General features: G+C 40.0%; 6 protein-coding genes and 1 pseudogene across 10 annotated transcripts; 4 read left to right on the plus strand and 3 right to left on the minus strand.

Moving 5' to 3' along the window:
- Positions 1-31,613: 31,613 nt before the first annotated feature.
- On the minus strand, positions 31,614-35,995 carry LOC141622083 (B2 protein-like). Of its 3 annotated transcripts, none has more exons than XM_074438137.1 (6): positions 35,879-35,995; positions 33,909-34,473; positions 33,256-33,356; positions 32,499-32,582; positions 32,066-32,176; positions 31,614-31,947 (listed from the first exon to the last, which is right to left on the minus strand). In XM_074438137.1, the coding sequence occupies exons 2-6, from the start codon at positions 34,456-34,458 to the stop codon at positions 31,906-31,908; spliced, it is 888 nt and encodes a 295-aa protein (XP_074294238.1). In that variant the 5' UTR covers positions 34,459-34,473; positions 35,879-35,995; the 3' UTR covers positions 31,614-31,905. The 3 variants fall into 3 exon arrangements, with proteins under 3 accessions (XP_074294238.1, XP_074294239.1, XP_074294240.1); XM_074438138.1 differs by having other exon boundaries at positions 33,909-34,491; positions 35,879-35,984; XM_074438139.1 differs by having other exon boundaries at positions 33,909-35,385; positions 35,463-35,984.
- A 2,552-nt stretch (positions 35,996-38,547) lies between these two features.
- On the plus strand, positions 38,548-42,219 carry LOC141622084 (plastoglobule-localized metallopeptidase 48, chloroplastic-like). The gene is made up of 9 exons (XM_074438140.1): positions 38,548-38,871; positions 39,076-39,133; positions 39,330-39,397; positions 39,805-39,984; positions 40,154-40,250; positions 40,453-40,562; positions 40,799-40,932; positions 41,019-41,205; positions 41,846-42,219. The coding sequence occupies exons 1-8, from the start codon at positions 38,644-38,646 to the stop codon at positions 41,152-41,154; spliced, it is 1,011 nt and encodes a 336-aa protein (XP_074294241.1). The 5' UTR covers positions 38,548-38,643; the 3' UTR covers positions 41,155-41,205; positions 41,846-42,219.
- Positions 42,220-42,726: 507 nt separating this feature from the next.
- LOC141621943 (pentatricopeptide repeat-containing protein At5g56310-like) lies at positions 42,727-44,283 on the minus strand (annotated as a pseudogene).
- Positions 44,284-44,534: 251 nt separating this feature from the next.
- On the plus strand, positions 44,535-49,144 carry LOC141621949 (uncharacterized). Its single transcript, XM_074438058.1, has 7 exons — positions 44,535-45,412; positions 45,698-45,821; positions 46,225-46,410; positions 46,977-47,226; positions 47,342-47,422; positions 47,507-48,520; positions 48,855-49,144. The coding sequence occupies exons 1-7, from the start codon at positions 44,535-44,537 to the stop codon at positions 49,142-49,144; spliced, it is 2,823 nt and encodes a 940-aa protein (XP_074294159.1).
- Positions 49,145-51,600: 2,456 nt separating this feature from the next.
- Positions 51,601-52,421, plus strand: LOC141621112 (EPIDERMAL PATTERNING FACTOR-like protein 2). The gene is made up of 3 exons (XM_074437815.1): positions 51,601-51,801; positions 51,921-51,973; positions 52,068-52,421. The coding sequence occupies exons 1-3, from the start codon at positions 51,717-51,719 to the stop codon at positions 52,275-52,277; spliced, it is 348 nt and encodes a 115-aa protein (XP_074293916.1). The 5' UTR covers positions 51,601-51,716; the 3' UTR covers positions 52,278-52,421.
- Positions 52,422-57,396: 4,975 nt separating this feature from the next.
- Positions 57,397-61,284, plus strand: LOC141622089 (uncharacterized). Its single transcript, XM_074438142.1, has 2 exons — positions 57,397-57,711; positions 58,607-61,284. Exon 2 carries the CDS (start codon positions 58,657-58,659, stop codon positions 60,961-60,963), a length of 2,307 nt encoding a protein of 768 aa, XP_074294243.1. The 5' UTR covers positions 57,397-57,711; positions 58,607-58,656; the 3' UTR covers positions 60,964-61,284.
- Positions 61,285-62,816: 1,532 nt separating this feature from the next.
- LOC141622090 (cytochrome c oxidase subunit 6a, mitochondrial-like) lies at positions 62,817-65,733 on the minus strand. 3 transcript variants are annotated; one of them, XM_074438143.1, is made up of 4 exons: positions 65,575-65,733; positions 65,343-65,458; positions 65,022-65,064; positions 62,817-63,139 (listed from the first exon to the last, which is right to left on the minus strand). In XM_074438143.1, the coding sequence occupies exons 1-4, from the start codon at positions 65,687-65,689 to the stop codon at positions 63,102-63,104; spliced, it is 312 nt and encodes a 103-aa protein (XP_074294244.1). In that variant the 5' UTR covers positions 65,690-65,733; the 3' UTR covers positions 62,817-63,101. The 3 variants fall into 3 exon arrangements, with proteins under 3 accessions (XP_074294244.1, XP_074294246.1, XP_074294245.1); XM_074438145.1 differs by having other exon boundaries at positions 65,369-65,458; positions 65,575-65,731; XM_074438144.1 differs by lacking the exon at positions 65,022-65,064 and having other exon boundaries at positions 65,575-65,729.
- Between the last annotated feature and the right edge of the window lie 4,896 nt (positions 65,734-70,629).

Here is a 70,629-nt window from a genome sequence, read left to right on the forward strand (position 1 = left end):
GATTTCCGGAGAATTTTATTAGGGACCGGAATCCCGAAAAACCGTGTATTATACACTTCAATTTCAGTGATTCGGAAGGTAAATGCGAACTGTTTCTTTTTCTCCCTGTTTTTCAATCACGCGTCCGAGCATATTTAAGGAATAAACCTGTTCGATTTCAAGAATAAACCTGTTCGATTTCAGCCTCGAATAACGACCTTTAACACATTTTTCATGATAATCCGAGTTTCGGCGAATATTGGTTTGTGGCACACCGGCACCCCCAAATATCTTCCGTTGGTAATCAAACTTTGTGTGGCCGCTTTATCTGAGCCGAGGAACTTTCTATGTGATTTCCGGAGAATTTTATTCCGGGACCCCGGAATCCCGAAAAACCGTGTATTATACACTTCAATTTCAGCCGTTCGGAAGGTCGTACCGGAACCTGTTTCTTTTTCTCCCTGTTTTTCAATCACGTGTACGAGCTCATTTCAGAAATCAACGTGTTCGATTTCAGCCTCAAATAACGAGCTTTAACTCATTTTTCACGATAATCCGAGTTTCGGCGAATGCTGGTTTGTGGCACACCGGCACCCCCAAATGTCTTCCTTTGGTGCTCAATCTTTGCGTGGCTGCTTTATCTGACCCGAGACACTTGCTATGTGATTTCCGGAGAATTTTATTCCGGGACCCCGGAATCCCGAAAAACCGTGTATTATACACTTCAATTTCAGCCGTTCGGAAGGTCGTCAGGAACTGTTTCTTTTTCTCCTGTTTTTCAATCACGCGTCCGAGCTCATTTCAGGAATCAACTGTTCGATTTCAGCCTAAATAACGAGCTTTAACACATTTTTCACGATAATCCGAGTTTCGCCGAATCTTTGGTTTGTGGCACACCGGCACCCCCAAATGTCTTCCGTTGGTGCTCAAACTTTGCGTGGCCGCTTTATCGACCCGAGGAACTTTCTATGTGATTTTCGGAGAATTTTATTAGGGACCGGAATCGAAAAACCGTGTATTATACACTTCAATTTCACCGTTTGGAAGGTCGTACAGAACCTCTTTCTTTTTCTCCTGTTTTTCAATCACGCATCCGAGCTCATTTCGGGAATCAACTTTGTTCGATTTCGGGATCAACTGTTCGATTTGACCTCAAATAACGAGCTTTAACACATTTTCACGATAATCCGAGTTTCGGCGAATGTTGGTTTATGGCACACCGGCACCCCCAAATGTCTTCCGTTGGTGATCAAACTTTGCGTGGCGCTTTATCGACCCGAGGAACTTTCTATGTGATTTAGGAGAATTTTATTTCGGGACCGGAATCCCGAAAAATCGTGTATTATACACTTCAATTTTTGATTCGGAAGGTCGTAACGGAACTGTTTCTTTTTTCTCCTGTTTTTCAATCACGCGTCCGAGCTCATTTCAGGAATCAACTTTGTTCGATTTCGGGATCAACTGTTCGATTTCGACCTCAAATAACGAGCTTTAACACATTTTTCACGATAATCAGGAGTTTGGCGAATGTTGGTTTGTTGCACACCGGTACCCCCAAAGTCTTCCGTTGGTGATCAAACTTTGTGTGGCCGCTTTATCTGACCCGAGGAACTTTCTATGTGATTTCCGGAGAATTTTGTTCGGGACCGGAATCCGAAAAACCGTGTATTATACACTTGATTTAGTAGTTCGGAAGGTCGTCTTTGGACCTGTTTCTTTTTCTCCTGTTTTTCAATCACGCGTCCGAGCATATTTAAGGAATCAACCAGTTCGATTTCAAGAATAAACTGTTGTTCGATTTGACCTCAAATAACGACCTTTAACACATTTTTCATGATAATCAGGAGTTTCGGCGAATCTTGGTTTGTGGCACACGGCACCCCCAAATATCTTCCGTTGGTAATCAAACTTTGTGTGGCCGCTTTATCGAGCGAGGAACTTTCTATGTGATTCCGGAGAATTTTATTCGGGACCGGAATCCGGAAAAACCGTGTATTATACAATTCAATTTCAGCCGTTCGGAAGGTCGTACGGAACTGTTTCTTTTTCTCCCTGTTTTTCAATCACGTGTACGAGCTCATTTCAGAAATCAACGTGTTCGATTTCAGCCTCAAATAACGAGCTTTAACTCATTTTTCACGATAATCCGAGTTTCGGCGAATGCTGGTTTGTGGCACACCGGCACCCCCAAATGTCTTCCTTTGGTGCTCAATCTTTGCGTGGCTGCTTAATCGACCGAGACACTTGCTATGTGATTTCCGGAGAATTTTATTAGGGACCGGAATCGAAAAACCGTGTATTATACACTTCAATTTCAGCCGTTCGGAAGGTCGTCGGAACTGTTTCTTTTTCTCCTGTTTTTCAATCACGCGTCCGAGCTCATTTCAGGAATCAACTGTTCGATTTGACCTCAAATAACGAGCTTTAACACATTTTCACGATAATCGAGTTTCGTAGAATCTTTGGTTTGTGGCACACCGGCACCCCAAATGTCTTCCGTTGGTGCTCAAACTTTGCGTGGCCGCTTTATCAGACCCGAGGAACTTTCAATGTGATTTCCGGAGAATTTTATTCGGGACCGGAATCCAGAAAAACCGTGTATTATACACTTCAATTTCGGCCGTTTGGAAGGTCGTACCGGAACCTCTTTCTTTTTCTCCCTGTTTTTCAATCACGCATCCGAGCTCATTTCAGGAATCAACTTTGTTCGATTTCGTGGATCAACTTTGATTTGATTTCGGCCTCAAATAACGAGCTTTAACACATTTTTCACGATAATCGAGTTTCGGCGAATGTTGGTTTATGGCACACCGCACCCCAAATGTCTTCCGTTGGTGATCAAACTTTGCGTGGCCGCTTTATCTGACCGGAGGAACTTTCTATGTGATTTCCGGAGAATTTTATTTCGGGACCGGAATCCAGAAAAATCGTGTATTATACACTTCAATTTTGATTCGGAAGGTCGTAACGGAACTGTTTCTTTTTCTCCCTGTTTTTCAATCACGCGTCCTAGCTCATTTCAGGAATCAACTGTTCGATTTCGGGATCAACTGTTCGATTTGACCTCAAATAACGAGCTTTAACACATTTTTCACGATAATCGGAGTTTCGGTGAATGCTGGTTTGTGGCACACCGGCACCCCCAAAGTCTTCCGTTGGTGATCAAACTTTGTGTGGCCGCTTTATCTGACCCGAGGAACTTTCTATGTGATTTCGGAGAATTTTGTTAGGGACCGGAATCCGAAAAACCGTGTATTATACACTTGATTTCGTAGATTCGGAAGGTCGTCTTGGACCTGTTTCTTTTTCTCCTGTTTTTCAATCACGCGTCCGAGCATATTTCAGGAATCAACCTGTTCGATTTCAAGAATAAACCTGTTCGATTTGACCTCAAATAACGACCTTTAACACATTTTCATGATAATCAGGAGTTTGGCGAATCGGTTTGGTTTGTACACCGCGGCACCCCCAAATATCTTCCGTTGGTAATCAAACTTTGTGTGGCCGCTTTATCTGAGCCGAGGAACTTTCTATGTGATTTCCGGAGAATTTTATCAGGACCGGAATCCCAAAAAAACCGTGTATTATACACTTCAATTTAGTAGTTCGGAAGGTAAATCTAGGAACTGTTTCTTTTTCTCCTGTTTTTCAATCACGTGTACGAGCTCATTTCGAAATTAACGTGTTCGATTTCAGCCTCAAATAACGAGCTTTAACTCATTTTTCACGATAATCCGAGTTTCGGCGAATGTTGGTTTGTGGCACACCAGCACCCCCAAATGTCTTCCGTTGGTGCTCAATCTTTGCGTGGCGCTTTATCGAGCCGAGAAACTTGCTATGTGATTTCCGGAGAATTTTATTAGGGACCGGAATCCGAAAACCGTGTATTATACACTTCAATTTTGCCGTTCGGAAGGTCGTCAGGAACTGTTTCTTTTTCTCCTGTTTTTCAATCACGCGTCGAGCTCATTTTAGAATCAACCTTTTCGATTTTAGCCTCAAATAACGAGCTTTAACACATTTTTCACGATAATCCGAGTTTCGTAGAATCTTTGCTTTTGGCACACCGGCACCCCCAAATGTCTTCCGTTGGTGCTCAAATTTTGCGTGGCCGCTTTATCGACACGAGAAACTTTCTATGTGATTTCCGGAGAATTTTATTCTGGACCCCGAAATCCCGAAAAACCGTGTATTATACACTTCAATTTCGCCGTTCGGAAGGTCGTAAATCGGAACCTCTTTCTTTTTCTCCCTATTTTTCAATCACGCATCCGAGCTCATTTCAGGAATCAACTTTGTTCGATTTTGACCTCAAATAACGAGCTTTAACACATTTTCGCGATAATCAGAGTTTAAGCGAATGTTGGTTTGTTGCACACCGCACCCCAAATGTCTTCCGTTGGTGATCAAACTTTGCGTACGCTTTATCGACCGAGGAACTTTCTATGTGATTTCGGAGAATTTTATTTCGGGACCCGGAATCCGAAAAATCGTGTATTATGCACTTCAATTTTTTGATTCGGAAGGTCGTAACGGAACCTGTTTCTTTTTCTCCTGTTTTTCAATCACGCATCCGAGCTCATTTCGGGAATCAACCTGTTCGATTTCAGGAATCAACCTGTTCGATTTCGGCCTCAAATAACGAGCTTTAACACATTTTCACGATAATCAGAGTTTAATGAATGTTGGTTTGTTGCACACCGGTACCCCCAAAGTCTTCCGTTGGTGATCAAACTTTGCGTGGCCGCTTTATCTGACCCGAGAACTTTCTATGTGATTTCCGGAGAATTTTATTTCGGGACCCGGAATCCCGAAAAACCGTGTATTATACACTTGATTTTGTGATTCGGAAGGTAAAGGAAACTGTTTCTTTTTCTCCTGTTTTTCAATCACGCGTCCGAGCTCATTTTTCAGAATCAACCTGTTCGATTTGGAATCAACCTGTTCCATTTCAGCCTCAAATAACGAGCTTTAACACATTTTTCACGATAATCCGAGTTTCGGCGAATGCTGATTTGTGGCACACCGGCACCCCCAAATGTCTTCTGTTGGTGCTCAAACTTTGCGTGGCCGCTTTATCTGACACGAGAAACTTTCTATGTGATTTCCGGAGAATTTTATTAGGGACCGGAATCCCGAAACCGTGTATTATACACTTCAATTTATAGATTGAATGTCGTGACGGAACTGTTTCTTTTTCTCCCTGTTTTTCAATCACGCGTCCGAGCTCATTTCAGGAATCAACCTGTTCGATTTCAGGAATCAACCTGTTCCATTTCAGCCTCAAATAACGAGCTTTAACACATTTTTCACGATAATCCGAGTTTGGCGAATGTCGATTTCAGGCACAAGGCACCCCAAATGTCTTCCGTTGGTGCTCAAACTTTGCGTGGCCGCTTTATCGACACGAGAAACTTTCTATGTGATTTCGGAGAATTTTTTTTTGGGACCGGAATCCCGAAAAAACCGTGTATTATACACTTCAATTTAGATTCGGAAGGTCGTCATAGGAACTGTTTCTTTTTCTCCTGTTTTTCTATCACGCGTCGAGCTCATTTCAGGAATCAACCTGTTCGATTTCAGGAATCAACTGTTCGATTTCAGCCTCAAATAACGAGCTTTAACACATTTTTCACGATAATCGAGTTTCGGCGAATCCGATTTGTGGCACACCAAGCACCCCCAAATGTCTTCCGTTGGTGCTCAAACTTTGCGTGGCGCTTTATCTGACCCGAGGAACTTTCTATGTGATTTCCGGAGAATTTTATTCCGGGACCCGGAATCCAAAAGTGTATTATACACTTCAATTTCGGCCGTTTGGAAGGTAAATCGGAACCTCTTTCTTTTTCTCCCTGTTTTTCAATCACGCATCCGAGCTCATTTCAGGAATCAACCTGTTCGATTTCAGGATCAACCTGTTCGATTTCAGCCTCAAATAACGAGCTTTAACACATTTTCACGATAATCCGAGTTTCGGTGAATGTTGGTTTGTTGCACACCGGCACCCCCAAATGTCTTCCGTTGGTGATCAAACTTTGCGTGGCCGCTTTATCAGACCCGAGGAACTTTCTTTGTGATTTCCGGAGAATTTTATTTGGGACCGGAATCCGAAAAATCGTGTATTATACACTTCAATTTGTGATTCGGAAGGTCGTAACGGAACCTGTTTCTCTTTCTCCTGTTTTTCAATCACGCATCCGAGCTCATTTCAGGAATCAACTGTTCGATTTCAGGAATCAACCTGTTCGATTTCGACCTCAAATAACGAGCTTTAACACATTTTTCACGATAATCCGAGTTTCTTCGAATGTTGGTTTGTGGCACACCGGTACCCCCAAAGTCTTCCGTTGGTGATCAAACTTTGCGTGGCCGCTTTATCTGACCCGAGGAACTTTCTATGTGATTTCCGGAGAATTTTATTTCGGGACCCCGGAATCCCGAAAAACCGTGTATTATACACTTCAATTTATTGATTCGGAAGGTAAACCGGAACTGTTTCTTTTTCTCCTGTTTTTCAATCACGTGTCCGAGCTCATTTCGGAATCAACTGTTCGATTTGGAATCAGCTTTGTTCCATTTCGGCCTCAAATAACGAGCTTTAACACATTTTTCACGATAATCCGAGTTTTAGTGAATCCTGGTTTGTGGCACACCAGCACCCCCAAATGTCTTCCTTTGGTGCTCAAACTTTGCGTGGCGCTTTATCGACCCGATGAACTTTCTATGTGATTTCCGGAGAATTTTATTCGGGACCGGAATCCGAAAAAGCGTGTATTATACACTTCAATTTGATCGTTCGGAAGGTCGTGCGGAACTAGGTTTGTTTTTTTTCTCCTGTTTTTCAATCACGCGTCCAAGCTCATTTCAGGAATCAACCTGTTCGATTTCAGGAATCAACTTGTTCGATTTCAGCCTCAAATAACGAGCTTTAACACATTTTTACGATAATCGAGTTTCGCCGAATCTTGGTTTGTGGCACACCGGCACCCCAAATGTCTTCCGTTGGTGCTCAAACTTTGCGTGGCCGCTTTATCAGACCCGAGGAACTTTCTATGTGATTTCCGTAGAATTTTATTTCGGAATCCCGAAAAACCGTGTATTATACACTTCAATTTTGAGCCGTTCGGAAGGTAAACGGAACCTGTTTCTTTTTCTCCTGTTTTTCAATCACGTGTCCGAGCTCATTTCAGGAATCAACCTGTTCGATTTCAGAATCAACTGTTCCATTTCGGCCTCAAATAACGAGCTTTAACACATTTTTCACGATAATCCGAGTTTGGCGAATCTTTGGTTTGTGGCACACCGCACCCCAAATGTCTTCCTTTGGTGCTCAAACTTTGCGTGGCCGCTTTATCTGACCCGATGAACTTTCTATGTGATTTCGGAGAATTTTATTAGGGACCGGAATCCGAAAAACTGTGTATTATACACTTCAATTTGATCGTTCGGAAGGTCGTACGGAACTGTTTCTTTTCTCCTGTTTTTCAATCACGCGTCCAAGCTCATTTCAAGAATCAACCTGTTCGATTTCAGGAATCAACCTGTTCGATTTCACCTCAAATAACGAGCTTTAACACATTTTTCACGATAATCGAGTTTCGCGAATCTTTGGTTTGTGGCACACCGGCACCCCCAAATGTCTTCCGTTGGTGCTCAAACTTTGCGTGGCCGCTTTATCTCGACCCGAGGAACTTTCTATGTGATTTCCGTAGAATTTTATTTCGGGACCCCGGAATCCCGAAAAACCGTGTATTATACACTTCAATTTGAGACGTTCGGAAGGTCGTCAGGAACTGTTTCTTTTTCTCCTGTTTTTCAATCACGCGTCCGAGCTCATTTCAGGAATCAACCTGTTCGATTTCAAGAATCAACCTGTTCCATTTCAGCCTCAAATAACGAGCTTTAACACATTTTCACGATAATCAAGTTTGCGAATCCGATTTGGCACACCGGCACCCCAAATGTCTTCCGTTGGTGCTCAAACTTTGCGTGGCCGCTTTATCTGACACGAGAAACTTTCTATGTGATTTCCGGAGAATTTTATTTCGGGACCCGAAATCCAAAAACCGTGTATTATACACTTCAATTTAATGATTCGGAAGGTCGTCGGAACCTGTTTCTTTTTCTCCCTGTTTTTCAATCACGCGTCCGAGCTCATTTCAGGAATCAACTGTTCCATTTCACCTCAAATAACGAGCTTTAACACATTTTCACGATAATCCGAGTTTGGCGAATGCCGATTTGTGGCACAAGCACCCCAAATGTCTTCCGTTGGTGCTCAAACTTTGCGTGGCCGCTTTATCGACACGAGAAACTTTCTATGTGATTTCCGGAGAATTTTATTACGGGACCCCGTAATCCCGAAAAACCGTGTATTATACACTTCAATTTTGCCGATTCGGAAGGTCGTAAATCAGGAACCTGTTTCTTTTTCTCCTGTTTTTCAATCACGCATCCGAGCTCATTTCGGGAATCAACTGTTCGATTTCAGCCTCAAATAACGAGCTTTAACACATTTTCACGATAATCCGAGTTTCAGCGAATGTTGGTTTGTTGCACACCGGCACCCCCAAATGTCTTCCGTTGGTGATCAAACTTTGCGTGGCCGCTTTATCTGACCCGAGGAACTTTCTATGTGATTTCCGGAAAATTTTATTTCGGGACCCCGGAATCCCGAAAAATAGTGTATTATGCACTTCAATTTCAGTAGTTCGGAAGGTCGTAACGGAACCTGTTTCTTTTTCTCCCTGTTTTTCAATCACGCATCCGAGCTCATTTCAGGAATCAACCTGTTCGATTTCAGGATCAACCTGTTCGATTTCAGCCTCAAATAACGAGCTTTAACACATTTTTCACGATAATCCGAGTTTCGGCGAATGTTGGTTTGTTGCACACCGGTACCCCCAAAGTCTTCCGTTGGTGATCAAACTTTGCGTGGCCGCTTTATCTGACCCGAGGAACTTTCTATGTGATTTCGTAGAATTTTATTTCGGGACCGGAATCCCGAAAAACCGTGTATTATACACTTCAATTTATTGATTCGGAAGGTCGTAAACCGGAACTGTTTCTTTTTCTCCTGTTTTTCAATCACGCGTCCGAGCTCATTTCAGGAATCAACTTTGTTCGATTTCAGGAATCAACCTGTTCCATTTGACCTCAAATAACGAGCTTTAACACATTTTTCACGATAATCCGAGTTTCGGCGAATGCTGGTTTGTGGCACACCGGCACCCCCAAATGTCTTCCGTTGGTGCTCAAACTTTGCGTGGCCGCTTTATCTGACACGAGAAACTTTCTATGTGATTTCCGGAGAATTTTATTCCGGAATCCCGAAAAATCGTGTATTATACACTTCAATTTCAATTGATTCGGAAGGTAAATCGGAACCTCTTTCTTTTTCTCCCTATTTTTCAATCACGCATCCGAGCTCATTTCAGGAATCAACCTGTTCGATTTCAGCCTCAAATAACGAGTTTTAACACATTTTCACGATAATCCGAGTTTCAGCGAATGTTGGTTTGTTGCACACCGGCACCCCCAAATGTCTTCCGTTGGTGATCAAACTTTGCGTGGCCGCTTTATCTGACCCGAGGAACTTTCTATGTGATTTCCGGAGAATTTTATTTCGGGACCCCGGAATCCCGAAAAACCGTGTATTATACACTTCAATTTCAGCCGTTCGGAAGGTCGTACCGGAACCTGTTTCTTTTTCTCCCTGTTTTTCAATCACGCATCCGAGCTCATTTCAGGAATCAACCTGTTCGATTTCAGCCTCAAATAACGAGCTTTAACACATTTTCACGATAATCCGAGTTTCGGCGAATGTTGGTTTGTTGCACACCGGCACCCCCAAATGTCTTCCGTTGGTGATCAAACTTTGCGTGGCCGCTTTATCTGACCCGAGGAACTTTCTATGTGATTTCCGGAGAATTTTATTTCGGGACCCCGGAATCCCGAAAAATCGTGTATTATGCACTTCAATTTCAGCAGTTCGGAAGGTCGTAACGGAACCTGTTTCTTTTTCTCCCTGTTTTTCAATCACGCATCCGAGCTCATTTCAGGAATCAACCTGTTCGATTTCAGGATCAACCTGTTCGATTTCAGCCTCAAATAACGAGCTTTAACACATTTTTCACGATAATCCGAGTTTCGGCGAATGTTGGTTTGTTGCACACCGGTACCCCCAAAGTCTTCCGTTGGTGATCAAACTTTGCGTGGCCGCTTTATCTGACCCGAGGAACTTTCTATGTGATTTCCGTAGAATTTTATTTCGGGACCCCGGAATCCCGAAAAACCGTGTATTATACACTTCAATTTCAGCAGTTCGGAAGGTCGTACCGGAACCTGTTTCTTTTTCTCCCTGTTTTTCAATCACGCGTCCGAGCTCATTTCAGGAATCAACCTGTTCGATTTCAGGAATCAACCTGTTCCATTTCAGCCTCAAATAACGAGCTTTAACACATTTTTCACGATAATCCGAGTTTCGGCGAATGTTGGTTTGTTGCACACCGGTACCCCAAAAGTCTTCCGTTGGTGATCAAACTTTGCGTGGCCGCTTTATCTGACCCGCGGAACTTTCTATGTGATTTCCGGAGAATTTTATTTCGGGACCCCGGAATCCCGAAAAACCGTGTATTATACACTTCAATTTCAGCAATTCGGAAGGTCGTACCGGAACCTGTTTCTTTTTCTCCCTGTTTTTCAATCACGCGTCCGAGCTCATTTCAGGAATCAACCTGTTCGATTTCAGGAATCAACCTGTTCCATTTCAGCCTCAAATAACGAGCTTTAACACATTTTTCACGATAATCCGAGTTTCGGCGAATGCTGATTTGTGGCACACCGGCACCCCCAAATGTCTTCCGTTGGTGCTCAAACTTTGCGTGGCCGCTTTATCTGACACGAGAAACTTTCTATGTGATTTCCGGAGAATTTTATTCCGGGACCCCGGAATCCCGAAAAACCGTGTATTATACACTTCAATTTCGAATAGATTGGAAGGTCGATCGAAACTGTTTCTTTTTCTCCCTGTTTTTCAATCACGCGTCCGAGCTCATTTCAAGAATCAACCTGTTCGATTTCAGGAATCAACCTGTTCGATTTCAGCCTCAAATAACGAGCTTTAACACATTTTTCACGATAATCCGAGTTTCGGCGAATGCTGGTTTGTGGCACACCGGCACCCCAAATGTCTTCCGTTGGTGCTCAAACTTTGCGTGGCCGCTTTATCTGACCCGAGAAACTTTCTATGTGATTTCCGGAGAATTTTATTCCGGGACCCCGGAATCCCGAAAAACTGTGTATTATACACTTCAATTTCGTGATTCGGAAGGTAAATCGGAACCTGTTTCTTTTTCTCCTGTTTTTCAATCACGCGTCCGAGCTCATTTCAGGAATCAACTGTTCGATTTCAGAATAAACTGTTCCATTTCAGCCTCAAATAACGAGCTTTAACACATTTTTCACGATAATCCGAGTTTCGGCGAATCTTTGATTTGTGGCACACCGCACCCCAAATGTCTTCCGTTGGTGCTCAAACTTTGCGTGGCCGCTTTATCGACCCGAGGAACTTTCAATGTGATTTCGGAGAATTTTATTCCGGAATCCCGAAAAACCGTGTATTATACACTTCAATTTCAGCCGTTTGGAAGGTCGTACCGGAACCTCTTTCTTTTTCTCCCTGTTTTTCAATCACGCATCCGAGCTCATTTCAGGAATCAACCTGTTCGATTTCAGCCTCAAATAACGAGCTTTAACACATTTTCACGATAATCCGAGTTTCGGCGAATGTTGGTTTGTTGCACACCGGCACCCCCAAATGTCTTCCGTTGGTGATCAAACTTTGCGTGGCCGCTTCATCTGACCCGAGGAACTTTCTATGTGATTTCCGGAAAATTTTATTTCGGGACCCCGGAATCCCGAAAAATCGTGTATTATACACTTCAATTTCAGCAGTTCGGAAGGTCGTAACGGAACTGTTTCTTTTTCTCCTGTTTTTCAATCACGCATCCGAGCTCATTTTAGAATCAACTGTTCGATTTCAGGATCAACTTTGTTCGATTTCAGCCTCAAATAACGAGCTTTAACACATTTTTCACGATAATCCGAGTTTCGGCGAATGTTGGTTTGTTGCACACCGGTACCCCCAAAGTCTTCCGTTGGTGATCAAACTTTGCGTGGCCGCTTGACCCGAGGAACTTTCTATGTGATTTCCGGAGAATTTTATTTCGGGACCCCGGAATCCTGAAAAACCGTGTATTATACACTTCAATTTCAAAGATTCGGAAGGTCGTCATCGAACCTGTTTCTTTTTCTCCTGTTTTTCAATCACGTGTCCGAGCTCATTTCAGGAATCAACTTGTTCGATTTCGGGAATCAACTGTTCCATTTCGGCCTCAAATAACGAGCTTTAACACATTTTTCACGATAATCCGAGTTTCGGCGAATCGTGGTTTGTGGCACACCGCACACCCCAAATGTCTTCCTTTGGTGCTCAAACTTTGCGTGGCCGCTTTATCTGACCCGAGGAACTTGCTATGTGATTTCCGGAGAATTTTATTCGGGACCGAATCCCGAAAATTGTGTATTATACACTTCAATTTCATCGTTAGGAAGGTCGCCGGAACCTGTTTCTTTTTCTCCCTGTTTTTCAATCACGCGTCCAAGCTCATTTCAGGAATCAACCTGTTCGATTTCAGGAATCAACCTGTTCGATTTCAGCCTCAAATAACGAGCTTTAACACATTTTTTACGATAATCCGAGTTTCGCCGAATGCTGGTTTGTGGCACACCGGCACCCCCAAATGTCTTCCGTTGGTGCTCAAACTTTGCGTGGCCGCTTTATTCTAACCGAGGAACTTTCAATGTGATTTCCGGAGAATTTTATTCCGGGACCCCGGAATCCCGAAAAACCGTGTATTATACACTTCAATTTCAGCCGTTTGGAAGGTCGTACCGGAACCTGTTTCTTTTTCTCCCTGTTTTTCAATCACGCATCCGAGCTCATTTCGGAAATCAACCTGTTCGATTTCAGGATCAACTTGTTCGATTTCAGCCTCAAATAACGAGCTTTAACACATTTTTCACGATAATCCGAGTTTCGGCGAATCTTTGATTCAGGCACACCGGCACCCCAAATGTCTTCCGTTGGTGCTCAAACTTTGCGTGGCCGCTTTATCTGACACGAGGAACTTTCTATGTGATTTCGGAGAATTTTATTAGGGACTGGAATCCCGAAAAACCGTGTATTATACACTTCAATTTCAGCAGTTCGGAAGGTCGTACCGGAACCTGTTTCTTTTTCTCCCTGTTTTTCAATCACGTGTCCGGGCTCATTTAAGAAATCAACGTGTTCGATTTCAGCCTCAAATAACGAGCTTTAACTCATTTTTCACGATAATCCGACTTTCGGCGAATGCTGGTCTGTGGCACACCGGCACTCCCAAATGTCTTCCTTTGGTGCTCAATCTTTGCGTGGCCGCTTTATCTGACCCGAGAAACTTGCTATGTGATTTCCGGAGAATTTTATTCCGGGACCCCGGAATCCCGAAAAACCGTGTATTATACACTTCAATTTCAGCCGTTCGGAAGGTCGTACCGGAACCTGTTTCTTTTTCTCCATGTTTTTCAATCACGCGTCCGAGCTCATTTCAGGAATCAACCTGTTCGATTTCAGGAATCAACCTGTTCGATTTCTGCCTCAAATAACGAGCTTTAACACATTTTTCACTATAATCCGAGTTTCGCCGAATCTTTGGTTTGTGGCACACCGCACCCCAAATGTCTTCCGTTGGTGATCAAACTTTGCGTGGCCGCTTTATCTGACCCGAGGAACTTTCTATGTGATTTCCGGAGAATTTTATTTCGGGACCCCGGAATCCCGAAAAACCGTGTATTATACACTTCAATTTGATTGATTTGGAAGGTCGCCGGAACCTGTTTCTTTTTCTCCCTGTTTTTCAATCACGCGTCCGAGCTCATTTCAGGAATCAACCTGTTCGATTTCAGGAATCAACCTGTTCCATTTCAGCCTCAAATAACGAGCTTTAACACATTTTTCACGATAATCCGAGTTTCGGCGAATGCTGGTTTGTGGCACACCGGCACCCCCAAATGTCTTCCTTTGGTGCTCAAACTTTGCGTGGCCGCTTTATCTGACCCGAGGAACTTGCTATGTGATTTCCGGAGAATATTATTCCGGGACCCCCGAATCCCGAAAAACCGTGTATTATACACTTCAATTTCAGCCGTTCGAAAGGTCGTACCGGAACCTGTTTCTTTTTCTCCCTGTTTTTCAATCACGCGTCCAAGCTCATTTCAGAAATCAACCTGTTCGATTTCAGGAATCAACCTGTTCGATTTCAGCCTCAAATAACGAGCTTTAACACATTTTTTACGATAATCCGAGTTTCGCCGAATGCTGGTTTGTGGCACACCGGCACCCCCAAATGTCTTCTGTTGGTGCTCAAACTTTGCGTGGCCGCTTTATCTAACCCGAGGAACTTTCAATGTGATTTCCGGAGAATTTTATTTCGGGACCCCGGAATCCCGAAAAACCGTGTATTATACACTTCAATTTCAGCCGTTTGGAAGGTCGTACCGGAACCTGTTTCTTTTTCTCCCTGTTTATCAATCACGCTTCCGAGCACATTTCAGAAATCAACCTGTTCGATTTCAGGATCAACCTGTTCGATTTCAGCCTCAAATAACGAGCTTTAACACATTTTTCACGATAATCTGAGTTTCGGCGAATGCTGGTTTATGGCACACCGGCACCCCCAAATGTCTTCCGTTGGTGCTCAAACTTTGCGTGGCCGCTTTATCTGACACGAGAAACTTTCTATGTGATTTCCGGAGAATTTTATTCCGGGATCCCGAAAAACCGTGTATTATACACTTCAATTTGTTGATTCGGAAGGTAAATGCGGAACCTGTTTCTTTTTCTCCTGTTTTTCAATCACGCGTCCGAGCTCATTTCAGGAATCAACTGTTCGATTTCGAGAAATCAACTGTTCGATTTTAAATCAACCTTTGTTCGATTTCAAACCTCAAATAACGAGCTTTAACACATTTTTCACGATAATCCGAGTTTCGCCGAATCTTTGGTTTCAGGCACACCGGCACCCCCAAATGTCTTCCATTGGTGCTCAAACTTTGCGTGGCCGCTTTATCTGACCCGAGTAACTTTCAATGTGATTTCCGGAGAATTTTATTCCGGAATCCCGAAAAACCGTGTATTATACACTTCAATTTCAGCCGTTTGGAAGGTTGTACCGGAACCTCTTTCTTTTTCTCCCTTTTTTTCAATCACGCATCCGAGCTCATTTCAGGAATCAACCTGTTCGATTTCAGGATCAACCTGTTCGATTTCAGCCTCAAATAACGAGCTTTAACACATTTTCACGATAATCCGAGTTTCGGCGAATGTTGGTTTGTTGCACACCGGCACCCCCAAATGTCTTCCCTTGGTGATCAAACTTTGCGTGGCCGCTTTATCTGACCCGAGGAACTTTCAATGTGATTTCCGGAGAATTTTATTCCGGGACTCCGGAATCCCGAAAAACCGTGTATTATACACTTCAATTTCAGCCGTTTGGAAGGTCGTACCGGAACCTGTTTCTTTTTCTCCCTGTTTTTCAATCACGCATCCGAGCTCATTTCAGAAATCAACCTGTTCGATTTCAGGATCAACCTGTTCGACTTCAACCTCAAATAACGAGCTTTAATACATTTTTCACGATAATCCGAGTTTCGCGAATTTGGTTTTGGCACACGGCACCCCAAATGTCTTCCGTTGGTGCTCAAACTTTGCGTGACCGCTTTATCTGACCCGAGGAACTTGCTATGTGATTTCCGGAGAATTTTATTCGGGACCGGAATCCGAAAACCGTGTATTATACACTTCAATTTCGGCCCGTTCGGAAGGTAAACCGGAACTCGTTTCTTTTTCTCCCGTATTTCAATCACGCGTCCGAGTTCTTTTCAGAATCAACCTGTTCGATTTGAGAAATCAACTGTTCGATTTCGAAATCAACCGTTCGATTCGACCTCAAATAACGAGCTTTAACACATTTTTCACGATAATCCGAGTTTCGCCGAATTCTGGTTTGTGGCACACCGGCACCCCAAATGTCTTCCATTGGTGCTCAAACTTTGCGTGGCCGCTTTATCTGACCCGAGGAACTTTCAATGTGATTTACGGAGAATTTTATTCGGGACCGGAATCCAAAAACCGTGTATTATACACTTCAATTTCCGTTTGGAAGGTCATACCGTAACTGTTTCTTTTTCTCCTGTTTTTCAATCACGCATCCGATCTCATTTCAGAAATCAACGTGTTCGATTTCAGGATCAACCTGTTCGACTTCAGCCTCAAATAACGAGCTTTAACACATTTTTCACGATAATCCGAGTTTCGGCGAATGCTGGTTTGTGGCACACCGGCACCCCCAAATGTCTTCCGTTGGTGCTCAAACTTTGCGTGGCCGCTTTATCTGACACGAGAAACTTTCTATGTGATTTCCGGAGAATTTTATTCCGGGACCCCGGAATCCCGAAAAACCGTTTATTATACACTTCAATTTTAGCCGTTCGGAAGGTCGTACCGGAACCTGTTTCTTTTTCTCCTTGTTTTTCAATCACGCGTCCGAGCTCATTTCAGGAATCAACCTGTTCGATTTCAGGAATCAACCTGTTCGATTTCAGCCTCAAATAACGAGCTTTAACACATTTTTCACGATAATCCGAGTTTCGGCGAATGCTGGTTTGTGGCACACCGGCAACCCCAAATGTCTTTCGTTGGTGCTCAAAATTTGCGTGGCCGCTTTATCTGACCCGAGGAACTTTCAATGTGATTTCCGGAGGATTTAATTCCAGGACCCCGGAATACCGAAAAACCGTGTATTATACACTTCAATTTTAGCCGTTTGGAAGGTCGTACCGGAACCTGTTTCTTTTTCTCCCTGTTTTTCAATCACGCATCCGAGCTCATTTCAGAAATAAACCTGTTCGATTTCAGGATCAACCTGTTCGATTTCAGAAATCAACCTGTTCGATTTCAGCCTCAAATAACGAGCTTTAACACATTTTTCACGATAATCCGAGTTTCGCCGAATGATGGTTTGTGGCACACCGGCACCCCTAAATGTCTTCCGTTGGTGCTCAAACTTTGCGTGGCCGCTTTATCTGACCCGAGTAACTTTCAATGTGATTTCCGGAGAATTTTATTCCGGAATCCCGAAAAACCGTGTATTATACACTTCAATTTCAGCCGTTTGGAAGGTTGTACTCAGGAACCTCTTTCTTTTTCTCCTTTTTTTCAATCACGCATCCGAGCTCATTTCAGGAATCAACCTGTTCGATTTCAGGATAAACCTGTTCGATTTCAGCCTCAAATAACGAGCTTTAACACATTTTCACGATAATCCGAGTTTCGGCGAATGTTGGTTTGTTGCACACCGGCACCCCCAAATGTCTTCCCTTGGTGATCAAACTTTGCGTGGCCGCTTATCTCGACCCGAGGAACTTTCAATGTGATTTCCGGAGAATTTTATTAGGGACTCGAATCCCGAAAAACCGTGTATTATACACTTCAATTTCAGCCGTTTGGAAGGTCGTACGAACCTGTTTCTTTTTCTCCTGTTTTTCAATCACGCATCCGATCTCATTTCAGAAATCAACGTGTTCGATTTCGGGATCAACTGTTCGACTTGACCTCAAATAACGAGCTTTAACACATTTTTCACGATAATCCGAGTTTCGTGAATCTTTGGTTTGTGGCACACCGGCACCCCCAAATGTCTTCCCTTGGTGATCAAACTTTGCGTGGCCGCTTTATATGACCCGAGGAACTTTCAATGTGATTTCCGGAGAATTTTATTCCGGGACCCCGGAATCCCGAAAAACCGTGTATTATACACTTCAATTTCAGCCGTTTGGAAGGTCGTACCAGAACCTGTTTCTTTTTCTCCCTGTTTTTCAATCACGCATCCGATCTCATTTCAGAAATCAACGTGTTCGATTTCAGGATCAACCTGTTCGACTTCAGCCTCAAATAACGAGCTTTAATACATTTTTCACGATAATCCGAGTTTCGGCGAATGCTGGTTTGTGGCACACCGGCACCCCCAAATGTCTTCCGTTGGTGCTCAAACTTTGCGTGGCCGCTTTATCTGACACGAGAAACTTTCTATGTGATTTCCAGAGAATTTTATTCCGGGACCCCGGAATCCCGAAAAACCGTGTATTATACACTTCAATTTCAGCCGTTCGGAAGGTCGTACCGGAACCTGTTTCTTTTTCTCCTTGTTTTTCAATCACGCGTCCGAGCTCATTTCAGAAATCAACCTGTTCGATTTCAGGAATCAACCTGTTCGATTTCAGCCTCAAATAACGAGCTTTAACACATTTTTCACGATAATCCGAGTTTGGCGAATGCTGGTTTGTGGCACACCGCAACCCCAAATGTCTTCCGTTGGTGCTCAAACTTTGCGTGGCCGCTTTATCGACCCGAGGAACTTTCTATGTGATTTTCGGAGAATTTTATTCCGGGACCCTGGAATCCGAAAAACCGTGTATTATACACTTCAATTTTAGCCGTTTGGAAGGTCGTACCGGAACCTGTTTCTTTTTCTCCCTGTTTTTCAATCACGCATCCGAGCTCATTTCAGAAATAAACCTGTTCGATTTCAGGATCAACCTGTTCGATTTCAGCCTCAAATAACGAGTTTTAACACATTTTTCACGATAATCCGAGTTTCGGCGAATGCTGGTTTGTGGCACACCGGCACCGCCAAATGTCTTCCGTTGGTGCTCAAACTTTGCGTGGCCGCTTTATCTGACACGAGAAACTTTCTATGTGATTTCCAGAGAATTTTATTTCGGGACCCCGGAATCCCGAAAAACCGTGTATTATACACTTCAATTTCAGCAGTTCGGAAGGTCGTACCGGAACCTGTTTCTTTTTCTCCTGATTTTTCAATCACGCGTCTGAGCTCATTTCAGGAATCAACCTGTTCGATTTCAGGAATCAACCTGTTCGATTTCAGGAATCAACCTGTTCGATTTCAGCCTCAAATAACGAGCTTTAACACATTTTTTACGATAATCCGAGTTTCGCCGAATGCTGGTTTGTGGCACACCGGCACCCCCAAATGTCTTCCTTTGGTGCTCAAACTTTGTGTGGCCGCTTTATCCGACCCGACGAACTTTCAATGTGATTTCCGGAGAATTTTATTCCGGGACCCCGGAATCTCGAAAAACCGTGTATTATACACTTCAATTTCAGCCGTTTGAAGGTCGTATCGGAACCTGTTTCTTTTTCTCCCTGTTTTTCAATCACGCGTCCGACGTTATTTCAGGAATTAACCTGTTCGATTTCAGGAATCAACCTGTTCGATTTCAGCCTCAAATAACGAGCTTTAACACATTTTTCACGATAATCTGAGTTTCGCCGAATGCTGGTTTGTGGCACACCGGCACCCCCAAATGTCTTACGTTGGTGCTCAAACTATGCGTGGCCGCTTTATCTGACACGAAGAACTTTCTATATGATTTCCGGAGAATTTTATTCCGGGACCCCGGAATCCCGAAAAACCGTGTATTATACACTTCAATTTCAGCAATTCGGAAGGTCGTAACGGAACCTGTTTCTTTTTCTCCCTGTTTTTCAATCACGCGACCGAGCTCATTTCAGGAATCAACCTGTTCGATTTCAGGAATCAACCTGTTCGATTTCAGCCTCAAATAACGAGCTTTAACACATTTTCACGATAATCCGAGTTTCGGCGAATGCTGGTTTGTGGCACACCGGCAACCCCAAATGTCTTCCTTTGGTGCTCAAACTTTGCGTGGCCGCTTTATCTGACCCGATGAACTTGCTATGTGATTTCCGAAGAATTTTATTCCGGGACCCCGGAATCCCGAAAAACCGTGTATTATATACACTTCAATTTCAAATAGATTCGGAAGGTAAACGGAACCTGTTTCTTTTTCTCCTGTTTTTCAATCACGCGTCCGAGCTCATTTCAGAATCAACCTGTTCGATTTCAGCCTCAAATAACGAGCTTTAACACATTTTTCACGATAATCCGAGTTTCGGCGAATCTTTGGTTTCAGGCACAGCTACCCCAAATGTCTTCCGTTGGTGCTCAAACTTTGGGTGGCCGCTTTATCTGACCCGAGGAACTTTCAATGTGATTTCCGGAGATTTTATTCCGGGACCCCGGAATCCCGAAAAACCGTGTATTATACACTTCAATTTTAGCCGTTTGGAAGGTCGTACCGGAACCTGTTTCTTTTTCTCCCTGTTTTTCAATCACGCATCCGATCTCATTTCGGGATTCAAACTGTTCGATTTCAGGATCAACCTGTTCGATTTCAGCCTCAAATAACGAGTTTTAACACATTTTCACGATAATACGAGTTTCGGCGAATCCTGATTTGTGGCACACCGGTACCCCCAAATGTCTTCCGTTGGTACTCAAACTTTGCGTGGCCGCTTTATCTGACCCGAGGAACTTGCTATGTGATTTCCGGAGAATTTTATTCCGTGACCCCGGAATCCCGAAAAACCGTGTATTATACACTTCAATTTTAGCCGTTTGGAAGGTCGTACCGGAACATGTTTCTTTTTCTCCCTATTTTTCAATCACGCATCCGAGCTTATTTCGCGAATCAACTTGTTCGATTTCAGGATCAACCTGTTCGATTTCAGCCTCAAATAACGAGCTTTAACACATTTTTCACGATAATCCGAGTTTCGGCGAATGTTGGTTTGTTGCACACCGGCACCCCCAAATGTCTTCCGTTGGTGATCAAACTTTGCGTGGCCGCTTTATCTGACCCGAGGAACTTTATATCTGATTTCCGGAGTATTTTATTTCGGGACCCCGGAATCCCGAAAAACCGTGTATTATACACTTCAATTTCAACCGTTCGGAAGGTCGTACCGGAACCTGTTTCTTTTTCTCTCTGTTTTTCAATCACGCGTCCGAGCTAATTTCAGGAATCAACCTGTTCGATTTAAGGAATCAACCTGTTCCATTTCAGCCTCAAATAACGAGCTTTAACACATTTTTCACGATAATCCGAGTTTCGGCGAATGCTGGTTTGTGGCACACCGGCACCCCCAAATGTCTTCCTTTGGTGCTCAAACTTTGCGTGGCCGCTTTATCTGACCCGATGAACTTGCTATGTGATTTCCGGAGAATTTTATTCCGGGACCCCAGAATCCCGAAAAACCGTGTATTATACACTTCAATTTCAGCAGTTCGGAAGGTCGTACCGGAACCTGTTTCTTTTTCTCCCTGTTTTTCAATCACGCGCCCGAGCTCATTTCAGGAATCAACCTGTTCGATTTCAGGAATCAACCTGTTCCATTTCAGCCTCAAATAACGAGCTTTAACACATTTTTCACGATAATCCGAGTTTGGCGAATCCGGTTTCAGGCACACCAAGCACCCCCAAATGTCTTCCGTTGGTGCTCAAACTTTGCGTGGCCGCTTTATCTGACCCGAGGAACTTTCAATGTGATTTCTGGAGAATTTTATTCCGAGACCTGGGAATCCCGAAAAACCGTGTATTATACACTTCAATTTCAGCAGTTCGGAAGGTCGTAACGGAACCTGTTTCTTTTTCTCCCTGTTTTTCAATCACGCGTCCGAGCATATTTCAGGAATCAACCTCTTCGATTTCAAGAATAAACCTGTTCGATTTCAGCCTCAAATAACGAGCTTTAACACATTTTTCACGATAATCCGAGTTTCGGCGAATACTGGTTTGTGGCACACCGGCACTCCCAAATATCTTCCGTTGGTAATCAAACTTTGCGTGGCCGCTTTATCTGACCCGAGTAACTTGCTATGTGATTTCCGGAGAATTTTATTCCGGGACCCCGGAATCACGAAAAACCGTGTATTACACTTCAATTTCAGCCGTTCGGAAGGTCGTACCGGAACCTGTTTCTTTTTCTCCCTGTTTTTCAATCACGTGTCCGAGCTCATTTCAGAAATCAACATGTTCGATTTCAGCCTTAAATAACGAGCTTTAACACATTTTTCACGATAATCCGAGTTTCGGCGAATGCGGGTTTGTGGCACACCGGCACCCCCAAATGTCTTCCTTTGGTGCTCAATCTTTGCGTGGCCGCTTTATCTGACCCGAGGAACTTGCTATGTGATTTCCGGAGAATTTTATTCCGGGACCCCGGAATCCCGAAAAACCGTGTATTATACACTTCAATTTTAGCCGTTCGGAAGGTCGTACCGGAACCTGTTTCTTTTTCTCCTTGTTTTTCAATCACGTGTCCGAGCTCATTTCAGAAATCAACCTATTCGATTTCAGCCTCAAATAACGAGCTTTAACACATTTTTCACGATAATCCGAGTTTCGACGAATGCTGGTTTGTGGCACACCGGCACCCCAAAATGTTTTCCGTTGGTGCTCAAACTTTGCGTGACCGCTTTATCTGACCCGAGAAACTTGCTATGTGATTTCCGGAGAATTTTATTCCGGGACCCCGGAATCCCGAAAAACCGTGTATTATACACTTCAATTTTACTGCCGTTCGTAAGGTCGCATCAGGAACCGTTTCTTTTTCCCTGTTTTGAGAATCACGCGTCCGAGCTCATTTCAGGAATCAACCTGTTCGATTTCAGAAATCAACCTGTTCGATTTCAGCCTCAAATAACGAGCTTTAACACATTTTTCACGATGATTCGAGTTTCGCCGAATGCTGGTTTGTGGCACACCGGCACCCCCAAATGTCTTCCGTTGGTGCTCAAACTTTGCGTGGCCGCTTTATCTGACCCGAGGAACTTTCAATGTGATTTCCGGAGAATTTTATTCCGGGACTCCGGAATCCCGAAAAACCGTGTATTATACACTTCAATTTCAGCCGTTTGGAAGGTCGTACCGGAACCTCTTTCTTTTTCTCCCCGTTTTTCAATCACGCATCCGAGCTCATTTCAGGAATTAACCTGTTCGATTTCAGGATCAACCTGTTCGATTTCAGCCTCAAATAACGAGCTTTAACACATTTTCACGATAATCCGAGTTTCGGCGAATCTTTGGTTTTCAGGCACACCGGCACCCCAAATGTCTTCCGTTGGTGCTCAAACTTTGCGTGGCCGCTTTATCTGACCCGAGGAACTTTCAATGTGATTTCCGTAGAATTTTATTCCGGGACCCCGGAATCCCGAAAAACCGTGTATTATACACTTCAATTTTAGCCGTTTGGAAGGTCGTACCGGAACCTGTTTCTTTTTCTCCATGTTTTTCAATCACGCATCCGAGCTCATTTTAGGAATCAAACTGTTCGATTTCAGGATCAACCTGTTCGATTTCGGCCTCAAATAACGAGTTTTAACACATTTTTCACGATAATCCGAGTTTCGGCGAATCCTGATTTGTGGCACACCGGTACCCCCAAATGTCTTCCGTTGGTACTCAAACTTTGCGTGGCCGCTTTATCTGACCCGAGGAACTTGCTATGTGATTTCCGGAGAATTTTATTCCGGGACCCCGGAATCCCGAAAAACTGTGTATTATACACTTCAATTTCAGCCGTTCGTAAGGTCGTACCGGAACCTGTTTCTTTTTCTCCCTGTTTTTCAATCACGCGTCCGAGCTCATTTCAGGAATCAACCTGTTCGATTTCAGCCTCAAATAACGAGCTTTAACACATTTTTCACGATAATCCGAGTTTCGCCGAATGCTGGTTTGTGGCACACCGGCACCCTCAGATGTCTTCCGTTGGTGCTCAAACTTTGCGTGGTTGCTTTATCTGACCCGAGGAACTTTCAATGTGATTTCTGGAGAATTTTATTCCGGGACCCCGGAATCCCGAAAAACCGTGTATTATACACTTCAATTTCAGCCATTCGGAAGGTCGTAACGGAACCTGTTTCTTCTTCTCCCTGTTTTTCAATCACGCGTCCGAGCATATTTCAGCAATCAACCTGTTCGATTTCAGCAATAAACCTGTTCGATTTCAGCCTCAAATAACGAGGTTTAACACATTTTTCACGAAAATCCGATTTTCGGCGAATGCTTGTTTGTGCACACCGGCACCCCCAAATGTCTTCCGTTGGTGCTCAAAATTTGCGTGGCCGCTTTATCTGACCCGAGGAACTTTCTATGTGATTTCCGGAGAATTTTATTCCGGGACCCCGGAATTCCGAAAAACCGTGTATTATACACTTCAATTTCAGCAGTTCGGAAGGTCGTAACGGAACCTGTTTCTTTTTCTCCTTGTTTTCAATCACGCGTCCGAGCTCATTTCAGGAATCAACCTGTTCGATTTCAAGAATAAACCTGTTCGATTTTAGCCTCAAATAACGAACTTTTACACATTTTTCACGATAATCCGAGTTTCGGCGAATACTGGTTTTGGGGCACACCGGCACCCCCAAATATCTTCCGTTGGTGCTCAAACTTTGCGTGACCGCTTTATCTGACCCGAGTAACTTGCTATGTGATTTCCGGAGAATTTTATTCCGAGACCCCGGAATCCCGAAAAACCGTGTATTATACACTTCAATTTCAGCCATTCGGAAGGTCGTACCGGAACCTGTTTCTTTTTCTCCTTGTTTTTCAATCACGTGTCCGAGCTCATTTCAGAAATCATCCTATTCGATTTCAGCCTCAAATAACGAGCTTTAACACATTTTTCACGATAATCCGAGTTTCGACGATTTCTGGTTTGTGGCACACCGGCACCCCAAAATGTTTTCCTTTGGTGCTCAAACTTTGCGTGGCCGCTTTATCTGACCCGAGGAACTTTCAAAGTGATTTCCGGAGAATTTTATTCCGGGACCCCGGAATCCCGAAAAACCGTGTATTATACACTTCAATTTCAGCCGTTTGGAAGGTCGTACCGGAACCTGTTTCTTTTTCTCCCTGTTTTTCAATCACGCATCTGAGCTCATTTCAGGAATCAACCTATTCGATTTGGGATCAACTGTTCGATTTCGAGTCTCAAATAACGAGCATTAACACATTTTCACGATAATCCGAGTTTGGCGAATCTTTGGTTTGTGGCACACCAGCACCCCAAATGTCTTCCGTTGGTGCTCAAACTTTGCGTGGCTGCTTTATCTGAACCGAGGAACTTTCTATGTGATTTCCGGAGAATTTTATTCCGGGACCCCGGAATCCCGAAAAACCGTGTATTATACACTTTAATTTCACCCGTTCGGAAGGTCGTAAATCGAATCTGTTTCTTTTTCTCCTGTTTTTCAATCACGTGTCCGAGCTCATTTCGAGAAATCAACCTATTCGATTTGACCTCAAATAACGAGCTTTAACACATTTTTCACGATAATCCGAGTTTCGACGAATGCTGGTTTGTGGCACACCGGCACCCCAAAATGTTTTCCGTTGGTGCTCAAACTTTGCGTGGCCGCTTTATCTGACCCGAGGAACTTTCTAGGTGATTTCGGAGAATTTTATTAGGGACCGGAATCGAAAAACCGTGTATTATACACTTCAATTTGGCCGTTCGGAAGGTAAATCTTTGGAACCTGTTTCTTTTTCTCCTGTTTTTCTATCACGCGTCCGAGCTCATTTCAGGAATCAACCTGTTCGATTTCAAGAATAAACTTTGTTCGATTTGACCTCAAATAACGAGCTTTAACACATTTTTCAAGATAATCCGAAGTTTCGGCGAATCTTTGGTTTGTGGCACACCGGCACCCCCAAATATCTTCCGTTGGTGCTCAAACTTTGCGTGACCGCTTTATCGTACCCGAGGAACTTTCTATGTGATTTCCGGAGAATTTTATTCGGGACCCCGGAATCCCGAAAAACCGTGTATTATACACTTCAATTTTGTTCGTTAAGGAAGGTAAATCGGAACTGTTTCTTTTTCTCCTGTTTTTCAATCACGTGTCCGAGCTCATTTCAGAAATCAACCTGTTCGATTTCAGGAATCAACCTGTTCGATTTCAGCCTCAAATAACGAGCTTTAACACATTTTTCACGATAATCCAAGTTTCGGCGAATCCTGGTTTATGGCACACCGGCACCCCCAAATGTCGTTATGCCATAAACCAGCATTCGTCGAACCTCGGATAATCGTGAAAAATGGATTAATGCTCGTTTAATGCTCGTTATTTGAGGCTGAATCGAATAGGTTAACTCCTGAAATGACCCCGGACGCGTGATTGAAAAAACGGGAGAAAAAGAAACTGGGTCGGGTACGACCTACGACCTCCCGAACGACTCAAATTGAAGTGTATAATACATGGTTTTTCGGGATTCAAGGGTCCCGGAACAAAATTCGCCGGAAATCTCATAGAAAGTTTCTCGGGTCAGATAAAGCGGCCTTGCAAAATTTGAGTAGCAACGGAAGACATTTGAGGGTGCCGGTATGCCATAAACCAGCATTTGTCGAGCCTCGGATAATCGTGAATAATGGATTTATGCTCGTTTAATGCTCGTTATTTGAGGCTGAATCAAATAGGTTAACTCCTGAAATAACCTCGGACGCGTGATTGAAAAACCGGAAGAAAAATAAACTGGGTCCGGTACGACCTCCCGAACTGCTCAAATTGAAGTGTATAATACACGATTTTTCGGGATTCCAGGGTCCCGGAAAAAAATTCTCCAGAAGTCACATAGAAAGCTCCTCAGGTCAGATAAAGCGGTCACGCAAAATTTGAGTAGCAACAGAAGACATTTGGGGATGCCGGTATGCCATAAATCAACATTCGTCGAACCTCGGATAATCGTGAAAAATGGATTAATGATCGTTTAATGCTCGTTATTTGAGGCTGAATCAAATAGGTTAACTCCTGAAATAACCTCGGACGCGTGATTGAAAAACCGGAAGAAAAATAAACTGGGTCCGGTACGACCTCCCGAACTGCTCAAATTGAAGTGTATAATACACGATTTTTCTAGATTCCGTGGGAAAAAATTCTCGTAAGTCACATAAAAAGCTCCTCAGTCGATAAAGCGGTCACGCAAAATTTGAGTAGCAACAGAAGACATTTGGGGATGCCGGTATGCCATAAATCAACATTCGTCGAACCTCGGATAATCGTGAAAAATGGATTAATGATCGTTTAATGCTCGTTATTTGAGGCTGAATTGAATAGGTGAACTCCTGAAATGACCTCGGACACATGATTGAAAAACCGTGAGAATAAGAAATAGGGTCCGGTACGACCTCTCGAACGGCTCAAATTGAAGTGTGTAATACACGTTTTTTCGGAACTCCAGGGTCCCGAAACAAAATTCTTCGGAAATCACATAGAAAGTTTCTCGGATCAGATAAAGCGGCCACGCGAAATTTGAGTAGCAACGGAAGACATTTAAGGTTGTCGGTATGCCATAAACCAGCATTCGTCGAACCTTGGATAATCGTGAAAAATGGATTAATGCGACCTTGCAAAATTTGAGTAGCAAAGGAAAACATTTGGGGATGCCGGTATGCCATAAACCAGCATTTGTCGAACCTCGGATAATCGTGAATAATGGATTAATGCTCGTTTAATGCTCCTTATTTGAGGCTGAATCGAATAGGTTAACTCCTGAAATGACCTCGGACGCGTGATTGAAAACCGGGAGAAAAAGAAACTAGGTCCGGTACGACCTCCCGGACGCCTCAAATTGAAGTGTATAATACATGGTTTTTCGGGATTCCAGGGTCCCGGAACAAAATTCTCCGAAAATCACATAAACGTTCCTCGGGTCAGATAAAGCGGACATGCGAAATTTGAGTAGCAACGGAAGACATTGGGAGTGCCGGTATGCCATAAACCAGCATTCGAGAAACCTCGGATAATCGTGAAAAATGGCTTAATGCTCGTTATTTGAGGCTGAATCGAATAGGTTAACTCCTGAAATGACTCCGGACGCGTGATTGAAAAACTGGGAGAAAAAGAAACTGGGTCCGGTACGACCACCCGAACGGCTCAAATTGAAGTGTATAATACACGGTTTTTCGGGATTCCAGGGTCCCGGAACAAAATTATCCGGAAATCACATAGAATGTTTCTCGGGTCAGATAAAGCGGCCTTGCAAAATTTAAGTAGCAACGGAAGACATTTGGGGGTGCCGGTATGCCATAAACCAGCATTCGTCGAACCTCGGATAATCGTGAAAAATGGATTAATGCTCGTTTAATGCTCGTTATTTTAGGCTGAATCGAATAGGTTAACTCCTAAAATGACCTCGGATGCGTGATTGAAAAACCGGGCGAAAAGAAACTGAGTCCGGTACGACCTCCCGAACGGCTCAAATTGAAGTGTATATAATACACGGTTTTCGGGATATCAGAGTCCCGAAAAATAATTAACTGGAAATCACACTGAAGGTTCCTCATATCATGTAAAGTGGCCACACAAAATTTGAGTAGCAACAGAGGACATTTAGGAGTGCCGGTATGCGATAAACCAGTATACGTTGAACTTCTGATAATCGTGAAAATGGGTTTATACTCGTTATTTGGACCTGAAATCGAATAAGAAACTCCATAAATGACCTCAGAAACGTGGTTAAAAAACCGAGAGAAAAAGAAACGTGGTCCGGTACGACCTCCCGAACGGCTTTATTTAAGTGTATATAATACACGGTTTTCGGGTTATCAGAATCGCGGAAAAAAATTCTCCGGAAATCACACTGAATGTTCCTTATATTAAGTCAAGCGGCCTCACAAAATTTGAGTGCCAACGGAAGACATTTGGGGGTGTAAGTATGCGATAAACCTACATCCGTCAAACCTCGGATAATCGGTGAAAAATGGATTAATACTCGTTATTTGGACCTGAAATCGAATAAGGTAACTCCAGGACTGACCTCGGACACGTGGTTAAAAACCGGGGAAAAAAAGAAACTTGGTCCAGTACGACCTCCCGAACGACTCTAATTGAAATGTATAATACACGGTTTTCACTATATCAAAGTCCTAGAACTCCGGAAATCACACTGAAGGTTCCTCATATCAAATAAAGCGGCCACACAACATTTGAGGAGCAACGGAGGACATTTAGGAATGCCGGTATGCGATAAATTAGCATTCATCGAAACTTGAATAATCGTGAAAAATGGATTAATACTCGTTATTTGGACATAAATTGAAATGGGTAACTCCATAAATGCCCTCGGACACGTGGTTAAAAAACCGGGAGAAAAAGAAACGTGGTCCAGTACGACCTCTCAAACGGCTCTAATTGAAGTACGTAATACACAGCTTTCTGAATATCAGAGTCCCGGAAAAAAATTCTCCGTAAATCACGCTGAAGGTTCCTCATATCAAATAAAGCGACCACACAAAATTTGAGCACCAACGGAAGACATTTGGGGGTGTCAGTATGCGATAAACCAGCATTCGTCAAACCTCGGATAATAGGTGAAAAATGGATTAATACTCGTTATTTGGACTTGAAATAGATAAAGGTAACTCCATAAATGACCTCGGACACGTGGTTAAAAACCCGGGAGAAAATAGAAACGTGGTCCATTACGACCTCCTGAACGGCTCTAATTGAAGTGTATAATACACGGTTTTCAGGATATCAGAGTTCCGGAAAAAAATTCTCCGGAAATCACACTAAAGGTTACTCATATCAAATAAAGCGGCCACACAAAATTCGAGGAGCAATGGAGGACAATTAGGAGTGCCGGTATGCGATAAACCGGTATTCGTCAAACCACGGATAATCGTGAAAAAGGGATTAATACTCGTTATTTGGACTTGAAATCGAATAAAGAAACTCCATAAATGACCTCGGACACGTGGTTAAAAAACCGAGAGAAAAAGAAACGCGGTCTGGTACGACCTCCCAAACGGCTTTATTTAAGTGTATAATACACGGTTTTCGAGATATTAGAGTTCCGGAAAAAAATTCTCCGGAAATCACATTAAAGGTTACTCATATCAAATAAAGCGGCCACAGAAAATTCGAGGAGCAACGGAGGACAATTAGGAGTGCCGGTATGCGATAAACCTGTATTCGTCGAACCTCGGATAATCGTGAAAAAAGGGATTAATACTCGTGGACTTGAAATCGAATAAGGAAACTCCATGAATGACCTCGGACACGTGGTTAAAAACCTGGGAGAAAAAAAAACTTGGTCCAGTACGACCTCCCGAACGACTCTAATTGAAGTGTATAATACACGGTTTTCACGATATCAAAGTCCCGGAAAATAATTAACTGGAAATCACACTAAAGGTTCCTCATATCAAGTAAAGCGTCCACATAAAATTTGAATAGCAACAGAGGACATTTAGGAGTGCCGGTATGCGATAAACCAGTATTCGTCGAACCTCGGATAATCGTGAAAAATGGGTTTATACTCGTTATTTGGACCTGAAATCGAATAAGGAAACTCCATAAATGACCTCGGACACGTGGTTAAAAAACCGAGAGAAAAAGAAACGTGGTCTTGTACGACCTCCCGAACGGCGCTAATTGAAGTGTATAATACACGGTTTTCGGGATATCAGAGTACCGGAAAAAAATTCTCTAGAAATCACACTGAAGGTTGCTCATATCAAATAGCTCGGCCACACAAAATTTGAGGAGCATCGGAGGACTTATGGGAGTGTCGGTATGCGATAAACCATCATTCGTCAAACGTCGGATAATCGGTCGGACACGTCGTTGAAAAACCGAGAGATAAAGAAACGTGGTCCGGTACGACCACCCGAACGGCTCAAATTGAAGTATATAATACACGATTTTCGGGATTACAGAGTCCCGGAATAAAATTCTACGGAAATCACACAAAAGGATTCTCAGATCATGTAAAAATGCCACACAACATGCTTTATGTTTCTTCTCAAAATTTGTGTGACTGCTTTATTTGACCCGGAAACCCTCTGTAATATTTACGGACATTTTTATTCCGGGGCCCTAACATCCCGAAAATTGTGTATACTTAAATTTGAGCCGTTTGGGAAGTCGTATCGAGTCATGTTTCTTTTCCTTCCGGTTTTTCTATCACGTGTAAGGGTCGTTTCATGAGTTACCGCACTCGATTTTCAGCCCTAAATAAGATGTATTCATCTATTTTTATGGAGTACTTAATTTTCGTCCAAGACTCATTTATCGCGTACCGGCACCCTCAAATGTCATATGTTGCTTTTTAAAAATTGTGGTTACTTTATCTGACCCGAGAAATCATGCGTACGACTTTCGGACATTTTTGTTCCGGGACCCTGAAATCCTGAAAACCGTATATTACGCACTTAAATTTGAGCCGTTTGAGAGATCGTATCGGGTCATGTTTCTTTTCCTCCCAGTTTAAAAATGTAAGCAAGTGGGTGTATATTGACCCATTTTAATCGTAAGACGGGGAACCCGTCTTAAGAGTCATTCAATTGCTCACTTTTTTTTTTATTCGAGGAGTTACAAAGCCATTACAGCATTGTTATTGAGATTACAACGAAAAAATGCGAACATAAATTATGGTTGTGGTAGGGGGGGGGGGGAAACGCGTTCTTTTTTGAGAAAATTGAAAACAAATTGCACCATCGTACATTCACAGTTTCACACTCACTCTTGACCAAAAAAAAAAAAGTTTCACCCTCACACTTCATATGTTTCACACACTGGTTTTCTCAACAAACATAAGAATCCGAAAGTAAAAACAAGGGTGCAACTATTTCCACTGGAGCGATAGCCTTGTACACAAGCATACTATCATAGACTATGTTTATAATCACAAGATAGAGATACATGGCTTGTTCAATTCGTTTTTGTTTCCTTAATAGAGAGCTAGAATCACTCTTTCGCCGCATCTTACAATATATGTTCCTGAACACAAGTGATGTCTTATTAACTAGTCAAAACACCTTTACTATTTCACCTTAATAAAAACCTGACCAAGCCAGAATGATCTTCCAAGCTTGCGCTTCACAGAAAAATTTGGCTCGCACATTACAGATACACAGCAGATCGTGTCAGCTTCCAACATTTACACTCCAGCTTGCTCACAGAGGTCAAGTAACTCAAGGGTCTGTAAAAGCAGCATCATTTTCAAAACCATCAATACAAAGTTTATCCATACATTTATCAAGATATATAATCATATTCCGGTATGGACGTGTGATTGAATCACGCAAAATGACATTTACCTCCAACACTGAGAGTTCAAGACGAAATTTGGGACCGTCATAGTGATGGAGAACTGGCCTAAAAGAATCTTCCTCCAATGCTTTGCACAGCTTTCTGATGCGGATCCTCACCTAGATTGGCAGAATCAAATTAACAATGGAATGATGATAATCAAAAGGTAGAGTTCAACATCAACAGCAACAACGTACAGCTCCCACGGATGGTTGGGTAAGGAAATTTAGATCTTACATATACGCAATCTTACCCATGTTAAAAACAGGGAGAGGGATGACCCATAATGAAAATCACATCGAGAATCACATCAAATGGCGTCAATTTCACAATAAAAAGAAGCGCATCCAATATAGCGAGTCATTTTGCTTTATTCAATCATAATTTAGGCTCCATAAAAAATGAAAACAAATTAGCAGTGATAACATCAATAGTGTTTACCTGCGCAGGAAACCTTGATTCACCCTTGCATTTCTTATCTTCCCATGCAGTTGGGTCAATATTTGAACCCCCAAAGCTGGATGCCTATCAAAAGTCAATAAAAGAGGAGCAAATCAGATGATACATTGATAAGAATATTGGAAGATCAATCTTAATTGTCCGAACAATAAACTTAAACTGTTTTGCTTATACTCATTAAAGTCACTATAAATTTGATCATTGCAATATCTGTCAGATCTTTACTCAAACAGTCAGACCTCAATAGCAAGTAGCAAGTTAGCAACAAGGAGACTGTTGCACGCGACCATGGGATTTTTAACTTAAGAAGATGGAGGCCAACCAAGCATAAACTTCCCTTTGAGTTATGATTCATATGTGAAAATGTTACATTCTTCTTAGATCATTTATATGAAGTAAAAAAAATAAGGCAGCTCCACAATATAGGGTCCATACAGTGCACATTGCACAACCACCAGAATTTTCAGCTCCACATAAACCGCGGCCCCAATGAATCGTAGAGATCAAGTCTGTTCACTGGTCTATTCACTATTGACAGTACTATTAAGAGTTTAGATTGCCAGTGTGACACCAAATCTCAGTGCAGCTAGGATGTTTCTGAATAATTTAGAACTAAAGATAATTGTAGATGGCACAAGTACACTAGTTATAAGCAAATCTTCAAACTTTGTATTCAAAATTCATACACAAATTACTGATATAATAAAGATAATGGACAACAAAGAAGATAAATACAGACCTCAAATATTCCATAAAGCTGATGAGTTGTGTAATTGTACAGGAACAAGGGTAAACCTGGTGTAATTGCTCGAACAGAGTCCCTGTATCTAGGTGGTAAGCCTGAAAATAAATTGATTAGCAATCACCACTCACGCTACAAACAAAACAAAATTAGCAGATAGTTATCTTGTCTTATGGCTTGCTTAGACTGCCCAGTAATAGATATGAGAGTAATGGAGGGAAAACAAATGAAAGTAAGTGGTAGTGGTGGTGGCTGTAGGGGGGTACACTGGGCTGGGTCATCAATTTGTGGCCCAGGCCCGGCACTAAAAGGGGCTGTCCCGGGCTGGACACCATAATGTCTAGTCCGGGCCCGGCCCATAGTGTTTTTTAGTGTTTTTTGAATTTTTAGCCGGCTGGGTTGGAAATTTGGGGCACTGGCCCAGCCCAGGTATAGGGGCGGGCTGGGCTTGACAGGCATGCGGGCTGGCTGGGCTTGCAAAACCCAGACCACTGATGCGGGCTGGGCCGAGCTGGCCCGCACCGTTGAACAGCTCTAGGTCGTTGTGGTGGATACTGGATAGAGGAAAGACGAAAGAGATGACGAGAGGGAAATAACTACTCCATATGAAAATGGTTATACAAGGAGAGATTTATGGATATGAAAATTACCAAAAAGCTGTCGCTTTAGGTTCTCCTGCATGGTATCATTGTTGCACACGAAGATATACCCACCAAGAACCTCATTTCGAGGAAGTGTTTCGGCTGCAGGCAAGGTCTTGAACCTTTTCTCATTGGCATTTTCGATATTATTATTATTATTGTTGTTGATAGACTCCTTGTTGAAGTGATTGTTGATATTAGCCTTGTTAAATGGCATGTTTTCAATAAGGTTTACATTGCTCTTCTGATAGGCAGGATTCATAATGTTCATGTTATTTCTGAAGGCGCTTTTGCTCAAATAATCAGGACCCTTGGTGTCCAGATTCAACATGTTAAAGTTGAGGCTTTCAAATTTGTTGTCTTCTTGAAGGCTGAATCTATCCCTTAGCCTCATATCAGCAACTCCCTTCGAAAAATCAAGATTGTTAGTGCGCTCTCCCTTTGGTCTTGTCTGCTCAGCTAGCTTTGAAGCTACCATCATCCACTTGTGATCTTCCGACATTCTCGACTGTCCACGAAGGTCATCACCCAGTTGCCAATAACTGTGCATATTGTCCATCCTGCAACCCTTTCACTTCATTCAAGAGATAAACTGTCAAGTTTGTTACAAATTAAGAACTCATAAGAATTTTCAAACCTGAAAATGTTCCATAACAAAATGTGGAGAATAAAAAAATACTCCGTATCATTTTGCATGTAAACAATCAAACAACTAATGCTTTTTTTTGCACACATTGAGAGTTGAGGCATAGCTAAGAAAGTTGTACACGATCTCACATAAACTGACGGCCTATGACCACAGGTACCGCAACAGTTCAGAACTAGGGACACATAAAATGATGATAGCAGAATCCAACTGAGAACTAGTCGTCAAACTCACGACCTATTCTTGTTATTTCTCTTTCGTAAATCCATGCGTTATTGACTACTTATATACTATCAAAGTATAAAATAGACAACTGCTTTGATTAATTGGATCACGCGGTTGTTATCCCTGATATCAGAATTAATGAACAAAAATAACAGTCTTTTTGACATGACATGCAAGTACCTAACCTGGACATCAAAACGACCCAAAAGTTATGTTATCCCTGATATCAATTAATGAACAAAAATAACAGTCTTTTTGGCATGACATGTAAGTACCTAACCTGGACATCAAAACAACCCTAAAATTATGTTATCCCTGATATCAGAATTAATGAACAAAAATAACAGTCTTTTTGGCATGACATGTAAATACCTAACCTGGACATCAAAATGACCCTAAAATTATGTTTAGCGAGTGAAACAATCATGTCATATTGATTTCTAATGAATTTAAGAACCTTGTTTATCTCAACTACAAAATATCCCTAGAACTCTAGAAGTAGAAATGTATCTATCATGTACTCTTTTTAAGATATTTTACCTTCTATATGTCTTCCTGGCGCAATGAAACAAAAATAACAGCGGACTACCCAATAAAATGCTGTTTTTGACCTCTCTTCAAAATAAGCAATGAAACAAACATAACAGCGGACTACCCAATAAAATGCTGTTTTTGACTTGGTTGTTCGAAACAAGTGAACAACAATAAACCAATCGATACACAAACGCAAGACGCGACTATACCTACAGACTCCATAAGCTAAGCTAGCCATCATCCACACAAGCAGAAGTTTTTCAGGATAACTTTCAACACAACTAGGCCTTGGGCCAGAGGTCATGATAAGGTAATTTTCAAAACTAGTGTATTACCACAAACAATAATACAATCTTTACAATTATTTACCTACCTTTACTAGACTAATAAACAACAATTGAGTAAAACCCCTAAATAATTACAATCAAATCAACCGACAAAAAATATGAACAGTAAATCAAACATAAAACATGATGATAAACAAATCAACCTCAAAAATTACCAAAAACAAGAGAGTAATAAGTAAATAGTGAAAAAAGAGTAGATCGAAGGAGAGTAAAAGAGTAAAAAATACCAGAGTAAATAAGGTAGAAGGGGCTAGATTTGGGGAATCCCCAAATAAGGAAGGAGAGAAGAAGAAATAGTGAGTGGAGAAGAAGGAAGATAGGAAGAGAGAGAATGTAAAGGGTATGTTAAGGTGTGTATTTAAGTGGGTAGATTTATCCCCACTTTTACCGCAGTTAAAGACGGACAACGTGATTGTGTGTTAGACTATCCCCCCTTTTTCAATTTTCTGATTTGTTGCCATCTTTTTACGGTTTTATCCTTTAGGATAAGCTTTCCTTTTTATAAAAATCCGTACATAACTGGTTGAGGGTATATTGGTAATATTTGGCAAGGACGACTAGATACAGTTGGAAGTGGGCCATGCTGAAAAGTCGTGCTAGGAGTAGAAAATGGCACGGCACGGTCCGGCCCAGCCACAAGAATGTAAGTTTCGTGCAAGTGAAATGGAAATAACGGCCCAGGCACGACCCATAATGTGTCGTGTCGTGTTGTGCAAGTATAACTATACTTAGATATTAAAGTAAAAAAGCAAATGTCTCGAATGGTTATTCAAACAAAACAAAAAATTGAAATCAAGGGTTAGACGTGAATCTCGTACACCTCAACCCAAGTATGGACATCTCCGATGTCTCTACATAGGCTAGAACATGGGTATTCCATTTCTAAACCTAGGCCTGGACAAGGAACTCCCACGTCAAACCTAAGTAGAAACATCGTGTTCCTCATCCAAGCCAAGGTTTGGACGTGGATCTCCCACATCCAAGCCCAGATTTTTTTCTATTCTAAAATCTATATATCATATCTAGGACGAAATTCGAGTACTCCATAAAAATAGATGATAACTTGTTATTTACGGTTGAAATCGAATAAGGTAACTCATAAAGCGACAACAGATGTGGTGGAAAAACTGGGAGGACAAGAAACATCACTGGTACGACCTCCTAAACGGCTTAAATTTAAGTGTATAATACACGGTTTTCAGAATTTCAGAGTCCCGGGACAAATACGTCCGTAAATCATACTGACTATTCCTCGGGTCAGCTAAACCAGCCATACAAATTTTGAGAAAAAATAAAGGACAATTGAGTGTGTCGGTATACGATAAACTAGTCTCGTACAAGAATCGGGTACTCCTTAAACATAGATGATACATGTTATTTAGTGCTGAAATCGAATACTATAACAGTATAACTCATGAAGCGACCTCAGACACGTGATGGAATAATTGGGAGGAAAAGAAACATGACTCGGTACGAGCTCCCAAAACGGCTCCATTTAAGTGTATAATACACGGTTTTCGAGATTTTAGGGTCCCGGAACAAAATTGTCTGTAAATCATACGGGCAGTTCTTGAAATCAGATAAAGCAACCACACATATTACTAGAAGTAACAGAGGACATTTGAGGGTGTCAATACCCAATAAACGAGTCTCATGTGAAAATCAAGTACTAAAAAATAGATGAATACTTCTTATTTAGGGCTGAAAATCAAGCCACGTGGTTGAAATACTAATAGGAAAAGGAACATGAACCTGTACGACCTTTCAAAGAGCTCAAATTTAAGTGCATAATATACATTTTTCGGGATCTTAGGGTCCTGAAACAAAAATGTTTGTAAATCATACGTGCGGTTCCTCGGGTGAAATAAAGCAGCCACACAAATTTTGAGAAGAAAGAGAGGACATTTTAGGATGGCGGTACACGATAAACGAGTCTGAGACGAAAATCAGGTACTCCTTAAAAATTGATAAATACTTCTTAATTAGGGTTAACAATCGAATACATTGCCTCATGAACGACCCCAGACACGTGGTGAGAAAACTGGGAGGAAAAGAAACATGACCCGGTATGGCCACCTAAACGGCTCAAATTTAAGTGTGTAATACACAGTTTTCAGGATTTTAGGGTCTCGGGAAAAAAAACGTTCGTAAATCAAACGGACGGTTCCTCGGGTTAGCTGAAGCAACCACACAAATTTTGAGAAGAAACAGAGAACATTTGGGTGTGCCGTTACGCAATAAACTAGTGTCATACGAAAATCATGTACACCTTAAAAATAGATGATAACTTGTTATTTAGGGTTAAAACCGAATTCGATAACTCTTGAAACTACCCGAGACACGTGGTGGGAAAATTGGAAGAAAAAAGAAACATGACCCAGTACGAGCTCCTAAACGGCTCAAATTTAAGTGTATAATATACGGTTTTCGGGATTCCAGGGTCTCGGAACAAAAATGTCTCTAAATCATACGGACGGTTCCTCAGGTGAGATAAAGCAGCGACACAAATTTTGAAGAGCAACGAAGGACATTTGAGGGTGCCGGTACACGATAAACGAGTCTCGGACGAAAATCAGATCCTTCATAAAAATAGATGAATACTTCTTGATTAGGGTTGAAAATCGAATATGGTAACTCATGAAATGACCCTAACAGGTGGTAGAAAAATTGGGAGGAAAAGAAACATGATCCGATACGACCTCCCAAACAACTCCTATGCATTATCATTTTGTCTTATCTAATACTTAACCCGTCAAGTTTAAGACGGATAATGTCGTCTTACATAAGAATTTGTATTGAAAGGAAGGGAGGTGGGAAGGAAAAGGCGGCAACGCAAAAGAAGGAGAACCACCAAAAAGAGTCGACATGGACACACTAATCACACTAGCATTAAGCATCCGTAACCTCCCAAAATTAATCAAATAAAAAAATCGAACTTGTCTTGTACACACAGTACACTGTTATTCTCTTGGAACCAAGCAAGCATACAAAAATGGCGGCTTCTATTTCTCTCTCCTCAGCATGCATTTCTCCTCAACAACCTTTTTGTTGCTTTCGCGCCAAGTTACCTACCTCCTCATCGAATCTGCGTTTTGGTCCCACAGCGCGACATTCGAGGGTCAGCATTTCAGTTTGCAAAGCTGCTGCTGCTTCTTCCTCTTCAGCTGTTGTTTTCCGTAATCTTGATGCTGATGACTTCAGGCATCCTCTTGATCGACAAGTAATTTACACTACTTTCTCATGATATTTATTGTACTCTTTCCGTCTCAATCATTTGTTTTCTTTTTTATTCATTGTGAGGACTGAAGCATAATTTAATCAAAGGTAAACAAATGATTGAGACGGATGGAGAATTGATATTATTGTATTTGGTTGAACTGCTGAAGTATTTATTTGATTATTTTAATGTATTTGGGGAAATCAGAACACGCTTATATTGAGAGCAATTCCCGGATTAGATCAAATCGGCAAGGCTTTATTAGGTAATTGTTCAATCAAGCAGTGGACTATTTATTTGTTTATGTTTATTTATTAATTATATGTGAGGTGTAGTTTAATGACTTTAATCAAAGATAGGCAAATGATTATCCAAAAATGACAATAGTAACTATGTTGTATCATACAATGCAATATCTATTAGTGACTCATAGTTTTTTTTTTTTTTTTTCTGAACGTAAGGATCTATCGCGGAGCAGGTCATGTATCTTGAGAACATTGGGACTTCACTGCTTGTATCTAAAGATCAGGTGATTGTTTGATAAACTTTTACTCAAAATCAAGCATGCATATTCCCTTACATTTTCGTTTTTGATTTCAACTGCCTTTCTCCTTGTCTCCTTGGATATGACTGCTTATTCTCTACGCTTTGCCGTTGTTGACTGCCATTTCACATTTGTTACAGAGGTTGAGAATGGTTAACATGTTGTCAAAATGAACCAATTAGCCAAGTTAGAGTCAATACTAGTATTTCAGTATTTGTTGCCGGTTATGTGTGCTTGAGCTATTAAAAAGAGATTCGTGCATATCAGCAAAAGCTGCCTCTTGTAGGAGATGGATTTACTTGGAGAAAATTTTAATGTGCATTATATTTGACTGATGAAGCTTATTTTCCTCAAACACATAACATCTGTTTCATTCGACTATGCCAAATCAGCTTCCTGAACTGCACAATTTGATGGTGGAGGCTGCACAAATACTGAATGTTGAGCCTCCTGATTTGTACGTTCGTCAGAGCCCTACACCAAATGCATACACTTTAGCCATCAGTGGTAAAAGGCCTTTCGTTGTTGTTCACACGAGTCTTATTGAGCTTTTGACACGTAAAGAGTTGCAGGTATTCACATACTCTCTTCCTGTCTCCTGTCTGTTTACCTTCTCTGCTTGTATCCCGCTCTCTGAGGAGCCTAAACTTATCAGCTGTGAATTTGTGATAACGGATATATTAGTCAGAATACGAGCACGACTTAACACAAAATTAATCAGATTATTTCAATTTTCAACAGGCTGTATTAGCCCATGAGTTGGGTCATCTGAAATGTGATCATGGGTTATGGCTGACATATGCTAATATCCTAGCTCTCGGAGCATACACAATACCTGGTAAGTAACATTGATTTATTTGTTTACAGCTTATATATCTCCTTCATTTGTACTTTTAAGGTATGAACATAGTATCACATAGATGATAGATATCAAATATAGTGTGTCTGCTATGAAAGTGCACATTTATATGTTTGATTTCCATCACCATTAAGGTGGTTCAGTTCGTCTGTGAAAATTTAAGCTCTGTATCTGATTGCAGGAATAGGTGGGTTAATTGCTCAAAGCATAGAGGAACAGTTGTTTCGCTGGCTTCGAGCTGCAGAGCTAACTTGTGATCGTGCTGCCCTTCTTGTTGCTCAAGATCCCAAGGTTTGATGTTGCGAATTTATGCACTCTGTCTTTTTAATTTTAATTAATGCTTCTGTTCATGAATAAACTTCCTGGTTTCCATTTTGAGGTGTACATGAATAAACTTTTCACTTTGAACTTTGGCTTCTTATAATTCGTAGTCACCATGGTTTCTGACCTTTCAGTTTCCTCTGATTACTCTCACAGTAGAATATATAACTGACTTTTTTCTTCTCCCTTGGATGGTCTTACAAGAGACTGTCATATCAGTTCTGATGAAACTCTCTGGGGGCTGTCCTTCAATGGCGGACCAACTAAATGTAGATGCATTTCTGGAGCAAGCTCGCTCTTATGATAAAGCTTCATCTAGCCTAACAGGCTGGTATATAAGGTAAGCTTCAAGGTTGGATGCAAGTCATTAACTTTTTGTCTGAAGGACTCCCCTTGAATTTAGCAACAATAAAACTTTTCTGTCAGGAATGCTCAAACAAGGCAACTTTCACACCCTCTTCCAGTCTTGAGAGCACGTGAGATTGATGAATGGTCAAGAGGTCGCGAGTACACTACTCTTCTCAAGCGTGCAACGCAAAACAGCGCATTGCATAAGGTTTAGATTGTTCTGCAGGACAAGGAGCAGTTGTTAGTAACATTCATATTTCCCATGGTTAGTGTCTTAAACAACACTTTTTCCATAAATACATTCTAATCTGCTTGGTTTCTAGCCCATGTTTTTGAATTTTTGTGCCACATACTCATGGTAGTACTCTGGAATTGAGAATGATATGGTATATAATTATATACGGAGTATCATGTATTAAGGTGAAGGAAACATGGTGATAACTGATAACTGATATGTCATGCAAATATGCAATGTTACCTTAACTCTTCTTCACTTTTACGGCAGTACTTGTATTCGGCACGATACTCATGAATGTGGGAATGGAATCCATGTTCGACCCTTATCAATCTGATGTTTCTTCTAGAGAGCTAAAAGGGAAGCTCGTATGACAATGGTAGAAAATAAGATTTTGTAGGAAACATTTCTATGTTCAAGCCTTGTTTCTCCAACATTTCTCTATTTAACTTTCTAAAACTAATACGGAGTATTTATTTTTTGAATATATTTATGTTATGAAGACATGACCCCTTACAGTCTCCCTCTTGTTGAAAGTCTTGCCAAGTCTGACACTTGGATACGTACCAGCTTCACACGCTCATATTGAGTCTGGCTGACTATCTGAGTAACATAGATGTTTTGTAAATTAAAATGAATCTAATACCACCTCATGAGTCATGCCCACCAGGTGAAGAATTGGTAGTCAGCTGGAGGATTTATCAGAGGACTGGAAAGCGGAGCTGTGGTTCAGATTGATACTCTTAAAAGACCGGTAATTAACAGTTGCCGTTAATTGCTAGCTGAGTAGCTGTGGTTAAGCATCCTTGCTATACATAAATGCAGGTTAAACTGTTGGAATTACAGGAGAAATTTGGGGGTAAGATCCTGTACTAGTGTACTGTATATATTATGCTGGATTGTATGGCTCTTTACAAACTGTTGTATTCAAGATTGTATATATGTGAAATAAATACGTTGCAGAAACACCTAATAAAGCATGTACAGACTGAGCTTCTCGGTACGCCTTATTTATGATAAAATAATTTGCAAATCTTCTAATTTAAACCACAAGTCTTCAAAATTAAGAGTCTTTGGGAGAGATAAATCATATGAAAATGAAGAAATTATAACAAAACTAACCAATTGAGCCAGAGAAACCTCGTCTGATGCATTTTGCAAAAGAAATCAACAGGAGGCAAGGCCCCTTGTGACGCACTTCTTGTACTCCTTGACCAGTTCGAACTATCATAGCCTGTGAAAAAAACGTCTTTCGCATGAATTGAAAAGCCTCACTTTGGGTCAACCTCGTCATGTCTGACATATAGAATATTACAATGGTATATGGTGAGTCAGAATGAAGAAGCTCTTGGAAGAAGTCTTTGTTCAGAAACTTTCGACTTTTAATCAGACAAAATTCAATCTCAGAGATGATTCGAAAGTATACACCAGGCTTAATAATGTCAGTGAGCAATGTCATCAACCCTGAACAAATCCTCTCTCATCAGATACCAGGCAGTAAACCTAGAAAAAACAGTCTGACCCGGAAAACCTGACCGGGACACAATCCAAATAGCCCACTGTCAAGTCTACCAGGCAGTTCGAAGAGATTCTCATACTTGTAAAGATTTAATCTAATGGATAAAAAATAAAACATCAACCACCACAATCGACTGAGCTCCAACCTGGTGTTTTCTTTAACTTTCCTTCCTTCATCACCTTCCTTAACCTCGAAACTTCGTCCCATCTCCCAGCCTCTGCATACATATTGGACAAAACTACACGAACTCCATGATTATTCCTGTCTAAAGCTAAAAGCTCTTCCGCAACCCTTTCAGCAACCTCAACATTCCCACATTTCGCACAGGCGCTCAACAAAGATCCCCAAATCATCACATCTGCTTTCCATTCCATGTTTCGTATCAATTGCTCTGCCTCGAGCAGTTTTCCTTGTCTTCCAAGCAAATCAACCATACACCCGTAATGCTCCAACTTGGGCTCAATTTTGTAACGTGTTCTCATCGAATGAAAAAACTCACGGCCTTGTTCGAGAAACCCACCATGGCAGCAAGCAGATAGGACTGCCACCAAAGTAATGCCATTGGGCACAAATCCTTCCTCCTCAAACTTGCGAAAAAGATCAAGAGCTTCAGCTCCATGTCCATGAACACCTAACCCATGAATCATAGCATTCCATGTCGCGACATTCTTCTCTTTCATACCCTCAAAGACATCTCTAGCCTTAGCAGCAGCTCCATTCTTCACATACATATGAATCAACGCAGTACCAAGAATCATCACTCTTTTCCCTAATAAAACTCTCAATCCTTTCCCCTACCGGCTACCACCAAACACCCTTCCTCAGCACACGCTGATAAAACAGACGCAAGTGTAGCTCCATTTGGCTCAATCCCATCCCTAACCATCCGATCAAACAACAACAACGCCTCATTCGAGCAATTATTCTGCGCATACCCGCAAATCAAATGCGTCCAAACACTCAAATTCCTGTCAGGACTTTCATCAAACACTTGACGTGCACGTCCCAAATGGTAAATGAAACAAGCACAGCCCTTCAACAGAAACGGAAACGTATGCTTCCCAGGTGTCACATTTCCACAAACAATAACAGAGCCTTATAAGGGTGTTGAGAGCTAGCATGAGCTCTAATCAAAGTATTGTACATGAAGTTATTGGGTTCTTGTGTGTAATCGAATGTCGCCAGAAGTGGAAAGAGCTCTAATCAAAGTATTGTACATGAAGTTTCGGCATTGTCATCACAAAAAAGGCCGCTGTAATTTGAGGGTTGTCAGACTTGTGACTCGGAGTAATAATGGTAAATGAATTTCGCAAATTTTCCACATTGAAGAGGATTGTCCATCCTCTTAGATGAAAGAGTGTTTTAAGAGGATATCCTCTTCAATGTGGCAACATCTTCTTTGCATCCTCTTTAAAGAGGAAGAGGAAGACATCCTCTATAAATGGAGGATGTCCTTGTCTTGGCCCTTGTGCCAAATAAGAGAAAAAATGGGTGGTGGGGACTACTTATGTGGAATATAGGTTGTTAGTTATAAGTTGTTAGGGTTGTTAGACTAACCGACTTAACTAACTACCTATATATATACTCATCATGTAATAAGTTCAGATGATCAATTCTACAGAATATCATTCAATTCTTTCATTCGTTTATTTCCTTCTCTTCTCTTATCTCTTATCTCTCTAATCATCCTCTATCATTCATCATGATCTAGTTTGATCATAGTTCATATGGTATCAGTGGTTTAACGATCCAATAAAACGCTTCCGCATCAATCAAACACATATATTCATTGTTAAATCTTTGAATCAATTCTTTGTTTTTCTTATCTCAATACATAATCATGTCAGCTGATACAAATTCTCAGTCCGCTGATCAAGATTCTCTCTATTCTCCTCTCGATGATCCATTCTTTCTGTCACCAACTGATCAACCTGGGTTGAAATTGTCTGAAACTCTGTTTGATGGGTCTAATTTCCGTCAATGGCAGCGGGATATCATTCAGGCTCTTCTCTCCAAAAACAAGATTGGTTTTATTTCTGGTGAATGCCTTCTTCCTGACAAATCAGATAAGAGGTACAATGCTTGGATTCGTTGTGATATACTTGTTTCTCGATGGATTAAAAATTCTATGGTTAAGAATTTGCATGATAGTTTTCAATATACTCAGTCGTCTAAGCATCTTTGGTCAGAATTACTTGAACGTTTTGGTCAGCTTAATGTGCTAGAATTGTACGAGTTAAAGAAAGAACTTGCTAATATTAAACAAGAAAATGCTTCTTTGTTGGACTATTATGGCAAAATCAAGGGATTATGGGAGAACATAGATCACATGGATCCTATGCCTCAATGTACTTGCGGGATTATGGCTAAGTGTAGTTGCAATATGTTCAAACGATTGGTGGAAAGGGAAACCCAATCCAAGTTAATACAACTGTTGATGGGTTTACATGGTGGTTATGAACAAGTTCAATCTTCTTTGTTGTCTATGGAACCCCTTCCTCCCATAAATCGTGCTTTAGGAATTTTGCAAAAGATTGAGAGGCAAAAATCCATTAATGATAACAATAATCTTCTTGTTCTTGAGATCGTTGCTTATCTTGCCAAAAAGAGATTTGGTAATCACAAATCTGTGATGATAATGCAAAAAGCAAGAGATCTAAGGATAATTTCGGTCGAGCTAATGTTCTTGGGCGTTTGTTGTGCCATGTGCTCGGTGTGGTAAATCAAATCATAAAGCGAGGATTGTTTTGTAACTGGACTTGCTTATTTTGTGACATTAAGGGTCACATTATTGAGCATTGCTACAAATTCAAAGCTTGGAAAGCTAAGCAAGCCAAGAAAGTCGCTAATCTTTGTTGGGATCAGTAAATCCTGCAATTCAAAAACTCGCTAATAATGTAGCGACTTGTCATAATCAGGTTCTTTGAATATGTACTGTTTGTGGTCCTAGTTCTCTTTAATGGGGGTCTCTTTTATCCTACATCTTTTGGTTATAATGCACAGGATGTCATTACCAGCTTATCAAAGATACTTTCGACTGCTGCAGCCTTCTCATACTACTCAGATTCTCGGGTTTCACAAGTTTCACGATGTTGTGCAAGGCATTGTTAACTCAGTAATGACCAAGGTTCTCCAGGCTTTATCTCGACAAGTCTTCTTCTTCTCAAACCGGTGAACCTAGTTCTCGGGCTTTTAGCCATTTTGCGGGTATCTCTCCTTCTTGTTCTTCGTTAATTATGGCTTTTTCTTTTACAAGGACTGGTAATTGAAATTTGGAGCATCGACCATATGACTTGAGATGCTTCCATCTTACATGATGTTATTACTTTAACACAACCATTATTTGTAGCCTTACCTGATGGCACATTGAAACCAGTTTATAAAATCGAACAAAGATATATCGACCCAACATATTGTTCTATATGATGTACGCTTATACCGATTTTAAACCTAATCTTTTATCTGTTGGCAAGCCGATTTCCTGTGTCTAAGTTGCTTGTTGTATTCTCGATAGTCATTGTTTGTTTCAGGACCCTTCAAGTAATACTACTGTTGCAATTGGTAAAAGAACTGGAGATTTATACATTCTTAGGAATAATGTTACTTCAAAAACTTGTAATACAACTAGTTTAAGTACAACTAATAATGTTCAGCAGATAAATGTAGCTCTTTTTCATTCTAGACTTGGTCATTCATCTGTAGAAAAACTAAAGCATGTAAATCCTATTTTGATGAAAAGCATTAATAAAATGTTCTGTGAAACTTGTCTTCTGGCCAAGCACCATTCTTTGCCCTTTCATAGAAGTTTATCACATGCTGCTAAATGTTTTGATCTTGTGCACATGGATTTATGGGGGCCATATAAACAGTCTGATAGGACTGGGGCTCATTCCTTTTTAACTATTCTGGATGACTATTCCAGGAGTACCTGGACTTTTTTACTACAACAAAAGACACAAGTTCCTAGTTTAATTATAAGCTTTGTAAACCTAGTGGAGACACAATTTAATGCTAAAATCAAAGTCATAAGATCTGATAATGGAACTGAGTTCTTTCAGACACAATGTCATGAATTTTTTGCTTCAAAAGGTATTGTGCATCAAAGGAGCATCGTTGGTAGACCTCAACAGAATGGTAGGGTGGAGAGAAAGCATAGACACTTATTAGAAACAGCTAGAGCTCTTAGGTTTCATGCTCAACTACCTATTAAGTTCGGGGAGATCGCTTACTTATCGCTACATATTTGATTAACAAACTACCATCTTCTGTTCTAAACTGGCAGACACCTCATGAGCTATTGTTTAATACAAAACCTGTATATGATGAATTAAGAGTCTTTGGATCACTCTGTTATGCTACTAGACCCATTACTGTCAGGGATAAATTTATGCCCAAGGCTAGAAAATGCCTATTCATAGGCTATCCACCTGCTCAGAAGGGTTATAAACTCTATGATTTAGAGACACATGATGTCTTTGTCAATAGAGATGTAGTTTTTTATGAACATTATTTGCCTTATAAAAGCGCCAAAGGTGTTCAAGCATTTCTCTCTGATTTTATTTCGATCTTGATATTGTAAAGGAATCGAGAATCGGTTTATCAAATAATATGGTCACTCTACAGATGAGACCGATAACCTTACTACAGATATAAATTCTCCTACAGTTTTACCTAGTACAACCCCATCTAGCAGTAGAGATGTGTTTGTACAGTCTGTACCTTCTTCAGGTACACTTGATATTAGAAAGTCCAGCAGGACAAGAAAGACATCCAGTAGGCTCTCTGGATATCATTGCCCTTCTGTGTCCACAGCTTTGCATACTGCTGTAATTAAGCAGCTTGATGCCTTTGATCCTGGCTATGTTTCATCACTGTCAAATGTAATCCAAGAGCTTGAGCCTAGCTATTTCAGTCAAGCCAACAAAGATTCCAGATGGATAGCAGCAATGGACCAAGAGTTATTGGCACTTGAGAAGAATAATACTTGGATATTAACTGATCTACCTAAGGATAAAAAAGCTATAGGTAGTAAGTGGGTATACAAGATTAAACATAGAGCTGATGGTACTGTGGAGAGGTTCAAGGCTAGGCTTGTAGCAAAGGGGTTCAATCAAATAAAGGATAAAGACTATAAGCACACTTTTTCTCCCGTGGCTAAGTTTACTACTGTTAGAACTTTGCTAGCAGTTGCAGCCATAAGGAAATGGCCTCTTTTCCAATTAGATGTTAATAATGCATTTTTACACGGGTATCTTGATGAAGAGGTTTACATGAAACCTCCCATGGGCTATACTAAGGCCAGGAAAGGTCAAGTTTGTAGGCTTCTAAGGTCCCTATATGGCCTGAAACAGGCATCCAGGCAATGGAACCAGGAATTGTCAAAATTTTTGATTCAGCTGGGTTATGTGCAGTCTAAGCAGGACTACTCCCTTTTTACTCTGCAGAATCCAATAAACAATAAATTGGCACTGGTTTTAGTCTATGTAGATGACATTCTACTCACTGGTGATGATTTAGAAGCTTTAAAATCCTTGAAGACAGCATTGCATTCTAAGTACACCATTAAAGATTTGGGTGAGATGAGGTTTTTCTTAGGGCTTGAGATTGCTAGAAATGCTTCTGGTATTATGTTGAACCAAAGAAAGTATGTTCTGGACATCATTAAAGATGCAGGCTTTGAGGATTGCAAAGTTGCATCCTTTCCTATGCAAAAGGGGTTAAAGCTTGCCATTGACCAAGGTGAATTACTTCCTGATCCTGAAGTTTATAGACGGCTTGTGGGCAGGCTCCTCTATCTCAGTCTTACTAGGCCAGACATAGCTTACAGTGTGCAGCATTTAAGTCAATTTCTAAGCCAGCCAAGAGAACCACACTATCAAGCAAAAAACTCAAAGATCGATAAAATATCTTAAGGGGACAAAGTGAATCTTTGGACTCTTTTATTCATCTCTTTGCATCACTTACTTTTACAAGCCTAAGTGATGCTTTGATTGGGGCTCATGTGCATCAAGTCGTAGGTCGTTAAGTGGTTATTGTATATTTCTAGGGACTCACCTGGTTTCATGGAAAACCAAGAAACAAGTGACGGTTAGCAAAAAGTTCGCAGAGCGAGAATATCGAAGTATGTCCTATACAACCAGTGAATTGGTTTGGTTGGCAGGGTTACTCAGGGATTTCAGAGTAGAAATCAAGCTGCCAATACCTTTGTATTGCGATAATAAAGCTGCACAGCACATAGCAATGAATCCCGTCTTTCATGAACGGACTAAACACTTGAACATCGACTGTCATTTTGTCCGTGACAAGCAGTTGGAGGGGTTCTTATACACTCAGCATGTTAGGAGTGGACTGCAACTGGCAGATTTGATGACTAAAGCTCTTGGAAAACAGGAGCATCATTTCTTTGTTGCCAAATTAGGCCTTAAATTGTATCAAGATGTTCCATCTTGAGGGGGGGATGTGGAATATAGGTTGTTAGTTATAAGTTGTTAGGGTTGTTAGACTAACCGACTTAACTAACTACCTATATATATACTCATCATGTAATAAGTTCAGATGATCAATTCTACAGAATATCATTCAATTCTTTCATTCGTTTATTTCCTTCTCTTCTCTTATCTCTTATCTCTCTAATCATCCTCTATCATTCATCATGATCTAGTTTGATCATAGTTCATAACTTAAAAGAGAGGAAATAAGATCCTCTTTGATGTGGAGAAGAAGAGAGGAAGAGGATGAAAAAAGTGGGAAATTAGGTAGTGAAAAGAGAAAGTAGTATGACCAATGAAAAAATTAGAAAAAATTGAAGAGAGGAAGATGACCTCCTCTTCAGTGTGCATTTAGCCTGGACTCACAACTCGGCTGAAATAGATTTTTGTCCTCTTATTATATTTTAATAATATAATTTTGTCTATTGGAAATAATTCCTAAATTACTCTTGTTAAACTTTCCATATAACTACACTTTCTAAATTCTAATCGTGATTAGTTATATTAGATCATGACAAATTTTATAATAGAGAAGTATAAAACAAAAGTTGTACAGTCCATTATTGATGATTTGGTAGTTCCGTCGTTTAGGTAAATAAACCGTCACACAATTTAGTAAGTACAAATCTTATTTCTATATTAAACTTATACAATTTGGTAAATTGAGAAAGGGATACTCGGGTGAATATTATATTTCCTTAACTTAAATTAGGAAATTAGAATTCTTGTATTAGTATAAATACACTCGATCATTGTATTGTAATTATCCCAGCAATAAAACTCAAAACTTCTCTAAGCTTACATTGTCTTCCTCCTTATAATACCCTCTTTCACTTTCTCTACACTAGAGTTCTTTTCATTCTTCCATCTTTTAATTAGTCTTCTAAATAATTTATTATTACTTTCTTCCAAATTAAAAATAATGGCCCGTCTCAATATAAATTTGATTGTTGCACTTCTTGCCTGCTCTTTATTCTCAATTTGTATGTTTGCATCTACAAATGAAGGTATATTACTATTACTAATTGTTTTGATGTAAAATTGTACTAGTTTTACTCTTGTAATTAAGCTTCGGCTTTTTTCCATTTTATTTATAAAAAAACACAATTTAACTTGGAACGTACACTAATTCTTGAAAACGCAGGTAGGATGCTCCTCAAATTTACTGATGTAAATTCCGTCAACTCTCAAAAGGTAAGAATTGTTTCATTACTATGACTAATACTTATATCTAGGTTGTTTCCTTCTTAATACCGTCTTATAAAAAAACGTGTATATTCAAATGTACGAGTATGTTTTATGGGTTATCTTATGAAAATTGGTATTTGTATTTAATTTATTAGATAATAGAAGAAGAGAAAGTGATGATTATGGGGACGGTCATAGGTTCGACACCGCCGCCGATATGTCAAGGAAAGTGTTATCCGTGTCCTAGCCAACATTGTGTTGCAGTTCAAGTTCGTAATGTACCAGTGCTTAATCTTGAGGATGAAAGAGGAGGGTCTCCTGATTACAATCCCATTACTTGGAAATGCAAATGTGGCTCTCTTCTATTCGATCCTTGATTCCTATTTAACTTCCGCCATTTAATAAAAAAAATGAGTTTACGCTACCTGATACTCTACAAATTCTTAGTACTACATGTGACACATTTATGTTCATTTCCATTTTAAAAACATCATTTTACTTATTTTATATAAGTGTGATTCATTAATTAATGAAGTATTGTTAATTCATGTACAGGCTATGGTTTCCCCTGTCACAGTATTTATGTCATTGTAAATTGAGTGCACACGAACTATATTCAATCATTGACAACACTCTTTTCAAAGTCGTCGGCTATGTATATAACCTCTCGGCCTTTGTCTACGATTGTCGACTCGAACCGAAAACCTTCAGTGTGTTTTAGAGTGACGTGATAACCAACTAGGCCACGACACCCGATGTCTAACGTAAAACACAAACATTTAATAATACACAATACTGTAAACGTTGTAACGTATTACAAATTCGTCACAGGAAGCTGAATTACTATTCCGCGAGTTGTTTCTACTTGAATTTATCCCAACAATTTCCTTGAGCCACTCAGAAGTATATAAGCTACGAGTACTAAGTTTGGCAGATCATTATTAGCTAGCTAAACACTTAAAACGTTATAGTGAGCATATATTCCATCTGACGGTAAAAAAATGTTGACGTCATACTACAAATCAGTAATAGTGAGCAATATATTCCATCTGACGGTAAACAAAAAAAAAAAAAAAAAAAAAAATAGGTAGAGATTGTGTATGAAAATTGAAAACGTATGTACACTACTCTTTCCTTATTTGTTGGTAATAAATAATAATAAACAGTACTATTAATGTACTACATACGCTTCTACTCTTGTCTTCCTTGTTATAATAGGAATACGTACCTCTTTTTCCTTCATTCTTTTTTCTCTTGCATCACTCTCTCTACACTCATTTTTCTTCCAAAAATCATTATTTCATTCTCAAATATTTTATATTATTTTTCTAATTAGTTAATTAAAAATGGTCCATCTCAATATAAATATGATTGTTTCACTTCTTGCATGTTCTTTATTCTCAATTTGTATGTTTGCATCTACAAATGAAGGTATATTACTATTACTATGTGTTTTTTTTTTTTGATGTAATGTTATTGTACATAGTCTTACTCTTGTGTTAAGCTTTGACTTTTTTTCATGTTAATAATTCTTGTTCTTGAAAATGCAGGTCGGATGCTCCTCAAATTAACTTACGTAAATAATTCCGCCAAGTCTCAAAAGGTAAGAATTGTTTAGTTACTATATATGAGAGGGTCTTATAAAAGAAAATGCATGTTTTACTGAGTTGACCAATGGAATTTGGTACTTGTATTAGATAATAGAAGAAGAGAAAGTGATGATTATTGGGAGGATGATAGGTTCGAGACCGCCGAGATGTCAAGGAAGGTGTTATTCATCGTGTGGTGGCCGTTGCGTTGCAGTTCAAGTTCCTACAGTCTCAGTGTCTAATCTTGAGTATGCAAGAGGAGAGTCTTCTGATTACAAGCCCATTACTTGGAAATGTAAATGTGCTACTCCGTATTAATTAATTAATTAATTAATTAAGAAAATAAGTTGACGTCCTCCTCTGGTAGTACTCAACTCGATATCATGTAAGTACTTATTAATTAAAAGATTAAACCTATATATTGTGTAATTAATGAAGTATTGTTATTCATGCACATGCTATGATTTTTACCTGTCACAGTAATACAGTATGTATGTCATTTCTTGCAAGTGTAACTTTGTAGGTGTCCAATCATTAAGAATAGCGTGTCTCCAAAGTCCTCGGCTGGCTTTGTTAAAATAAAAGTTTTGGCGCATTTTTGGAGAAAGCGGTTTTACACTAAACTAGAGTATGGAGAATAAAATTATTGTAAATACACCTTCCCAAATTTCTTTTATGTTTTAGCAAGAGACATGACGTCTTTATTGAATGTTTAGGGTAAAAGAACTTATACAAGACCGATTTAAACTACTTTTGTTAAATATCTTACGGAGTATATTCGATTTTATTTAACCTAAACTAGAGATTGTTTTGAGACAGTAATTTCCTTCCCATAGGACACATTGACATCTAGCGACACCCTTTCATTTCCCTTTTTTATAAAATGGATAAATGACAAATTTATATATCTCAAATTGATGGAAAGTTGGAATAGAATAGATGATGAGAATATTTTTTAAAATGTTTTTTAGGTGTTGAAAAACTGACAAGGAGTATCTTCGTCTAACGTCAGTTGGGACAATCTCGCTCGAAATACTGAATGCACCTTAATGGGTATAGGGACTCAGGGAGTATATTAATCCATGAGAAATATACTTCACTCACTTGTCCCAATCATTTGTTTGTCTTTTTTATTTTATTTTGAAAATATTTAATTAAAGGCAAATAATCAACTGAAACGGAGGAAGTTCATATTAACCGTATTCTAGTGACATTGAGGTTATTTACACTTTAATAATCATACCAACTGTGGTAGCATTTGTTGTTGTTGTTGCTGCACGACTCTTTTAGAAGGAAATTAAAAAACATATGGAAGAAATAAAAAATGGGAAGAGTGACAAAAATATGAAAAGGTATGAAATGATGTTTCATGGGAAAATTTCCATCAAAGGTTGATCTTTCATTCTATCACTCTTTCATTTATTATTTGTCTTGTACAATTCCAAGTCGTCTGAAGTGACTAGACATTATTTATTCAATTATATTCTTTTTTATAGAGCAAAATAGGAGCAATAAGATGAATACTGGAGTAATTTAAGAAGAGCATACGTAAAAATGAGGTACAAGGTGTAGGTTAAAGCAGATCATGGTCTCTGATTTAATTAGATCTTCTCATATGTAGAGTCAAGTCAGTCAAGTCAGTCAATAGCCACGCAAATCATACATCACATAATCACACTACCGTCTCATACAATAATTATTAGTGTTCCATAATTTTGATGAATATTCGTAAATAGTTTTGATATGGATCGGTTTGTTTCATGTCAAAGTTTGTGAATTGTGTGTATTAGAGTATACCGATTAGGATATTCGAGTATCTCCCTAGCGAGATGGATTGAAAGCCCGGACTTATTATTATTATCTCCCTACTCGTTTTTATTTTATTTTATTTGTTTGCTTAATTGAAGTTATCCAAATTATGAGTACAACCCCTTCCGTTATGCGTTAAGCCGGGCAACAATAATGCGTTATGCGTTATTAGAATACGGTTAATATGAACTTCCTCCGTTATGCGTTATGCGTTATGCGTATCCCCCTGGCCGATATGCGCATGCTTTATTTCTTCATAGTAGTTCATACTCCCTTGTTAGTTGTTACTAGAAAACCAGAACTAACTAACCTTCTTTAGTTTGAGCAGAGACTTCTGAAATCAAACCAACACTTCATTTTAGGCCTATTCCATTTTCACGTATGAACAATCTAAGTAAAGGTTGAAGAGACACATACAGGTCATATATTTTGGAGGAACGTGAGACCCAACTTGCCAACAGAGTAATATGGCGGATCCGTCGAGGGATGCACAATACTCTTTACTGCACCTGTGCTGATTAATGCCTATGATTCTATTACGAGCAACAGACTAGAGCTGTTCAACCGTGCGGGCGGCAGGGCAGCTCGGCCCAACCCGCATCAGTGAGCCGGTTTTTTCTAGATCAACCAGCCCAGCCCGCCCCTTTACTTGGGCCGGGCCAGTGCCCCAAATTTCCAGCCTAGCCCGGCTTGGCCTGCTAAAAATTCAAAAAACACCAAGGCTAAGATTATTGGTAGTCTTGAGACAAGACTTTAGTAAGTCTTGAGACAAGATTCACTCAAGACTACCAATAATCTACCCTAGTTTTGATAGAGTTTTAACAAAGTCTTAAGTTGAGTCTTAGAAATTCAAGACTCAACTTAAGACTTTGGGTGAGTCTTGACTAGGGATGGTAGTGGGTCGGGGACCCGACCCAGACCCTAAGGGTCGGACCCTAATGATGGGTTGGGTATGGGTCTCATTTTTTCAGACCCAATGGGTATGGGCCGGGTATGGGTCTTAAGAAAATATTTCGGGTCCGGGTCCGAGTCTAAGTTATGAGACCCATACCCGACCCTTAGACCCTTTATTAAAAAAAAAATCAAAATCACAACCTTTCTGAATTCATACTGGCAGACCGTAGAAACCAAAGCAACTAAAGTCTCTTTCTCTTCCCTCATCCCACAGAGTGATAAAACCCAACCAAACTCTTCTGACAATACCACCACTCCACCACTGACACAAGGAAACCACCACCACAACACTGATACGCGGCTGGCAACCACCTCTCTAATAGGCGACGACCGACAACTACCATTAACGGCAGCCAGCGACGGTCAGATGGAGACGGCTATCAAGTACGGTATTGATTTTAGGGTAGTTTGATTCTTTCACATGTATTTAGAGGTAAAATTAATTTAGGTCTTCTTTGTCTTTCTTAATCTCTTTGATATGTATATTTGATTTGGTAGCGTACAATAGAGATTAATAAACTCATAATGTTAAAGTAGTATGATTTTTTTTTTTTTTAATATTATAGACCCCGTTGCTGTTAATCCTGCTATTAAAGTGGCTGAAACTCGGACCCGCGGGTAGACCCAGACCCGACCCTTACCCATAGGGTCTGGGTATGGGTCCTCAAATTTTAGACCCTTGCGGATCTAGGTCGGGTACAGGTCCAAAGGGAAATCTCGGGTCCGGGTCTGGGTGGACCCGACCCAGACCCTACCCATTGCCATCCCTAGTCTTGACCCACCTTAAAGAAAAAGAAAAATTATCCAATGGGAGGGCAACATGTGTCTTTTCTTTTTGTTAAAAAAAATAACGGAAATTTCTCATGGTATCCTCGAACTTTGGCAGATTACACATAGCACCCCTCATTTTAAGTTTCTACATGTGGTACCCTTGTATTTACATTTTTCTTTCCCAATATACCTTTGCCAGACTTCTGTTATCACGCCGTTACTATTATTGACTTGTGACTCCTTTTTTGTTATTTAAATCCTTATTTTATCTAACAAACACACCTTAAGCCTAATCTCACTCATCCTCTCTACCACCACTACCACTACCACTACACCATCACTACCAAACTCCGACAACGACCACTCCCCCACCCTTATTTTCGCCCTAGTTCAACCCCATTCTAGCCCATTACCTCGCCCAAATCAACCCTATACATAGCCACCAAACACCATAAATCTGCCCTGAATAACCCATTAACTTCAAAGCCCAAAAAAGGGCCTTCACACAAACACATTCCAGCGGCAAAACCACTGTGTTCTAAACCCACATTGGCCCCCTTCAACGCGTCTTATACAACCCTTCAAGCCACCGGCACAACCGCCTCCATTTCCGTTCTCATACAGCCACTCGATCAGCCTCACCATCTTCCCACAACCAGCTTTAAACACCCCTCACCACATGCCCAAAACAACCCCACATTTTCACCCTTTTTCGGGTTTTGATCAAGTTGGCGGGTTTAGGGTAGATTTAGGTTGTTTGATTGGTGGTTGTGTATGGGGCTGATTAGGGTGAGGTATAGGGCTGGAATGGGTTTGAACTAGAGCGGGAATAAGGGTGGGAGAGTGGTGGTTGTCAGAGTTTGGTGGTGGTGGTGGTGTGGTGGTAGTGGTAGAGGGGATGAGTGAGATTTAAGCATTTAGGCTTGAAGTGTTTTTTGTTAAATTTAATAAGGATTAGATAAAAAAAGGAGTCATTAGTCAATAGTCAATAATAGTAACAGTGTTATGACGGAAATCTGCCAAGGGTATTCTGGAAAAGAAAAACGTAAATATAGGGGTACCACATGTAGAAATTTAAAAAGAGGGGTACCATGTGTAATCTGTCAAAGTTCGAGGGTACCATGGGAAATTTCTGAAAAAATAAAGTGGAGTGGAAAAGTAGAGTTTGAGGTGAGTGTGACGGATAATGTATAAAGTCTGAGGTGAGTTTGAACAATAAAGAAATAATAAAAGTTAGTGGAAAGCTGATGTGGCAGAGTCTTAAGACTTGGGAGAGTCTGACTGATAATCTCACCCTAAAAAAACACTATATGGGTCGGGCCCGAGCCAGACATTATGGAGCCCAGCCCGACCCCTTTTTAGTGCCGGACATGTGCCACAAATTAACAGCCTGACCCAGCCTAGTGTACATCCCTAAACGAGACTTATCAAACGGGTTCGGTTTACAGGTTATATGAACAGGCCGAATTGAATACGGAGTATAACTTTTGGTTAATATAAGTCTCAAACCAATAGTTATTTAGTAGGTCTTGAACCCAAAATTATTTCTTAGTTTTGATGTAGGTTATCTCGGATGACTCGGTCAATATGTACACTCATTCACAAATCACAACCTTAAAAATAGGTCAAATCGGGTTGAGTTGGCAATGTCATAAGGTAAACCTCGAAATTTTTTAAAAATTTTAACAAATTTTTTTTGAAATTCCCAATACCCAAGTGGGACGCCCCCCTAACCCCCTAACTCCGCCCCTGGTTATAAAACGGAAAAACTTGCTTAGTATTGGGGACGTTAGACTCGATAGAGGAGATTGGAGAGGGTGAAGTGGTGTGAAATCAAGTGAGTTGCTTACACTTGAAAAAGTTGCATCTCATTTAAATAACACAAATTGGATCATAGAAAAACCTCGTTGGATGGAACACATTATTTGAGATCTAAATCTGCCCTTTTCCTGTAACCTACCGACATCTTCATATTTTCCTCCTCAAAATTTCCAAACAAATTCATTTTCATTGTTTTTTCTTCCTTTTCACTTCCCTTATTATTATTATTACAAAAATTCAAATTTGTTAGGTTGGTTTCACCAATCACACATCAATCAAATACTTGTTTAATAATATTACCACTGCAAACTTTCTACCTTTTTATTTTTTTTTTTCACATTCTTCCATTTCTTCCCACGATCTCAAAGCTTCTTTCAGGCTTATTATTCTCATCAAGGTCAGTAGATCTTTCCCAACATTTTCTTGATTTTCTGGCATTTCATACTCTCTCGTCTTAATCATTTGTTTACCTAATCAAAGTTAAACAAATGATTGAGATGGAAGGAATAGGATTAGATCTTTTTTGTATATATGTTCTGCTTCATTAAATTCTGTATACAATATCAAATATAGAAAATAATTTAGCTTTAATGTGCGCATAATGTTCTTTTCATGGTTCTGTAACTGTGAAAAGTTGTTTTTTTTTTTTTTTTTAATTCTTTTAGGAATTTAGATCTGTTAAATAATTCTGAAAATGGTAGTTTTTCGTGTAAGAATTCACCTTTAATGTGGGCATAATGACCTTTAGTCATTTAATTAATGTGGGCTTAAGACGGATAGTTCCGTCTTAAATAAGAATTGGTGTTTATTTATAGTGAAGCAATTGCCTAACCTAGGCAATGGGAGTATTAATTACGGAGTAGTAATCATCAGTGATTTCTTGGGTTAGTGCTAGTCTATTGTCGGTTTGGGTTAATCGACCCCAAATCATTTTGCGACTAGTTCATCAATTATTAGCATACTTCATAATGCTGAAATTATTGGCGACAGAAGAAATCTCATAAGTTTAACCAGTGGCGGAACGACGACGAAGGAAAATTGTGGAACCTTTAGTTTAATTTTTACTCTGCTGCATTACTGGTTCATGCCCTGAAAGATTGAAATTTCCCACCATGGAATTTACCCAAGATTTAAGTTTGAGATAGTTATCATCATTATGTGTCCTTTGTTTTACCAGTAAAATTTCAGAGAATCGTGTTTTAGTTGATGATCCGACCATCATTTTCTAATATCTAAAGTTTTCGTAAATATTTGGATCATTGCAATGTTTTTTTTTTTGTTAATCGCAACAGGTAGCCTAGTCGAAATTTGAATTACAAGATAATATTGAGAAGATTAAAGTATGTTCAAGTTATCGCCTCGTAGTGGTAGAGGGCAGAGGTCAAACAAAGGGTTCAAGGTGAAGCATGCCTTGCAGTTGATTGTGTTGTTAGGTGTTGGGATTTGGCTTGTGTACCAAATCAAGCGGTCTTATAACCAGGATAAAGTGTTTGGAGAAGCAGCCAAGGTATCCGGAAAGCTTGGGGAGGGTGAGCTTGATAGATTGAGGTTCGGAAGGAAGGATATTCCTGAGTTGGAAGAGACAACATCGAGCATAGATGAAAATAATGTTGGGGAGGAAGAGGAGCATAAAGTTGAAAGTGAAGAGGTTGGTGAAAATAAAGGGTATTTTGAAGGAGAGAAGGGTAAAGACGAGAAGACAAGTGAGGATGAGAAGAGTAGGGAAGAGGAGAAAGAAGTGAATGGAGGAGGAGGAGGAGAGAGTGAGGGTACGGAAGACGAAAAGAAAGAGAACGATGAAGCGAGTAAGGACGAGCAGGTTATCGAAGAGAACAAAAGTGAGGATAAAGAAGAGGAAAAGAAAAAGGAGGTGGAGAATGAGGTGAAGGGTGATGGAGAAAACGAAAATGAGGAGAAAGAGCATGAAGAGAACAAGGAGAAGGAAAAGGAAGAAAGTGACGAAAATGAAAAGGCGGGAACTGAGGAGAACAAAGAGAGTGAAAATGAAGGCCAAAACAGTGAAGAAAACAAAGAAGGTATCAAGGAGGAGATCAAAGAAACCGAAGACGGAGTGAAGGACGGCGGGGAGTCTAAAAGTGAGGAAAAACAGGAAGAGAGTGAAGGGATGCAAAATGAAGGAAAGGAAAATTCTGGTTCGGGGGAGGAAAACAAAGATAATGAGAAGGAACAAGTTGAAGAAAAGAAGGAAGAGGTTGGCGAGAAAGAGAAAGAAGGTTCAAATGAGGGTCAAGAGAGCGAAACAACGGAAGGTAGCAGTGAGAAGAAAAATGAAGAGACGAAGATGCAGGAGGATACTAAGATCGAGAATTCAGGCTCATCGGATGGTCAGGTTCAGGACGGAATTGACAAAGACGATAAAGCAACAGCCACGAACGACAACAAGGAAAAAGATTCGTCCAATTCGGAAGTGAATGAGGATGCCGATAATCAGGGCAATTCTTTCCAAGAAGCAGCAAAAAAAGAACCGGCTGAAGAAAAGGACGATAGTGCCCAAAATGCAGAGTCGAGTGAAGACAAGCAAGGGCAGACGAACGCATTCAGCGATGAAACATTTGCCTCACAAAGCCAAAACGAGAAAGTCGATAACACAAACACAAAAGAGGAGAGTTCAACAATACAGGAAGCTATCTCTGAGAAAACCGAGAAGGCTGACACAATTGCTGGTGATGCTAAGGCTGAGGATAATAGCAGTGCTGAAGGTGGTGAATCTGCCACCGGTACTGGAGATGGGAATGCTGCTGCATACACTGATACAAATGGTAACGAGGAGGCAAATACAAGTGACAAGACTGAGGGTCAAACTGATTCTTCTAAAAATTTGAATTCTCAGGAACAAAAAGTAGAATCATTCAACAGTAAAGATCTGGAAAAGAAAGAGGAAGGATTAAATGTGGATGTCAGCCAAAATGCTGAGGCACAAGAACAAGCGGGGTCTACCACCTCCTCAGATTCAAAACCTCAGCAAGAGGAATTATCAAACTCGAATGAAAACGCTAATGTTGAGCAGAATGGTCAAGGTGATTCCTCAGGAAACCAAAAGGATGATTCATCAAACACGAATGGGAATGCTAATGTTGAGCAGCATGATCAGGCTGATTCCTCGGGAAGCCAGAAAGAGGAATCATCAAACCTGAATGAACATGCTAATGTTGAGCAGCATGAGCAAGATGATTCCTCGGGGAAACAGAAAGAGGAATCATCTGACCAAAATGAAAATGCTAATGCTGAGCAGCAGGATCAAGTTGATACCTCGGGAAATCAGAAAGAGGAATCATCAAACACGGATGAAAATGCTAATGTGGATTCCTCAGGAGACCAAAAAGAGGAATCCTCAAACTCAAATGAAAATGCTAAGGTGCAGCAGCAAGAACAGGTTGATTCCTCGGGAAACCAGAAAGATGAATCATCAAATTCGAATGAAAACGCTAATAATGAGCAGCGTGATCAAGTCGATTCCTCAGAGAGCCAGAAAGAAGAAACATCAAACTCAGGTGAAGCCGCTAATGTTGAGCAGCATGATCAAGTTGATACTTCTGTTTCCGAAGACATCAAGGATCGAACAGATTTAGAAACTCTACCTGACTCAGGTAGCGCAGGGAGCAACAGCAAAGACGCAATTGCCAAGTGATACCCTTTGGTTATGACTCATAGTGCGTCACAGCCTCGCATTACATGGTTCCTTGAATTTTGCTCGTTCAAAGTTGTGGCTTTTGCTGATGAAATATTCTTAAAACCGGGCATTTGGTCATGTCCTGTGAGGCTGTGATGCAACACACTAAACCAGTGTGTGTAAAGATAGTTCGATGATAGACTGAGTTATTTGTATGTTTATTTGATTCACATTTGCTTCTATGTATTACCCAGAGTAATTATTACGATAATATCGAATTCCAGATCAGTCACACTGAGAAGTTTTTTTGCTTCGCTTGTGAATGCTTGGCATGTCAAATTTCCTTGGCACTATCAATGTTAGCCCACAGTACTTGGAACATTGAAGCACTGTAAAACACTTCTGCTCGACTAATCTTGAGTTCTTGACCATGACGTTAAATATCGGTTGTCTCACGAGTACCTGACATTGTTGTTGTCAAGGTTACCGTGCTCTCATATTTTAGTGTACAAATATTCAATAACTTAATAGAATGATCACGAGAATGAACAATCTGAAGTTAAATCATTCAAAAGGGTGACTGCACTACGGTTAATAGGGAAGCGCTAGTGCCTTAGTTCGCGAGTCAAGACTATTTTCAGACGACAATTGAAATGAAATGGAGGGTACAAAATTACAATGGACGACAATGTTAATCCTAGTAAATTTGATGAACAATACAGAGACCAAGGACATTTACCATCAAAATCACTAACAAACTGTGTAAAACGACCTCTCACAAGTTTTATCATCAAATGGCTTATCATTTGACCCAAGTTGGTTGTACCTACTAACATGACTTTCACTATTTATGACTTTGGGCAGATCTGAGGTTTTGAACTCCATTCTTAATACAATTGATTTTATACAAGATATGTTTCTCCATTCATTTTAGAAAAGTCAAATAGGCGACCAGACTTTTCTTAGTACTCACTTTGTCCCAATCAGTAGTTTGCCTTTCTTGTTCTGTGTAAGGGTATTTCAATGAAAGGCAAACAAGTGATTGGAACGGAAGAAGTAAAAAAGAACACGCCATTGATTTTATTCAAGATAAGTTTCTCCATATACAAAATCTTAATCAATAAGGAAAAAAAACAACAAAGATGAAACAAGATTCTTCGAGTCTTAGTAATCAAACCACAAAGACACCGAACTGACACAATTAATCTCTCACGTTTTACACTAATATTGCGTGAAACATAAACGTACCAAGTTGTAAAGCAAATAATGGAAAAACAGATATCTATATATGAAACAATGGTGCTTAAAGCGGTGCAAGCAGTTAGGCGCCCAAATCGTCAACCGAAGTAGCACAAATGCTGGTGGTAAATCGATAGCATTGGGTTGTTAGGGTTTTGATTTTGTGATTTCATTGTTATCGTAATCAGCATATACAACTGCAGTGATCACAATAATGGCTACTACGAGTAGCGCGGCTAAAACCAATGTGTTTACTGCTGCTGGCTTCATTTTGAGAGAGAAATAGGAAGTACTTGAGAGAAAATGGGTTACGATAGCACATTTGAACTGTTAAATACACAAGATGATGAATTAGTCTTTACCTAAAACACGTCTAAGATGAAGATAATGCTTCTCCACTAATTTACAATTCCATGCTAATAGTATACTCCGTCTTTAAGATTCAAACAAGTCAAATAATACCCGCTTAGATAAAATGAGACGGGCATTGTCCTGGATTCAGATGTTAATTTTTCTAAGAGCCATCAATCCGTTATGCACTTTGACATAAATTAATATTGGTTTTTCTTATGAGGTGTGATTTGTCTTTAACTAGGAGTATTAATCTTGTACTATAAAAATTCCAAATGTAATTATATACCAAAGCACTCAAGTCGTAAATTGATCGCATAAATACAGTATGATGACTAGTTTAATTTAGTTGGCATCTCAAATTTTTTTTACACAATTTATTTGCAAGAGTAGCAGGTGCAACACAAAGTGGACAACCAAAATACGAGTATATATTATTAGCAGCAGCAGCATACTGCTTGAAACGGTCCATATATAAGTTGAGAGGGCAGGTAATATTAGGCAAACTCGCAACCTAGAAATCTTCTTCCACCACTTTGAAAACAAATGTAGGGATGCAATCTTGATTAATGGTGCTCTTTTACCTCAAAAAGGCCATCAGGACCTGGAAAAATGAAGTCATAATCAGATGCAATCTTTCAAGTCCTTCAGCATAACAAAATCGCACCACAAAAACTTATACAAGAAAAGCGAGATAAGTCTATTAATCCTAATAATTGAGGAGCACATATTGATTTAGGTTAGTTTCAAACGAGAGACAAGACTCACTGAATCACACCATCAATGGCATGAGTGCATACATAATTGGATGGACAGCCGAGCGTTTTTTCATAGGTCTAACATATTGAATTAGGGTTAGCTGGTTGGTAGTAATATTGTGATGGAGGGCTCAGCCACGAAATAAATAAACAACTATTTTCAGTGAGCAATTTACACAAATCTCCCCTCAAATGCCTTGCTAAATGTACACGTGCCTAGACGATTTGGAACTCTAAGATAACAAGTCATGCATTGCTCCTCAAGGGTTCCTGCTTGGAGTTGTAAATACTAAATTAAGTGGTCTTGAGGTTGTCACTAGAAAAACACCGGAATTGAAAAATCTCTTACTCCATATAGCCAAAAAAATGAGTGAATTACGGAATTACAAATTTTGTAATACACTCAGCGAATCCAATTCGTTAAATTAAGTGAATCGCGAATTCGAACTACGAAAACGAATCGAACGAATTACGAATCCGGTAGCTCTGTCCGGGCATGCAATTTTTGGAGTAGACCTAGGTAGAACAGACACTCCTCTTAATTAGTCTACTCGTGTCGGACACCTATAAAGCCGTGTCTATTATATTTGCTTAGGTAAAGGAATAAATGTTTCATATTGAGATCTATTATAAGTTTCCTCCTCTTAATCAGCCTACTCGTGTCAGAGGATTGTTAGGCTTCTTCCCAAAAGGCCTCGTACTATTATATTTTATACACACTTATAAAGATGAGCTTTCATCTTTATTCTACCGATTTGGGACATGGGTTTGCACCCTAACAATCCTCCCCTCAAACCAAGGACCATCATCTTGACTCGGACCTTACCTCTATGGACCATCATCCTGCATCCATCCAAAATACCCTGGATCGGGTCCGCCACTTTAGAAGTCCTAGAACACAAACGGTCTTTGACATCCAACCTAAAAAGGACCCACCAGACCTGTGGCACCCAACCTGATAAGGGTCCACCTAATCAACAGTTCTAGTACACAAATGGTCTCTGTCCCACAAGACCTATGACGTCTTTCATCCATTTAGCCCTGGACCGGGCTTGCTCAAGGACTCACCCCAAAGTAGGAGTTCCATGTCTTACATGGTACAACTTCAAGTCTAGGGTCTGCTGATGAATCCCTCGTGTCTAGCCCAAGTCGAACCTTGGGCTCTGATACCACTTGTTGTGCGGAAGCGTGAATACCTCGTGTTCGGCCTCTGCTGCATTGGTGTCCACAACCCATAATAGTACGATACTGTCCGCTTTGGGCCAAGCCCTCACGGATTTACTCTTGGACTCCTTCCTAAAAGACCTACTATTATATTTTGTACACTTATAAAGATTAGCTTTCATCTTTATTCTACCGATGTGGGACATAGGTTTGCACCCTAACAATTGAACTTTAGTTAAATTCGTAGGAGCACTAACCCACCCGACATGCATGGATTTGTACAAGCGGAAGAAAAAAGCACAAGGGATACAAATACTACTAAGGCTGGATGCCTATCTATGTACTATTAAGAATGATGCACAGGGTACGTAGTAATTACTACGTCTGACATCCTATCTGTGGCGTGGATATCATATTAGCACCTCAAATACGTAAATCAAACAAGGGAAACAGAAACGGTGAAGGAAAATTCAAGCAGAGAGACGCAATCTCTCAATAATGATCAAGTTAGACAATTAAGTGATTCAGAGACATGAAATAGGAAACGAGAAAATGAAGTGATACCCCATGGGAACTCCTTGTTGCGGATGTGCATGTATGGGAATGCCTGCAAACATAATCACAATATTTCCAGATTTCCAGTCACTAAGAGTTAACTAATACAGCATTGAATCGAATGATAGTGAATGTAACATTGTAACTATAACCTCATATCGCGACCAAATAAACAAGTTACCAACTACCACCCTGCCACTAGCTTATCAACCTAAATCTCTCCCTAAAAATTCTAGTTAAAGCTAAACAAATGATTAGACATTAAGAGAGAGAGACACTAGTAATTTCTCCGAAAAACGATACAAAGGAGAATGAAAGAAGAGAACTCACAGGAGGCTCATCAAAATGAGGATGACCTTTCGACAGATTCCAAACAGCCAAAGCAGTACACGATACTATTCCCAAATACGTTATCTTCTCCCATTTATCCGCCTCTTTCGCCTCATCTATCAATTTTCACATTCAACAGCAAATTTCAAATATTCAATTTAACTAATCAAAATCATCGAATTGCTGTAATTATGTTTACAGAGAGAGAGAGAGAGGAAGAAAGAGGAATTACAGGCTTCGTCATGGTGAGCGGAAGAAGAGAAGGAACGTTTGAGAAGATTAGAAGATCGGCCATGGCGGAGGGCGGATTGGACACCTGATCGAAGCTTGACGAGTGAAGTCGCCATTTTTTTTTTTTTTTTTTTTTTTTTTTTTGAACTTCAGCTTTCTCTGTCTAGAAGTTTCGAAAACGGGGGAACTGATGATGAAGATAGAAGATGGACTGAAGTAGAGGTGGCAATTATTGACACGACACGAAAACACGACACGAACCCGACACGAAGTTAGTGGGTTAGGGTTAGGACTTTGTGACCCATTTAAGTAATTGGGTCGACACGGACACGACACGAAATATAAATGGGTCGGGTTAGGGTTGAGCTTTTTTGACACGAACCCGACACGAATAACCCGTTTATTTAAAAGTGTCATAATATATTTGGATTGAATCAATAATTCAAACAAACAACTTAAAAATATGCAATTTCATTCATCATTTTTGGCATAATAGGGCTATAAAGCTTAATTTAGTTTATTAGTTTATTGGGTTAAATTGGTTAAATGGGTTAAAAATGATCTGCTAAAAGATAAACGGGTTAAACAGGTCGGGTTGGGTAATGGAAAAATTAAATGGGTTGGGTTAGGGTTGAGACAAATGACCCGTTTAAAGTTGACACGAATACGAACACGACACGACCTGATCTGTTTGCCAGGTCTAGACTGAAGACCAAGTCGAATTCTAGCGACTTCCTAACCTTTTCTTTGTTGGGCTTTGCCTTCGAGGAGTTGGGCCTTGGCTTCGTTGAGCTAGATCCTATAAAGTGGATCCTTGGCTTGGTTGTCTGTCAAGCAAAACAGCAACACAAGTTGAAATGTGAGGAGAAGGGTAAAATGGTGAGGAGCTGGGACATCACATCAGTCAACTTGATAACATGAGTATTGTGACCATCCATGAAGACTTATCTCGGTCCATCTTTGAGGCCAGGGTAAATGGGGTTATTTTTCACTCCATTGGACTCCAAAGCCCAGTCCCTATTACCAAGGTAGGGGTGGCCTTGTGTTGACCACGAACTATCTCGTACTCTCGTCTCGTTATCACCTCTAGGTGAGCTCATTCATAAGAAGTAAGAACCCAAGCTTCAACTCATATTTCTCTAACCATATGAGTAAAAGGTATTCATGAGAATTATGCAGGGGCTTTAGGCCATTAGGGATGTTTTTGTTGGATGCAGTGCCGCTCACTCTGATTTTAACTTTCTATACTTGGGTTCAACTCGACTCCAAAGCTCGCCCATATTGGTTTCTTCTTTACTGGGCCTTCAAGTTTCAGTTGGCCTTTTTGTTTGTCAATAAAATCAATTATTTTATTTTATTTTGAAATTACTGAATTCCCCTCTCTTTTTTTATTAATCTTTTAATTTGTATTTTTTTAAATTTAAAAGGGTAAACAGACCTTTGAAATAAATATTTATAAAACTATATGGTATAAAAATATTAGAAATTAAATAAACATATATAACTAATTTAATGACAAATAAAATATGTACTCCAAAATATTGATTCACTCGTTGCCTTGGACATAAACATTAAGCACAATTTGATGGTAGAAATTATAGAGATAGTTGGGTCCCACCATGATCATATGAATTTTTTTTCCTAAATTCAAGGATTCAATAAAAAAGCTTGAAAAAACCTAGCTTTTATATATACAATTGTTCTCCCTTGTGACGAGTCACCATTTGTGCCGGATATTTTGTGAGATAAAATGGTAACAAAATGGATTAGTGGAGAAAGGGGACCACATAAATAATGTTGTAGAGAGAGAAAAAGTGGGTACTTTATAAGGTAAAATGGTATCCGTCACTCAAGAGTGACGGATATGTGCCGTCACAAACAAGAATTTGTGTTATATATAGGAGATTGGAAAAGAAAAAAATAATTATTATCAAAATTAAGTAGGAGAAAACTTATGACTAATATGGAAGTTATTTCGGAGTAGTCATCTTATATCAAAATTGGTTGAATATTTAACGATTTTAGTCATATAGGCTAATAGTTTATATGTAAATGATACGAGGGTAAATAAAATACCTCAATAACTTGCCTCTTAAGTTGGCAATTTATAAACCATTCCAATAGGCTAATAGTTTATCTGTATTCTAGTTGTTAGCATGTTCAACCAGGCCCGATTCTAAATAGTAAATACCAAAAGAAGATCGGATATTTTGAGGCTCTTTTATATTATGGGTCCTAATTTTAAAAACCTTTTGAAACTCCATCTTAGACGGACCGTTTGGATGGTACATTAAAATAAATTAAATAAGATGAAAATAAAACATTAGTAGCTCTTTGAGAATTATTGTGATTGGATGATGGTACATGTCTTACACCGTACGAGTGATAAGTGATAACTTGCATGCATAAATAAACGCATGGTAACAAAGTTGAGATTCCTTGTACGATATAATATTGGTGTGACATTTTGCTTGTTTGCTCTCCCATCCTGTAATTGCATAATGTAACCAAATATAGAGCTAGTCTCCCTTGTAACAGGTGTATATTTATTACAAGCTTGTGACGGATCAAGCGCTATTTATGTGTAGATAAGATAAAACAGATTGCTACTTTCTAAACATGCACTCTATTTTTGTCTTATCTATCCATATAACCCATATAAATAGTACTTGACTTGTAGCTTGCGACGTATATAGTCCTCATTTACGAAAATTTGTGCCAATTATTTTGGATGTTTTATTATGTGATATAGGACTATGAATAGGAGTATATGCTGTCTACTCTAGATTACACGGAGAAAACAAGCTATATATGTACTTGACATTGATCTTCATTCACATGTGAATAGCACCATGAATTGTAACAACATACTGAGTAAATTTGGAAATCCAAATTGTCTTAAGATGTTTGTTAAGTCGGAGGCCGTAGCGAAGTCAGGAAGGGCTAGCAGAGGCGAGAATGAAATTTCAAAGTATGGTTTTATTTAGAGTTTTACCCGTTTAATTTGTTTCTGCTGAAATATTTCACCCCGCTAAATTTAAATCCCGACTCCTCCATCAGCCGGAGGTAATCTGGACGATAAGTCCACGATTACAAATTCCCGTTTCTCTTTATATTTTAACTATCCTCGTACTTTCACCTTGACATAAAGAAGATAATTAAATTGATAGATAGCTTATAGCTATAAAGCTTCAAGAGCGACTTTTATATCGTTTTAGAGTATTTAATTGTCACCTTACATTTTAGTAAAATAGTAAAGTGAGATGAAAGTTAATATCAATTATTCGCAATTATTATGGAATGGGGTGATATTAATTTTGAGAGTTCATTTCAATTTTCACATCACCTTGATAGCATTATTTTCCCACTTTTTTCAATTCCAAATTTCCAATCTATCATTCGTCCTTGTCAAATAAAAACATTGCTCGTGTTTTATATGTATGGCTAGCTTTTTAGGTCTGGCATAGACAGCCTAGCTACTCTTTCATCTTTTGTTTGCCAAAAAAATTGCCCACCATAGTTTGTCTCAACATTTACCTGCTATAAATTGACAAATTTTATTTGTCTTTTTTAAATCACGGAATTGTATCACGTAATGTCCTCCCATCTTCTTTTCGTCATCATAAAAATTATCACTTATTCACTTGTACAATTGTACTACTACGCTTATTTACTCGTATAGTCCTAATAAATCTAGAATCTTGATTAAAATTTAAATCCTTTTGTAAGATGGAGAGAAGCTTATTTAAGTTAAAACAAATTACACGTGAACACGCTTTACAGAGTCATTATTAGATTAATTTATTAATAGTTATATATATATATATATATATATATATATATATATATATATATATATATATATATATATATATATATATATGTAGTTATGTACTATTAATAATTTATTATCATATCATCAAACGAGAGACATGCATATTATTAGCGGTTCACAACTCTCACAAATCATCTCAAGTTTAAGGAACTATGTTGGTTGTGGGATTGTTTTTAAGTTGGATCAATTCAGTTATAGCCCATATTTTGAAGTACTTTCACCCTCTTGTTTACCTATAACTTTAGAAGAGGTAATCATTCAGAGATAACAAATTAACAATGAGGATGCATGTAATAGAGATGTCATACACATGAAATATTTCATACTGTAGACGACCTTTAGACCATCCCCAAGCAAAGGTCACGCTAACTAGGTCACGAACCGATTTTACTCTTAATTCCACCTTATTAACCTTGACCCATTTTCACCCTCCCAAGCAGAAGGTCGCGACATAGGTCATCAACCCAATCATTATCCACTTTACAACATTCCCACTATCATATTATATACTTCTCTCTTACTTTTTCTAATTTTATAAATATATTCATTGTCCTTTTTTTGCGTCCAACAAACCAGAAAATGACACCTATTAAGTCATGGAAGAGGTCACCAAATGAAGCAAAGGTCACAAATTGACCTCCAAAGGTCACAAATTGACCTTTGGTCACAAATTAGCAACTTTGGTCACCAATTAAGTAGCTTAATTAAGTCACTAATCATGACCAAGCAAGGTCATGACCAAGCAATTGACCTTGCTTGGGGATGGTCTTAATAAATTACTCTTTTTGTCATGATTATTAGTTTTAAGTTTTAGATAGTGTTTTAAAAAGTGTTAAATGGAGAAAAAACAACTTTGTACTCGGAAAAAAAATCAATTTCTAAATAGAGTTTTAATTTCATAATCTGTAATAAGTGATTTCTTTCCACAAATAATTCCATATAAGCATTGACAGATATATTTTTTTTTTTTGGAAAGGAAAATGAGATAACTTATATTAAATCGATATCCGCCACAACTTGGACGGCCTCAGGAAAATCGGTTACATAGACTTGTTCATCCCCTATATTCTCACATAATCTTGCACACAAATGTGCTACCGTATTACCGTTACGCTTAATATGACAGAAGCCGCGACAAATTGGATTAGAAGCTAAAACCTGTACTTCTTGGATACAAAGACTAAGCGGACTCCGCACCTCCACGGTGATAAATTCAACAAA

This window comes from Silene latifolia, chromosome X (genome assembly GCF_048544455.1).
Source record: "Silene latifolia isolate original U9 population chromosome X, ASM4854445v1, whole genome shotgun sequence".
NCBI classification, from domain to species: Eukaryota; Viridiplantae; Streptophyta; class Magnoliopsida; order Caryophyllales; family Caryophyllaceae; genus Silene; species Silene latifolia.

Excerpts from the sequence above, each read along its gene's own strand:
- LOC141622083 (XM_074438137.1), bottom strand. The coding sequence starts at position 34,458 with ATGGACAATATGCACAGTTATTGGCAACTGGGTGATGACCTTCGTGGA. Across the intron at positions 33,357-33,908 it reads CCTAAAGCGACAGCTTTTTG|GCTTACCACCTAGATACAGG; the intron begins GTAATTTTCATA and ends ATTTATTTTCAG. Across the intron at positions 32,583-33,255 it reads AGCTTTATGGAATATTTGAG|GCATCCAGCTTTGGGGGTTC; the intron begins GTCTGTATTTAT and ends GACTTTTGATAG.
- LOC141622084 (XM_074438140.1), top strand. The coding sequence starts at position 38,644 with ATGGCGGCTTCTATTTCTCTCTCCTCAGCATGCATTTCTCCTCAACAA. Across the intron at positions 39,134-39,329 it reads AATCGGCAAGGCTTTATTAG|GATCTATCGCGGAGCAGGTC; the intron begins GTAATTGTTCAA and ends TCTGAACGTAAG. Across the intron at positions 39,398-39,804 it reads TGCTTGTATCTAAAGATCAG|CTTCCTGAACTGCACAATTT; the intron begins GTGATTGTTTGA and ends ATGCCAAATCAG.
- LOC141621949 (XM_074438058.1), top strand. The coding sequence starts at position 44,535 with ATGTCAGCTGATACAAATTCTCAGTCCGCTGATCAAGATTCTCTCTAT. Across the intron at positions 45,413-45,697 it reads TGTGCCATGTGCTCGGTGTG|GATGTCATTACCAGCTTATC; the intron begins GTAAATCAAATC and ends TATAATGCACAG. Across the intron at positions 48,521-48,854 it reads TAGGCCAGACATAGCTTACA|GGTTACTCAGGGATTTCAGA; the intron begins GTGTGCAGCATT and ends TTTGGTTGGCAG.
- LOC141621112 (XM_074437815.1), top strand. The coding sequence starts at position 51,717 with ATGGTCCATCTCAATATAAATATGATTGTTTCACTTCTTGCATGTTCT. Across the intron at positions 51,802-51,920 it reads GTTTGCATCTACAAATGAAG|GTCGGATGCTCCTCAAATTA; the intron begins GTATATTACTAT and ends TTGAAAATGCAG. Across the intron at positions 51,974-52,067 it reads ATTCCGCCAAGTCTCAAAAG|ATAATAGAAGAAGAGAAAGT; the intron begins GTAAGAATTGTT and ends TACTTGTATTAG.
- LOC141622089 (XM_074438142.1), top strand. The coding sequence starts at position 58,657 with ATGTTCAAGTTATCGCCTCGTAGTGGTAGAGGGCAGAGGTCAAACAAA.
- LOC141622090 (XM_074438143.1), bottom strand. The coding sequence starts at position 65,689 with ATGGCGACTTCACTCGTCAAGCTTCGATCAGGTGTCCAATCCGCCCTC. Across the intron at positions 65,459-65,574 it reads CGCTCACCATGACGAAGCCT|ATGAGGCGAAAGAGGCGGAT; the intron begins GTAATTCCTCTT and ends GAAAATTGATAG. Across the intron at positions 65,065-65,342 it reads CTCATTTTGATGAGCCTCCT|GCATTCCCATACATGCACAT; the intron begins GTGAGTTCTCTT and ends TTATGTTTGCAG.